The 70,818-nt window shown below is 43.3% G+C and overlaps 7 protein-coding genes across 8 annotated transcripts in view; 4 read left to right on the forward strand and 3 right to left on the reverse strand.

Annotated features, from left to right (window-relative positions):
* slc20a1a (solute carrier family 20 member 1a) overlaps positions 1-1,195 on the forward strand; it is a 6,642-nt gene extending 5,447 nt beyond the window's left edge. For both annotated transcript variants that reach the window (XM_079515690.1, XM_079515689.1), the window contains exons 9-11: positions 1-178; positions 495-579; positions 779-1,195. The exon at positions 1-178 is cut by the window's left edge and continues 8 nt beyond it. In XM_079515690.1, coding sequence (XP_079371816.1) covers positions 1-178; positions 495-579; positions 779-934 — 419 coding nt within the window. In that variant the 3' untranslated portion in view covers positions 935-1,195. The remainder of the gene's footprint in view (positions 179-494; positions 580-778) is intronic.
* A 3,252-nt stretch (positions 1,196-4,447) lies between these two features.
* On the forward strand, positions 4,448-23,825 carry snrnp200 (small nuclear ribonucleoprotein 200 (U5)). The gene is made up of 44 exons (XM_079516519.1): positions 4,448-4,765; positions 5,548-5,711; positions 5,801-5,972; positions 6,074-6,266; positions 6,963-7,018; positions 7,153-7,251; positions 7,369-7,521; positions 7,622-7,721; positions 7,830-7,966; positions 8,073-8,150; positions 8,410-8,583; positions 8,858-8,995; positions 9,599-9,754; positions 10,419-10,589; positions 10,726-10,919; positions 11,042-11,165; positions 11,352-11,501; positions 11,810-12,052; positions 12,216-12,404; positions 13,195-13,392; positions 13,511-13,663; positions 13,759-13,839; positions 14,137-14,220; positions 14,297-14,403; positions 14,518-14,636; positions 14,783-14,937; positions 15,184-15,373; positions 15,564-15,737; positions 15,891-16,051; positions 16,419-16,646; positions 17,080-17,271; positions 17,631-17,809; positions 17,931-18,082; positions 18,274-18,382; positions 18,501-18,609; positions 19,110-19,299; positions 20,076-20,240; positions 20,356-20,477; positions 20,606-20,749; positions 21,384-21,560; positions 21,802-21,962; positions 22,272-22,353; positions 22,443-22,535; positions 23,124-23,825. The coding sequence occupies exons 1-44, from the start codon at positions 4,721-4,723 to the stop codon at positions 23,268-23,270; spliced, it is 6,408 nt and encodes a 2,135-aa protein (XP_079372645.1). The 5' UTR covers positions 4,448-4,720; the 3' UTR covers positions 23,271-23,825.
* Positions 23,826-23,951: 126 nt separating this feature from the next.
* Positions 23,952-27,947, reverse strand: ciao1 (cytosolic iron-sulfur assembly component 1). Its single transcript, XM_079516521.1, has 7 exons — positions 27,525-27,947; positions 26,658-26,806; positions 26,421-26,532; positions 26,188-26,276; positions 25,871-26,063; positions 25,703-25,781; positions 23,952-24,417 (listed from the first exon to the last, which is right to left on the reverse strand). The coding sequence occupies exons 1-7, from the start codon at positions 27,661-27,663 to the stop codon at positions 24,183-24,185; spliced, it is 996 nt and encodes a 331-aa protein (XP_079372647.1). The 5' UTR covers positions 27,664-27,947; the 3' UTR covers positions 23,952-24,182.
* A 2,497-nt stretch (positions 27,948-30,444) lies between these two features.
* saxo2 (stabilizer of axonemal microtubules 2) lies at positions 30,445-35,498 on the forward strand (the record flags this gene model as incomplete). The annotated part of the gene is made up of 8 exons (XM_079516985.1): positions 30,445-30,482; positions 31,011-31,199; positions 31,311-31,513; positions 31,690-32,051; positions 32,152-32,376; positions 34,810-34,932; positions 35,095-35,216; positions 35,336-35,498. 8 exons carry the CDS (start codon positions 30,445-30,447, stop codon positions 35,496-35,498), a joined length of 1,425 nt encoding a protein of 474 aa, XP_079373111.1.
* Positions 35,499-38,306: 2,808 nt separating this feature from the next.
* On the forward strand, positions 38,307-42,613 carry tmem127 (transmembrane protein 127). Its single transcript, XM_079516077.1, has 3 exons — positions 38,307-39,210; positions 40,265-40,429; positions 41,064-42,613. The coding sequence occupies exons 1-3, from the start codon at positions 38,967-38,969 to the stop codon at positions 41,372-41,374; spliced, it is 720 nt and encodes a 239-aa protein (XP_079372203.1). The 5' UTR covers positions 38,307-38,966; the 3' UTR covers positions 41,375-42,613.
* A 4,310-nt stretch (positions 42,614-46,923) lies between these two features.
* On the reverse strand, positions 46,924-51,445 carry LOC306933528 (uncharacterized protein). Its single transcript, XM_079515778.1, has 4 exons — positions 50,727-51,445; positions 50,054-50,211; positions 48,950-49,161; positions 46,924-48,704 (listed from the first exon to the last, which is right to left on the reverse strand). Exons 1-3 carry the CDS (start codon positions 51,269-51,271, stop codon positions 48,962-48,964), a joined length of 903 nt encoding a protein of 300 aa, XP_079371904.1. The 5' UTR covers positions 51,272-51,445; the 3' UTR covers positions 46,924-48,704; positions 48,950-48,961.
* An 8,196-nt stretch (positions 51,446-59,641) lies between these two features.
* Positions 59,642-70,818, reverse strand: part of LOC306934418 (protein turtle homolog A-like) — a gene marked incomplete at both ends in the record, with an annotated part of 17,973 nt that continues 6,796 nt past the window's right edge. The window contains 5 exons of the mRNA XM_079516987.1: positions 59,642-59,804; positions 60,470-60,611; positions 61,361-61,478; positions 62,596-62,747; positions 63,735-63,881. Coding sequence (XP_079373113.1) covers positions 59,642-59,804; positions 60,470-60,611; positions 61,361-61,478; positions 62,596-62,747; positions 63,735-63,881 — 722 coding nt within the window. The remainder of the gene's footprint in view (positions 59,805-60,469; positions 60,612-61,360; positions 61,479-62,595; positions 62,748-63,734; positions 63,882-70,818) is intronic.

Consider the following 70,818-nt stretch of genomic DNA (forward strand, 5'->3'; position numbering starts at 1 on the left):
TTGGCCCCCTGGTGGCTCTCTGGCTACTATATGATAGTGGTTCTGTGATCTCCAATTCACCCACACCCATCTGGTTGCTTCTGTATGGTGGAGTGGGCATCTGCATTGGTCTCTGGGTGTGGGGTCGGCGAGTGATCCAGACTATGGGCAAAGACCTCACACCAATTACTCCCTCCAGGTACTGTACCGTGCCATATACAATATCATCAACGTCTTCATTCAGTAGCCTCAACTTTCATGTGCTATTTTATCATGCCACAGTCGTAACACAATTATTTGACATTTAGTTGGCCTACTGTACCTTCGTGAATGTGACGATGCTGTCGCATGTTGAAAATAGATCTACAAGCTCATGACGTGTTACGTTGTGACGCGTTGTCGACTTGTAGACTGGCTGGCTATACAGAGTAAAAATTAAGCAATACACTATTAAAAGGGCAATACTTTTGACTTTACAAAAATCTATAATTAATAACATGTTTTATTCAATCCAGTGGATTCAGTATTGAGCTGGCGTCAGCACTCACAGTGGTGGTGGCCTCCAACATTGGACTTCCTGTCAGCACAACTCACTGCAAGGTAATGTACTGTGCCAGAAGCATGCATATATATGAATTAAAAAAAACACCTCAAACCGATAGGTAGACAATCTTTCTAAATCGGTTCAGGTCTTAACGTGTATAATGAAATATCTGTGGCCAACCCGTGTGAGCTGGAGTGATGAACCAGCTGAAATCACACGTTGACTTACATACCATGCTGCCATGTCTCAATGCAGGTTGGCTCTGTGGTGGCAGTGGGCTGGCTGCGGTCCAAGAAGGCAGTGGACTGGCGTCTGTTCAGGAATATCTTTATCGCCTGGTTTGTTACAGTTCCTATCTCTGGCTTCATCAGTGCGGCCATCATGGCCCTCTTCATCCATGTCATATTGTGAACGTTGATCTGACAGAATACTGATGGTCTGTGACGCAGTATACGTGAATAATGTTTTTATAATTGAAACTGTATTGAAAGACTTAATTTCTTTTTTTCCCTGTACAAACTAATCACAATTGTAGCCTTTATATAGAACTGCACCGAGATGATAATGATTATGATATATCATTGTATGTTTGTAGTATTTTGCTTATTGTCTCATAAGGAAGATGCTCTGTAAATGGCTTCTGAATGAATAAACAATGCATGGCAGGACCTAAGACTGTTTATTTTATTTTTTTACTTTTTTTGTTCATCACATGAAATCTATATTTATAAAAGTATCCTTGATCAATTAAATATATTATTGAAAGAAGTGTATCTTTATAAGAACCTACATTGTGAATAAACATTAATACCAACAGCTTTGTATGTTTTTGTAAATTATTATGGTGTAATAATGCATTTCACTGTAAATTGACCTATTTAGTGACTACAGATATCACAAAACCTTTTACAAAAACTTAACATAATATGAAATTAAAAGTTAAAATACAAGTTTTTATTTAAATTGGCTAATGGAAGCACTGGCCGGCGGGCAGGCGGACCACGGCCACATCACTGTGCCTCAGACATAACCATAAACAAAATTGATAAGCCCATATTTAGGCATATATACCTGTCCTGGATGTCAAGAGCCACAGATCCTATACCGCTATGCCCTTATACATACAGTATATGGCCATGTGCATTATATATAGAAGGCTATTAGTAGCCTATGGGACTGACCGACTTCAAACTCTGCATGTACATTGGCAAGAACTCGAGGGAGTGAGGTGCCCGCGCCAGTTGAGTCATTCGGATATGCGGTGGTCCAGAATTTCTGATCGACTGATTTGTCCATATAGCCATATATGAATATCCAGTTGTCCACAACCACCGATCCAACTGATATACCCATATATGGGCATGCCAATATACTGTATGTAATGGATCTACCATAATTACAGGCCTTGTGTTCTTTCACCCATTGTGGACGGGAACCCTTTTTGGTGTTTTAAGGATTATGTTATACTTTAGCTATTGAAAAATATCAGATCTACAAGCTCATAGCGCGGCTATGTGCCACGCTATGAGCTTGGTAAGTTGGTTTCTGAGAACACAGTACAGTAACTGTTGACATAACTGTTGCCCCCTAGGTAGCCATATGTGACTGTCCACAATGAACTTGTACAACTCTTTTGTGAACACAGTTATTTGTCTTTTAGATATGGAACAATATGTAAATATCAGAAGTTGTCCCTTATCTGCCTTACCTTTAAATCCTGCCATGCCTGTCAACAATCCGTCATCAATAACCTTGTTTGACTCCATGGACATATACTCTTTCTACACAACATAAATTACATAATGTTGTAAAGTGATTCAATATTGAATCACCCATATTTAATATGTTTTTTGTCCAGTTTCTTTTGCCATTACATGCAAAACGTAAAACCCCACATGGAATCATTAATGTTTTCCTCATCAACAGAATATCTTCAACTTAATGACCCTAGTTAGTTTAGTTGGTAGAATTTGATCTACCCTGTCCTCAAGTTCTCAACTAACACTGTTCTCTGCAAAACCAACCATCAGTGTAATAACCATAATGTATAATCACTGACCCACCTTTATAACTTGTATGCTACAGTTAACTTGCCATCTATGTACATAATTATGTGGCTAAGGCTTTGTTTGTTGTTTGCTTATTGTTATGGAAAGCAGGACATGCACCTGAGAAAGAAATGGTGAGGTAATTTATAACTAATAGATGACTAATGTCATAGCTGGCTATCATGCTATGAGATCCACATGGAAGCCATGCATGAGGTTATTCTTGCTTTGTTGTGGCAATAAAACATTTTCTAATATTAAGTCTTGCATGAACTGGATTCAAAGCAAAGCAACGTTATTAGTACATAACGAGGACCAAAGGAAGCGCACATCCATATACCATCAAAGGCAGGTACTTGTTCATGTTCAATGTTATTACATAACATATTTCACATAGAGGGTAAATTCAACATCTCTGTGACACTTTCAGCAATATCCAGTGAACTATCCTTTAGTTCTTCACATTTAGGGAGACATACAGGCCGACTAGTCATCTTCAAGTTAAAATAGAAGTCAGCTTTGTGACAGCTCAGAGTTGCATCACTCTGAGGCTTGCAGGGGGAGAATTGTTCATATGTAACATTCTAATATTGTAATGTATGGTTGCCTCTGGAACAACTGGGAATCTCTTTTGTAGGCAGATGTCATCACGCACGCATGCATGCATGCATGCACGCACGCACGCACGCACGCACGCACACACACACACACACACACACACACACACACACACACACACACACACACACACACACACACACACTGATCGATTGAAATTTGTATTCACAGTTAGTTAGTAGAATGGGTATACAGTTAAGCGAAAGGTACAGGTCAATACAAAACTGCTATGAGGATGAATCCAGAAAGACTTGTTTACATAATAAGGGTCCTCCATTTTCCATTCATCAGAACATTTAAAGACGTACAACTATACACAAAAAAAGGAAATCATCATACAGTTAAAAAGGGGGGAGGGTGTGTTACTACTGTGTTAAGCCCCTCAATATGTGATCAAAAGACATTGGAACCCAATTATAATCATTTGGGCAAGATAGCCTATGTGTTTATCACAGGAGTACAGAGACATTATGTATCAATTTGTAGTAGTAGAAAAAATGTGTTTTGAAGAAAATGCTAATGCGTGGAAAATCTAGTTTGATGGAAATAGGTGTGGCCAGGGAAAATAATATATGATTGTATGACCTAGAGTTATACCTCTTTAGTTACAGGCCAAAAGGTACTGTGTGCTGGTATAGTACCACCATGAGGCTGATTTGACAAATGACTGGTGGAGAGACTTCCTGACTTCAATGAATTGAATACACAGGACCCCAATTGAAACAAGCCATTGTGCTTTCTTGGCTTCAATCCTTTTAGCATTGTTGTATTCCTATTAAACTTAGTCTGTACATTCTTTTCCTTTTTGTAGCAAACTGTTTATAAAGCAATCAATCAATCAATGGCAGCATGCAACATGACTGTGTGGCCTCTACTGGCAGCATGCCAAAAAGTTTGATACTGCAGACAGACAGACAGACAGACAGACAGACAGACTGATTTTGGGGGGTCCCAATCCCATCCATGGTTCCAATATTAGGGTCCTTGATATGAAAAAGTATGAGAACCACTGTACTAGAGTACACTCACTTTTATTTTTGTAAGAGGCAATCATTTAGTGATCCAAAGTCAAGCTGGTATGGTATAGTTTAGGTTTGTGCCACGTCTGATAGAGAATGTGAATTATTTGTAAATGACTAGTGCAAATATGTTAATTCTAGACTTTACAATAACTTCAATGATAACTTTGAGTGTATAATCAAACGCATAGAGGGCGCTAGTACCATAGTACTCAGTACTCACCATAGACTTATATCGTTCCGCTGACCTTTACCACGGGGAAGCGGAAACGCCAACGGGACGACTTGTTGTGGATGCGCTGCTCGTGTGATCGTGCCATTCAAACGTATGGGAGACGCACAATAAATGATCGCAAAACCAGTTTAGAATCAAGTTCAACTAAGTTAGATAGGATCGACGGGGCTCACGCTCCCCGCCTGTTCACAACAACAGACGCCGGAGATAAACCCTGTGGCGCAGTTCGGTTTGCTGTGAAAGTGCGGCAGGGCAACGCATCTAGAACTATTCCACCATGGCGGATGTTACTGCGCGTAGCCTGCAGTATGAGTACAAAGCCGTGAGTACACATATCTCAGTCTCAGTTACAATGTGGGCACTTCGTATGTCTATTGTTGTTATTGTTATTATTATTATCTATTGGACTGAACTAGCTAGCGGTTAGCTGTAGCATCACACGAATAGTCGTAGTTTTCTAAGATCTAGGTAATAGCCTAGCAGCATTAGTTAAACTTCGTCGTACGACCGTGTCTCACTAGCACACTGACCTAATAAGTTAAATAACCTCCTTTATAGCTCTATGTAAATAAAATAACCAACAAGTGTTGTTAGCTTGTTCATTTTAGGCAAGCATTAAAGGGCCACTTCACCCCTTTTGCAACCAGATCTTATTTTAATGGTGTTTGGGAGACAAGAAACACTTTCCTGGGGTTTTTATGTGGGTAATTTGTGTTTTTAGATATTTTAGTATTTTAATGTGTCTGTGATGTCATGGACACACACTGGTCTCACTGCTGGATTACTACAATGACCATAATGCTTTGCTGAACTCACCCCACCTTGTGGAGAGGGAGAGGGCTGTTACTGAGACAACATGTAGTCCAGGAAGGAAGTGAGACCAGTGTCCATGACATAACTGGCACTTTGAAATACTAAAATATATAAAAACACGTATTACACACACAACCCCCAGGAAAGTCTTTATTTTCTCCCAAACATCATTAAAATAAGATCTGGTTGCAAAAGGGGTGAAGTGGCCCTTTAAACAACAACACACTTGCATAGGCTCGCAAGATGGAGTAACCATGAAGTAAGCTTGACTCTGGTTTCATTCCGTTTCAGAACTCCAACTTGGTGTTGCAAGCTGATCGCTCTCTGATCGACCGCACACGGCGAGATGAGCCCACGGGAGAGGTGTTGTCTCTGGTGGGAAAGCTTGATGGAACCAAGATGGGAGACAAGTCACAGAGGACCAAACCTCAAATGCTGGAAGAAAGACGTGCAAAGTCAGTTACACACAGACCTCATATAATGTTTTTTTTTCCCTCTGTTGTGAGAACATGATGCCTAACCCCATCCTGTTTAAACCATGTAGGAGGCGAAAGAGAGACGAGGACAGGCATGATATCAACAAGATGAAGGGTTTCACCCTGCTGTCTGAAGGCATTGATGAGATGGTGGGCATCGTGTACAAGCCTAAAACTAAAGAAACCAGAGAGACCTATGAGATCTTGCTCAGTTTCATCCAGGCTGCCTTGGGAGATCAGGTCAGACACATGCCATGATGCCCACCTGTATACCCCAACATATGAACTGGTATTGCTTGCCAACAACGTGCGTTATATTAAAGGTGTCTTTTTTATTTTAGCCACGTGATATTTTGTGCGGTGCGGCTGATGAAGTACTGGCAGTGTTGAAGAACGACAAGATGAGGGATAAAGAGAGGCGCCGTGAGGTGGAACAGCTTCTTGGGCCTGCTGATGACACGCGGTACCATGTGTTGGTCAATCTGGGGAAGAAGATCTCTGACTATGGGGGTGACAAGGAGCTACAGAACATGGGTATGTACCAGCTTTTAAAATAATATTGTCACTGTCGGGCAGAAACCTTGTTTTTTCGTCAGTGAATGCACGACAAACCATAACACAAGAATGTCATGTAAAAGTAGTGAAAATATTCGATCTACAAGCTAAGTTTCCTGAGAAGTATTGGTTTTGGACATACAGTACAAGGTGTCCACCCAACAGCAACGATATACAGAGCCACGTGGTGAAAAATGCTTCCCAAATAGCACTACAGGCACATTAAGTCAAAGGCAAGGGGAGAAACATTTTCCCATATACTTTCAGCAGAAATTATTTGACATTTTACTCAGTAAATTATGCAATCCATAACTTTTGTTTTTTTATGAAGCTCAAAAAGCTATTTATCCTCTGCCCAAAACAGACTTGTCTTTGTTAGCTTAGGAGTACTAATGTTGGGATCTGGGTTCAGATCCCAGATACGACATGAAAGTTGGTATTGCAGCTAAATTATATAAAAGATGGATAACTTCAAAATTTCATGGAAGGTACATTAATACAGTCAAAATGAGACAGATTATTGTATACTCATCTGCTACTATGACTGTATGATGTTTGACATTCACAATCTTCCAAAGAGAGTATGTCTCCATTCCTACAGTCCCAGTCTAATACACACAGAACAAGCATTGCATTTTAATGGTTTACTAATATTTATATATCTTTTTTCCACAGATGACAATATTGATGAAACATATGGTGTGAATGTGCAATTTGAGTCTGATGAGGAGGTAAGTTGATTGTTGGTCCAAGAACTTCTGTTCTCACTTCTGTGTCAGCCAGGACCTCTGATCCTCACATACAAGCCAACGCACATGTTGAATGTAAGTTCAAATGTGTTTACATTTTGCTTTTCCACTTAAAGGAGGGAGATGAGGACCAGTTTGGGGAAGTACGAGATGATCACTCTGATGAGGACAGTGAGGGAGAAGAGGCAAATGTCGGCTGCACCCTTACAGCCAATGTAAGTGGTGTATTCACTCATTCCTACACAGAGATGGAATTCCATCTCTAGTGGGTAATCAAGCAAACACATTTTTCTCAACTACTAAAGTAATTAATCTTTCTCTGCACCCTCTAGCTTGGTGTCACAGGTGATGTTATGAATGCTAAGAAAAAGGACCTACACCCCCGTGACATCGATGCTTTCTGGCTTCAGCGCCAGCTGAGTCGATTTTATGATGATGCTATTATCTCCCAAAAGAAGGCTGACGAGGTCTTGGATATCCTCAAGGTATTTCTATCTATCTGTCCGTTAGTTGTTGCTGTGATGAACAGATGGATAGCACTTGAGATCTCTGCTGAAATGACCTCTCTGTCTCTACATTTCTCAGACTGCCAGTGACGACAGAGAATGTGAAAACCAGCTGGTGTTATTGCTGGGCTTCAACACCTTTGACTTCATTAAAATCCTCCGCCAGCATCGCCGCATGAGTATGTCCTTTGATTAAGTATAGGCTGTTGCTTCTGGGCTGTGGGATCCTGTATGCCTTATCATATGTATAGTGAATGAAACCTGATATTTCTTCTTCTACACTACAGTCCAGTATTGTACCATGTTGGCCAGCGCTCAGAGTGAGGCAGAGAAGGAACGCATCATTGGAAAGATGGAGTCTGATCAAGAATTGTCAAAGATTCTTTACCAACTGCAGGAGACTGAGAAGGAAGACATTATTCGGGTAAGCCAGATAATGTGGAGCAAGACATATTTGATATTCATCATGTAAATTAATCAGTTTGCTCAGCTGCATCTCTATAATATGTGGTCTTTTTTTGTATCTTCAGGAGGAGAGATCCCGCAGGGAGAGAGTGAGAAAGTCTCGTGTAGACGACATGGAATCAATGGATATTGATCATGGAGAGGTGAATATTAATTTGCACACATTCCCCATAAATCATGTTTTTTGACAGGTTTTGTTTTGTTTGTTCAAAATATGTACACACAGACACACACACAGTACTTGGGTTTCTAAAATTGGTAAAATATCACAAATCAAGACATAGTAGTTTGTCACTACTCATGCAAGTACAAGCGGCAAGTGTTATTCTATGTTGTACAGACACAACATGTGCATTTCCTGTCAAAAACCTGTCATGATGGTCTTCCTTTCTTGTCCTGCAGACAGTGGCCCCTCGGCAGCTATTGGACCTGGAGGACCTGGCTTTCACCCAGGGAAGCCACTTCATGGCCAACAAAAGGTGTCAGCTGCCCGATGGCTCCTTCCGTAAGCAGCGCAAAGGTTATGAAGAAGTTCACGTTCCTGCTCTCAAACCCAAACCCTTTGGTGATGATGAGGTTTGTATAATAAACATTTATATACTAAGGCCTGCTAATGCAGCATTTTACATATATACTCTCTACTCTCTCTCTCTGTGCATAACTTAATTTTAACTCAAATTAGCAGATCTACAAGCTAATAATGTGTTGCGCATTGTAAGCTTGTATATCTGCTTTTTATGGTGCAGAACATGAGCAAAAATAAATGAATCTGGGTTAAAATATAATTAGGAGCCAGGCCACTAAATGATTGCTTGTGTCTAAGTGCATCATATTGATATGTTTTTATTAGGTGCTTATGCCCATTGAGAAGCTCCCCAAGTATGCACAGGCTGGGTTTGAAGGATTCAAAACCCTGAACCGCATCCAGAGCAAGTTGTTCAAGACCGCCATGGAGACGGATGAGAATCTCCTGGTGTGCGCGCCTACGGTGAGAAAGCTTACTCCCGTAAAAAGATAATTGCATTTTGTTTTCAGGGGAGCAAATGTGAATCTAACATGATGAATATTTAGTATAGATCTAGATCATAGTAATGTTATAGTGCATCCCCTTTACATGATGGTACATTGCCTGACCCCTGTGTATTGTATTCCTTTACATTATAGTACATTGCCTGACCCCTGTGTATTGTATTCATTTACATGATGGTACATTGCCTGACCCCTGTGTATTGTATTCCTTTACATGATGGTACATTGCCTGACCTCTGTGTATTGTATTCCTTTACATTATAGTACATTGCCTGACCTCTGTGTATTGTATTCCTTTACATTATAGTACATTGCCTGACCTGTGTATTGTATTCCTTTACATTATAGTACATTGCCTGACCTGTGTATTGTATTCCTTTACATTATAGTACATTGCCTGACCTGTGTATTGTATTCCTTTACATTATAGTACATTGCCTGACCTGTGTATTGTATTCCTTTACATTATAGTACATTGCCTGTCCCCTGTGTATTGTATTCCTTTACATGATGGTACATTGCCTGACCCCTGACCCCTGTGTATTGTATTCCTTGACTGCAGGGAGCGGGTAAGACTAATGTGGCCCTAATGGCCATGCTTAGGGAAATCGGAAAGCACATCAACCTGGATGGAACCATCAACTTGGATGACTTCAAGATCATCTACATTGCACCCATGCGCTCGCTGGTACAGGAGATGGTTGGAAGCTTTAGCAAGGTGAGCCTCTACCAACCGTTAGATCATCTACATTGCACCCATGCGCTCGCTGGTACAGGAGATGGTTGGAAGCTTTAGCAAGGTGAGCCTCTACCAACCGTTAGATCATCTACATTGCACCCATGCGCTCGCTGGTACAGGAGATGGTTGGAAGCTTTAGCAAGGTGAGCCTCTACCAACCGTTAGATCATCTACATTGCACCCATGCGCTCGCTGGTACAGGAGATGGTTGGAAGCTTTAGCAAGGTGAGCCTCTACCAACCGTTAGATCATCTACATTGCACCCATGCGCTCGCTGGTACAGGAGATGGTTGGAAGCTTTAGCAAGGTGAGCCTCTACCAACCGTTAGATCTGAAAATGATAACGTGCTGGAGGTGGGTTTTTGAGTGGTGCAACCACTCCAAGGAACAGCAATGTCCGTGTTAACAGACATTAGCAGTAGGGGCAAAAGTGGCGCCGTTGTGCCAGAAACGGAGAGAGAGATAGTGCTGCACTGTTGCCTGCTAATGAGAGAGGGGGGGGGGGCAAAGGGAGAGGGGAGTTGCACCACTCAGTTCACACGGGTGTGATTTTTTTCCCCCTGCTTGGCTCATATATTCTTATTTAATATAACATGTAATTCATGTGTCATAATCCATGTATTTATTTCCCCCTGATAACCAGCGCTTGGCAAGTTATGGCATCACGGTCTCTGAACTGACGGGGGACCACCAGCTCTGTAAAGAAGAGATTAATGCCACTCAGATTATCGTCTGCACCCCAGAGAAATGGGACATCATCACCCGTAAAGGTGGAGAGCGCACCTATACCCAACTAGTGCGCCTGATCATCATTGTAAGTGTTGAACACATCTTGCACAGACCGAGAAGACCCAGTAGAAAGTATTAAAATGCATTGGTCATTACCATGTTATTGGTACTATTGTTCACATATAAATAAATTAAACTAAACCTAAAACTGTTATTACCAGGATGAAATCCACTTGCTCCATGATGACCGTGGACCCGTCCTGGAGTCCCTGGTGGCAAGGACCATCCGCAACGTGGAGCTGACCCAGGAGGATGTACGACTGCTGGGCCTCAGCGCCACACTGCCCAACTACGAGGACGTGGCCACCTGCCTGCGCGTGGACCCCGCCAAGGGCCTATTCTACTTTGACAACAGGTTAGATCAAATCAGGCTTACAGAACACATGCCTGCTTTATTGACACACAACTAGTGTGTCTGTGTTGCCGAGGTGTGGGCACAAATCTATTTTCTAATGCCTGCCTTTTCTTCCCGTGTAGTTTCCGTCCCGTGCCCTTGGAGCAAACGTATGTTGGCATCACAGAGAAGAAGGCCATAAAACGTTTCCAGATCATGAATGAGATCGTCTATGAAAAGATCATGGAGCATGCTGGAAAGAACCAGGTGAGGCCTACTTAACCTATGCACCCTCAAGGTAGCTGACATACCATAGGCTCTTAGTTTGATACTTTATCCAAAGGGACTCATGAAAACCCCTAACCCTTCCAGTGTTAGTGCTGACCTCTGTGTTGAGATGCAGCTGTATGTCGGAGCAGGGTGACTCATAAAACATCTGACCTTCTCCCATAGGTACTGGTATTCGTCCACTCCAGGAAGGAAACAGGAAAGACTGCCAGAGCAATCAGAGACATGTGTCTGGAGAAAGACACCTTGGGACTTTTCCTCCGAGAGGGTTCAGCATCCACAGAGGTGTTGAGGACTGAGGCAGAGCAGTGCAAGGTGAGATCCATCTAACCGAAGATTTCCAGCATGTCCTGGAAAAACTTTCAGGTTACTCAAATGTCATGGCCTTAAAAGTTCTAAGTCTTGACTGAATCCTGAGTTTAAAATCTGCCTCAGTGGTCACACAGGCTTGTATTTTATCCCAAGTTTAGTTTGTAAAAGATTATTATATTTCTGTCTTAAAATATCAGAAATGATTCTTGTTGTAACATGCAGACACTAAAGTAAAGTAATATAAGAATATTATACCTTAAATGGCAGTTCAGGATGGCTGTTCTGATGCATATCCTTGCTCTTGAATCTAGAATCTCGAACTGAAGGACCTTTTGCCCTATGGCTTCGCTATACATCATGCTGGGATGACCAGAGTGGACCGAACCCTGGTGGAGGATCTCTTTGCTGACCGGCACATCCAGGTGCTGGTGTCCACGGCCACTCTGGCCTGGGGTGTCAACCTGCCAGCACACACTGTCATTATCAAAGGCACACAGGTGTACAGCCCTGAAAAAGGCAGGTGGACAGAACTGGGAGCTCTGGATATTCTACAGGTCAGTCTGAGTTGACCTAATCTTCTAGCACTTGTTTTAGCACTCGTCTTTAAAGTGTCACTTTATGCTTATTCGCTACTGGTATTATAATTTTTTTCTTGCTTTGGCTGCAAGTTTTTGTATATCAATACTGTAAATAAATGCAACTTTTTCTTTGTTTCAGATGCTTGGTCGAGCCGGCCGTCCCCAGTACGACACCAAAGGAGAGGGTATCCTGATCACGTCCCACGGAGAGCTGCAGTACTACCTGTCTCTGCTGAACCAGCAGCTGCCTATAGAGAGCCAAATGGTGGCCAAACTGGCCGACATGCTCAACGCCGAGATAGTGCTAGGCAATGTGCAGAATGCCAAGGTGAGTCTGTGGTGGACAAAGTATATACTTCAGTAAATACTCCAGTATTCAAAAAGTAGAAATTTCATTTATAAATCAATGCAGTTTTTTATTTTGGGGGAAAGCGTGCCAACACGCCCATGACCACACCTCTAGGCGCAAATACCGGTGTCGGCAAAGAAGATAGCGGGTGATGCTGGACGAAAATACCATTAAGGGACAGAGAAAGCTCCTATATTCGTAATGTTCGGGCAGCGGCTGAATTGCGGGCCGCGCTGCGGGTAAAGGATGCGACAAAATTGGAGCCCTAAGAGTCCCTTCCTAAATGTAGAGAAGTCAAAAGTACAATATGTCTGTATATATTTCGGCAGTTGACCTCAGCAAATACTGGGGCATTCTGGCTGCTTAGAGAGTAGGTGTTGTTGGTCATGTAACTGACATTCTGGGTACGGTTCCTACCTCAGGAGCTTTGTAGTACAGTTGGAGGCCATCGATATTGTCCTTTTCTTTTTGCTGAGGTTTGCGTGATCTGCGCAAAAGGACAGTTAACCCATTTTGGGCGGGAACCCCTTTTGGTGTTTTAAACATTGTTATAATTTAGCTATTGAAAAATAGCAGATCTACAAGCTCATAGCGCGCCACCGAGTGGCGCGCTACGAGCTTGTAGGTCTGCTATTTTTTTTAAATCGTGAAAATATTTATTTCAGAAAACTGGAGGATTTAGAAGGATTTTTTTTTCCTTCTGTCCTCTTTTCCTCTCTCTTCACTGACCTCTTAACTGTGTTAACATATTCTTCTTTCATTGTGTCAGGATGCAGTGAACTGGCTCGGCTACACCTACCTATATGTGCGCATGCTCCGCAACCCCACCCTGTATGGGGTCTCCCATGATGACCGCAGCTCAGACCCCCTGCTGGAGAGACGCAGGTTGGACCTGGTGCACACAGCAGCCAACATCCTGGACAAGAACAGCCTCATCAAGTATGACAAGAGGACCGGCAGCTTCCAGGTAACCGCATTTCACAACCCAACACCATTTTAGATGGATTGATTGTTTATTATGTGATCATGGTACCAATAATGAATTCGTGGATTAATAATCAACTGGACTTTGTCGTATTTTGAAGGTTACAGACCTGGGTCGTATCGCCAGCCACTTCTACATCACCCACGACTCCATTCAAACGTACAACCAGCTGCTGAAGCCGACGCTTAGTGAGATTGAGCTCTTCCGTGTTTTCTCGCTCTCCTCTGAGTTTAGGAACATCACTGTTCGAGAGGTATGGTACCATCAGTGTGGGTTTTTATTTTGGTAGATGTAAACATGACACAAAACACTGTAGTAGTAACCTTTATTATTATTACTGTGTTTCAGGAAGAGAAGTTGGAACTGCAAAAGCTGCTGGAAAGGGTTCCTATTCCAGTGAAGGAAAGCATTGAGGAGCCTAGCGCCAAGGTATTTGTGATTGGCAATGTTCCCACCAAGCTGTGCAGGCATAAGATCATGACCAGTTCCCAATTTCAGCACTAAGAGAAAACTGGTGATAAGTAATAGCTCCAGTCCACGGCACTGAAACTATTACTGTAGTTTGGCTAATGGCATTTTATAAATTGAATTGTGGTGAAATAAGATCTCTGATCTCATGCTCAGTCTTATAATAGCCTTTTAAATGTAATTTTTGTCCTCTATGCAAGTGTATTCCCATCTTATACTATCATAAAGCACTCAACTATTCTTACTGTATTATTGCAGATCAATGTCCTGCTCCAAGCTTACATCTCTCAGCTCAAACTGGAGGGCTTTGCTCTCATGGCCGACATGGTGTATGTCACACAGGTAAGGCTGGACCTGTAGTACCTATATTCACTATTTTTCTGACGGCTGGATGCTAACAATATCTTTGTCTTTTCAGAGCGCTGGAAGACTGATGAGGGCCATATTTGAGATTGTGCTGAACAGAGGCTGGGCTCAGCTCACCGACAAGACCATGAATCTCTGCAAGATGATTGACAAGAGAATGTGAGGCACTCTTTTGCATTACCTTTATTTATTCAAACACAATGCTATCCTTTTAGTTGCCAAAGCTGGTTCTATATGCTTTTGTAAGTTTTGACGTGGTCCTATTGCGCACAGGTGGCAGTCCATGTCCCCTCTGCGGCAGTTCAGGAAACTGCCTGAGGAGGTAATCAAGAAGATTGAGAAGAAAAACTTCCCCTTTGAGCGGCTGTATGACCTCAACCACAATGAAATTGGTGAGTTTTGCCCTCCTCCCCTTACACACACATACACGGGCGCGCGCGCACACACACAGATGCATTTGCCAGTTCAGTACTCATTCAACAGTTGACTTCCGTCTTCAATATAAATGTATATGCTAACTAAGGCTTTTTGTCTTAAGGTGAGCTGATCCGTATGCCAAAAATGGGGAAGACGATCCACAAATATGTTCACCAATTCCCCAAACTGGACTTGGCTGTTCATCTGCAGCCCATCACCCGCTCCACACTCAAAGTGGAGCTGACCATCACTCCTGACTTCCAGTGGGATGACAAGGTTACAAACCTAGTTATATATATTGCGGTTTATATAATGCATTTTATCATGATGGATTTCAAATTAGTTCAACAGTTCAATAAGCTGGAGCTTCCTAGGTCACCAGCACCACAAGTAATAAACAGTGATGGTCAAAAGTTCAAAACCTCAGGAGATTAGTTCAAGGGACATTTAATAGCGTTGGGTAATGGATCTCGTTGATTGTTCCTGGAATGCTGAGTTGCTGACACCCTCTTGCCTTCTTAGATCCATGGATCCTCCGAGGCCTTCTGGATACTGGTTGAGGATGTGGACAGTGAGGTCATCCTCCACCACGAGTACTTCCTGCTCAAAGCCAAGTACGCCCAGGACGAACATCTGGTCACGTTCTTCGTTCCGGTGTTCGAGCCTCTGCCGCCGCAGTACTTCATCCGTGTGGCTTCAGACCGCTGGCTTTGTGAGTATTGACTTACAAAAGTCACTTTAAGATTGTTAACATTGTTAGTTGTTTAGGACCTTTCAGTAGGTAGAAGCAATGTTTTATGTCTGATACCACAGATTTGAGACTGATTTGGGAGAGAATTAGTCATACCCTGCCTTTGGCCATATATCATTAATTGTAATCTGCAAACCTCTTTTGTTCTCAGCCTGTGAGACTCAGCTTCCAGTGTCTTTCCGTCACCTGATCCTACCAGAGAAGTACCCACCGCCCACTGAGCTGCTGGACCTGCAGCCGCTGCCTGTGACTGCTCTCCGGAACTCTGCCTTCGAGACGCTCTACCAGAACAAGTTCCCTTTCTTCAACCCCATCCAGACACAAGGTAAGAGACAAGAAAAAGACGCCTTTTAACATAACATTTTTAATATGATTTTGCGTCTCTATCATGACACTGATAGACAAACTGTACCTTCTCCTGAATGACAGTGAAGAGTTGCACTCTTACTTCCGTGCAATATTGTGTATTTTCCTCCAGTGTTCAACGCGGTGTACAACAGTGACGACAATGTGTTTGTGGGAGCTCCCACCGGCAGTGGGAAGACAATCTGCGCTGAGTTTGCCATTCTGAGAATGCTGCTGCACAACCCAGAGGGCCGCTGTGTCTACATCACACCCATGGAGGCTCTGGCTGAACAGGTATTGAGGAAATCTTGAAAAAACAAGAAGGTGGCCGCACACGCCAATAGCCAGAGTGCCAATATTTTATTAGGACAGCAGGTAAGACAAAAATGAATCCAACGTTTCGGCGGTTAAGCCTTCATCAGGGAATACAGAGCACATAATGAACAGGTATTGAAACAGCGATGGAAGGCCGTGCTGTTATCAAAACCAAATTGGTGTCTCCGTTTTTATAACACCAGTTATGCAACCGTTTTATCCCCACATCCAAACTAGGTGTCTGTCTACATCGAAACGTTCCATTATGTAGACTGCTACCGTTACACTTAACACAGTTCATCATTCCTTGTATATTTTCTTCCTTTTAAAAAAAAAAATCCTACAGGTGTTTGTTGACTGGCATCAGAAGTTCCAGGACAACCTGAATAAGAAGGTGGTGCTGCTCACTGGAGAGACCAGCACAGATCTGAAGCTTCTGGGGAAAGGTGACATCATCGTCAGTACACCTGACAAGTGGGACATCCTGTCTCGCCGCTGGAAGCAGAGGAAGAACGTGCAGAATGTCAGCCTGTTCGTTGTGGACGAGACACACCTCATTGGTGGAGAGAATGGGGTAAGATCTGTTCGTTGTGGACGAGACACACCTCATTGGTGGAGAGAACGGGGTAAGATGAGACAAGACACACCTCATTGGTGGAGAGAACGGGGTAAGATTGTGACCACAGTTCTGCGCTCATTAACTGGTATGCATATCGTTGCTGTCGGGTGTAAATCTTGTATGCCAGCTCTTGTTAATTCTCAATTGGTTAAATATTCATAAAACCCACAGACACTTTCAAAATGTACAAAAAAGCAGATCTATAAGCTACTTTTGTGTCACACTGATGGGAGGTTTCTGGCCGACAACAATATACAGTATCTAAGAAGCTTTACGGATGTGCGAGGAGGAGGGAATTACTAATAATTACAAAGAGACTAAATCCATTTATCCTTCTGTAAATTGGCGAGTAATCCTAAGAAAATACGTGCCATTCTCTGTCCATTAGCCCGTGTTGGAGGTGATCTGCTCCAGGATGAGGTACATCTCCTCCCAGATTGAACGTCCCATCCGCATCGTGGCCCTCAGCTCGTCTCTGTCCAATGCCAAAGACGTGGCCCACTGGCTGGGCTGCAGCACCACGGCCACCTTCAACTTCCACCCCAACGTCAGGCCCGTTCCTCTGGAGCTCCACATCCAGGTGCGACTAAAGTCCGGTTTATGCTTCGTTCTATGGCGGTGTAGCCTGATCTACAAGACCACAATGCGTCACAGTCTGGGCTAGTAGATCGGCTATGTTTGGCACGTGCCGTATGACAAAGCATAATTCAGGCATAACATTTAAAAATCAGTAAATGCTTTCTGGTGCCTGCTTAACAATGTATTAAGTATCTGCTAAACTGATACTTGGAATAGTTATAAATACTTGATTGGGTTGCATGGTGCGTTATGGTTAAATCCCTGCAGCAGCCATGTGACCTATCAAATTGCCATTAAGCAACACACTAAAGCTGAATTGGCAAATTCTTTCATGTAAAACCTGTTCTTTCTACTCCTCAGGGTTTCAATGTGAGCCACACTCAGACTCGCCTGCTATCCATGGCTAAGCCAGTGTACCACGCCATCATGAAGCACAGCCCCTCCAAACCAGCCGTGGTGTTCGTCCCCTCCCGCAGACAGACTCGCCTCACCGCCATCGACATCCTCACCTTCTGCGCCGCCGACGTTGTCCCTCAGAGGTTGGTCACAACTGTACTAATCATGCCTATAGGTTAGGAATGAGTTGCCTATAAGACTACAGTATGTGTTCAGTTAATACATTCAATGCTGGAATTAAATGTGATATTTGTCTTTGTCTAGATTCTTGCATTGCACTGAGAAGGACCTGGCTCCCTTCTTGGAGAAGGTGGCCGATGCCACACTGAAGGAAACACTGGCCAACGGTGTGGGCTACCTGCACGAGGGTCTGTCCACCACCGAACGCAAAATAGTTGAACAGCTGTTCAACTCAGGTATGACTCCACAGTCTTATACACCAGTAGTTCTCAAACATTTGATATGTATTTAGCCACAGATCCCCATTTGAATAGATTTTGTGCAAACTGTACCTCATTTTTCTGGGGACCCCCTGGAAAACAGTTTGAGAAAGGTTAATGATAGTTTCTGACGTCCTTTCTCATCTCTGTTCTCTTCCCTCTGACAGGAGCCGTTCAGGTCGTTGTGGCATCCCGTTCGCTCTGCTGGGGCACCAACATCGCCGCACACCTCGTCGTTGTCATGGACACGCAGTACTACAACGGCAAAATCCATGCGTAGGTCTTCCCACAGCTTATTTAGTCTTTTTGGCTTCATAAAGTGGTCACGTTGTATGAAATAACTCTCTTTTATATTGTGTGTAGCATACGGTGACATTCTCCTTCCTGTGTGCAGATATGTGGACTATCCCATCTATGATGTCCTTCAGATGGTGGGCAAAGCCAACAGACCAATGCTGGATGATGAGGGGCGCTGTGTCATCATGTGTCAGGGCTCCAAGAAGGTAACACCATTTTCTCATCTTATATCAATTTCTATATCTTTCTCTCTCATTCTTATTCTTTATCTCTCGGCAGACAGAAATACATAAAATACAAAAATATGTTGTCTGACATTGTCTTGTACCTGCCAAAAAGTGTAAGGTCACAGAAGCATGTCCTTTTTGGTTTCCTGGTTATTACCATCAAAGGACGTGGCCATGTTTCCCCTACGTAATAGAAACTGTTCCAAATATGTCTCACGACATTTGAGATTAGTTTGAAATGTCAGTGTAGTATGAGTATAAAACAGCCTTTATTGGGGCGACCGATATTCAAGTGGTTATTGTGTGTACTACATGGGCTCAAATGCCTGACAGCGAATCCCCAGGTCGATTCCCGACCGTTTGTTGCATGTCACTCCCCTTCTCCCAGCGTTTCCTGTTCATTGTCCGCTTAAACCTTAAACAATGAATGTAGCCATTTTTCATTTTTAAAGATGCACTCTTTTTGGCCTTCCTGACAGGATTTCTTCAAGAAGTTCCTTTATGAGCCGCTGCCAGTGGAGTCTCACCTTGACCACTGCCTCCATGACCACTTCAATGCTGAGATCGTCACCAAGACGGTGGAGAACAAGCAGGATGCTGTGGACTACCTGACCTGGACATTCCTCTACCGCCGCATGACCCAGAACCCCAACTACTACAACCTGCAGGGTGAGACCCCAGGAAGACTAGCGGGAGCGGAAGTTAATGGGGATCTGAATAAAGACGCTGCACATCCAAACATATAAAGGGAGGAGATGTAATTTAGTCTGGGGTGCACCAGTAGCTGACCAAGTAGTCTGTCCACCTCATGAGGAGATGTAATTTAGTCTGGGGTGCACCAGTAGCTGACCAAGTAGTCTGTCCACCTCATGAGGAGATGTCATTTAGTCTGGGGTGCACCAGTAGCTGACCAAGTAGTCTGTCCACCTCATGAGGAGATGTCATTTAGTCTGGGGTGCACCAGTAGCTGACCAAGTAGTCTGTCCACCTCATGAGGAGATGTCATTTAGTCTGGGGTGCACCAGTAGCTGACCAAGTAGTCTGTCCACCTCATGAGGAGATGTCATTTAGTCTGGGGTGCACCAGTAGCTGACCAAGTAGTCTGTCCACCTCATGAATGTGTTAATATAGTGATATTGAGTTGGGAAAAGATGATATTGCATTACTGTCTCAAATATGTACAGACGACTCTTGCTATAGAGAATATTGAATGAGGCACAGAAGTGCATCAGCTGCTGCAGTTCTGACTTGTATTAGGGTACCATCTACTGGATACTTTTAGTAAATGGCTTACAACGTTCAAACAAGAACAGGATAAAGTCTTTGTTTTGTTTATTATACTATTTCAAAAGACATTGACAAATAGCCTAGATAACTGCCGATCCCGAAGAAAAGTGAAATGTCCGATATTGATTGAGCTTTCTTTTCTTCTTCTCTGTCTTCAGGCATGTCTCATCGTCACTTGTCAGACCATCTGTCAGAGTTGGTGGAGAACACACTCCATGATTTGGAGCAGTCCAAATGTATCAGCATTGAGGACGAGATGGACGTAGCTCCTCTCAACTTGGGCATGATCGCTGCCTACTACTACATCAACTACACCACCATTGGTTTGTGGCAACAATTAATATCCACAGCACTCCCTGTATAACTGATCTTATTAGCTGCCAGGCTAGTGTAATATTTTCTGTTTATACTCACATTATTTCTTGGTGTGCTCTGCAGAGCTGTTCAGCATGTCCTTGAACGCCAAAACAAAGATCCGTGGGTTGATTGAGATCATCTCCAATGCCGCCGAGTACAACAACATCCCCATCAGACACCACGAGGACGCACTTCTCCGACAGGTGAACGACACGCTACGCTGACTAAATGTCAGACGTGACGTCTCACTGTGCATTCAGATGACACCAAACATAGGTACCAATTTTAAGTGAACACTAACTTTGTGGTTTGGATATTTGTTATATTTCAGCTGGCCCAGAAGGTGCCCCACAAACTGAACAACGCCAAGTTCAACGACCCCCACGTGAAGACCAACTTGCTGCTGCAGGCCCACCTGTCCAGGATGCAGCTGAGTGCAGAGCTCCAGTCAGACACCGAAGAGATCCTGAGCAAGGTGAATGATGACGCCACAAAAAACATATGGCTGTTCATTCACTGAAAATCTGCATACATGTATACTAGAGTGTGAAGTGCAAAAATACAATTCGAGAGTAATCATGAGATGAAAATATTTAGGGTTTACTCAGTCTGACTAGTACAAGAACCTGCACACATTCCTTGTGTTCTTGTGCTAGTAACTTTTTGTTGTTTCAACCTAGAATCTTTTTTATAAAAGATGTGCCAGTTCATTTGTAGACTAACAATCTGGAAACACATCAGCAAAAAAAGGGAAAACTGCGTCCGTTTTTTTCCTTTTATTTATCTCTGGGGGCAGTGCTTGATAGAATGTGGATGACAGGATGTTGGCCCGTTTGGTCGTACGTGTGTTTTTACATTCCTAACATACATAAGGCTGCCGACAGATTCTGCTGCGGACGGAGCTCTGAATCTGTCTTCAGAGATTAGTAGACTAGTGATTCTACACAGAAACCGAGAATAGTTTTTAACTGGGTGTCTGGGGTTGGGGACAGGAGGTTGCAGCCTCTTGGATTTTCTGAATTGTTGCACGCGACCCAATAGTGTTTTTGAATTGATTTATCCATTTATTTGTATGTACTGTAAACATATTTCATCTGTGCTGTTTGTAGGCGGTGCGTCTGATCCAAGCCTGTGTAGATGTACTGTCCAGTAACGGCTGGCTGAGTCCTGCGCTGGCTGCCATGGAGTTGGCACAGATGGTGACCCAAGCCATGTGGTCGAAGGACTCCTACCTCAAACAACTGCCATTCTTCACATCTGAGCACATCAAGCGCTGCACAGATAAGGTAATAAAACATAAAAGAAAAATCAATGCATTGCTTCAATTCAGGGACTTAAAAGTGCAACATTGATACTTGCATGCACAGCATTCTGTTAATGTTTTGGCTATATTAAAAATAAAATAAATGGTTAGATGGTTCCACTGATGTTCAAAATGGCCTGGATTGGATCAGAATAAACGAGTTGTGGATGAGAACCTTAATTGCATGGAAGCTGACCTCTTAATCTTCTTTGTCTCTTCATTAGGGTGTAGAGAGCATCTTTGACATCATGGAAATGGAGGATGAAGAGCGCACTGCCCTGCTTCAGCTCTCCGATGCCCAGATGGCTGATGTGGCTCGCTTCAGTAACCGCTACCCCAACATTGAACTATCATATGAAGTGGTAGAGAAAGACAACATCAAGAGGTACTTTAACTACTTCACCACAGACAAAAGACAAAATTCTGATCATTGTATTTTATTTATTTATATAAAACATGACATATTGGTAGTGGTACACCACAGTTAAAGTGGTTAAATATGGTTTAACATCTCATAATAGTTATAGTAATGTTTTGTTTTTGTGTCATTACCATGTGTACATGATAATCTAATAAATGGCATGTTTAATGGCAGGTGTAAAATGTAATGCAAATGAGTAATTTATAAATGTATGCGTACACGGTTTAGAAAAGACAGTTTGTAAAGCATCAATTCTTTCATCTTTATTCACAGTGGAAGTCCAGTTCTGGTACTGGTTCAACTGGAAAGAGAGGAGGAGGTTACTGGACCTGTTATTGCACCTCTCTTCCCCCAGGTACGTTATTGAAATGGCTGTGATTGTTAACCAAAACCTTTTCTATAAGTAAAACATTTGATTAATGACAATTGTTTGTGTTCTTTCAGAAACGGGAGGAGGGCTGGTGGGTGGTGATTGGTGACCCCAAGTCCAATAGCCTCATCTCTATCAAGAGGCTGACGCTTCAGCAGAAAGCAAAGGTCAGTCAATCACATCCACTTAGGAGGTTGTACCATTTTTTGCTTAAGCGATATTACACAAGAGGGTGTTCTTTATCGTCATAAATGCACAAAAATCATATTTTTTTAATGTCCCAAGAAACTAGCTAGCCTAGCCACCGAGTCTGCTGCGCTCTGTGAGAAAAACACAGCTGAAATCTTTGTTTTGACTAGGTGTTCCTTTGTGCTGGTTTAAGGAATGGCTATAAGCTGTTTCAACCAATCAGATTGCTTCCTCGAAAGGACCTGTTATCGTTTATGGTAGCTTATATTATTTAAATCTGGCCCTTGGACACAGTGGTGTATATTAGGCATAATGAATCGGGTCATTATGAAGCAGTGCTTTTTAGAAATGCACCAAACATCTGGCATAACAAACAGGTCTACAGTAAACCCTACTGTTGGAAAGTGGTATTGATTGATATTGGTCGATAACCCTGTAATAAATAGTTATAGGCCAAAATGTCAATATTGGGCATCCCTAATAATGCCAATGATGGAGATGGTGTACGTTAAATTGCATAGTTGAGGATATTCAAAAGTCTAACGTAATTTCTTGATGTCCTGTAGGTCAAGCTGGACTTCGTAGCACCGGTGATGGGCGTTCACAACTACACTCTGTACTTCATGAGTGATGCCTACATGGGTTGTGACCAGGAGTACAAATTCAGCGCGGACGTGAAGGAGGCTGAAAGCGGAGACAGCGACTCAGACTAGCCTGTAATCGGATGACCCTCATGTCAGTCTCAAGTGGGATCAGTAGATGTTCTTACTGTAGATATTAAACCAGTTTCCCGTATCGTTGTCCAAGTATGCCATTACCTTCTTAGGCTGTGGTTATAACATTTTCTATGAGTATGTTTTGTTTAATGAGTTTAGATCATGCTTTTCTTGTACACCAGTCCAGAAAAAAACATACAAGATAAATTCTTGTAAACATGTATAAAGCGTACCATGTTGTGATTCGTGAATAGCTGTCCATAAAGGCCCAATCAGAATTTTTGTATGTTAATATTGGGTATAATGCACATTGATTCTTGAGTCAGCTGAATACTTAGCATTTGCAGGTTTGTGCAACAAACAAAACACTTCTTTCCAGTGTTATGGAAAAACATGAATCCATATTTAGAGGGTTAGTATTTTGTATAAAGCCCCTTTCTTAGTATGACTGAACAAGCCAATAAAATGCATTTAACTATTAGGATTCTGGATGGGCCTTGATTTCAAGTAAATGTTGTAATTTCTTTTTGCAATAAAGATAATCCAAGAATTTACTATTTACCCCTGAACACAACATCTGCAGTAGTGGGCAGGCACTTTCCACTGAGCCACCCAAGCAACCTAATTGTGACTACTTTTAATATGTAATTCAAAATAACATTAAGCAATACGATTTAATGTAATATATTTTCAATGTCACTGAAATGGCAAAATTATACAAAATGTAACACATGGGTGCTTAAAAGAGCAGTACTGAAGTAATATTCTTTAGACAATTAAAGTGGTCTTCCAATTTACTGAACAAGAAAGAATACGAAACATTAACGTGGCAACTTCAACGGCTGTGACACCTTGGTGTGTTCAGAGCTGACGAATAGTTTGTCATGAGAAACCAGATCGATTCAGTGTTTAGCCATCAGTTTGGTATCTCCAGATTGCAATATCTCCATCGTCACTGCAGGAGGCCAGGATCCCTGCCTCCTTTGGGTGCCAGTTAACACAGTTGACATCTTGGTTATGGGCCTTGGCTGCACAGGCAGCCAGGGAAAACACTGGTTGGTCTGGATCAGAGGGCTCGTCTTCCTGAAACACACGCACTGCATCATCTCCGCACGCAGTTGCCATGGCACCAGTCAGATGACACCTGAACAAAAATGGGCACAAAGGTCTGAAGTTGAGTACGTTTATTTTTAAATGGTATATTTTGTAAGCATATCCCATATGTTTCACAATTCCACCTTCTAGCCCAATACCCTTACCCACATACATTCATAGATGTACACTTATTTTTGAGGGCTCCTATATTCAGTGTAGATTACCGTCTTACACAAACATTAAATTCCCATTGACAATGAATGGAGACATTGACAACATGTGTCTGATGTACAATGATAACAGCACCCCTCCCTTCACAGGTGTGATTTTTATTCTCTGAGTAACATTTTTCGACTGAACTTCATAATACATGAAAGGCAGCATGGCCCTGTTTACATATCAAGTTTAGTTTATGCTTAAAAGATAGGCCTATAGAGCGTCGCAGTCCCGCCCCTACCATGGACCAGGAAATGAATCCCAATGCATTTTTCCCATAGACATTTCAAAAAGTATTTATTTAAAGACTGTTACGCCGCGGACAAAGCCAACTCGAGTCGTGACAACTCATGACAACACACACAATTTTTTGGGCCGAACAAATAATTAGAAAGAAGAAAAGAACGGCAGGTTACAACACTTTTTTGTTGTTTTTCTTCTTTGTAATTATTTGTTTGGTCCAAAATATTGTTTGTGTTGTCACGACTCGAGTTGGCTTTGTCCGCGGCGTAAACGTCTTTAAATAAATACTTTCTGAAATGTCTATGAGGAAAATGAACGGAGAATCATTTCCTGGTCCATGGTAGGGGGCGGGACTGCGACGCTCTATAAACCTTGCCTCACCAGGCTTTCAACCTCGGGGGAAAGCCTGGTCTCTGTTCCCAAAAGTGCCGTGTGAACCGGTCTGGAACGGATGATATCGTTACGTCATGTTGTAGTATTGTTTTGTAGTTAACAGGCAGGAACAATCAAACGGAACTTCCTTTTTCCTCAAACCAGAAGAATAACAATAAAAGCTCTCGTAGCCTGTAGCTTTTATTGAGAAAAATCTGTTGGCGGGGAAAGGAAGTTCCGGAAGATTGAAGACTACAAAACAATACTACAACATGACGTAGCGATATCATCCACTCCCGACCGGTTCATAAACCCGAAATGGAATGGTGCCCAGGCTAAGATAGGCCTACTTCATTGTCCTTCAATGCACTTAACAAAATTGTGCTCCCACTGCCAAAAAGTGTCTCAGAAAATGGAGACAAGATTCATAGGTACTAACTGAAGGACATCCTTAAAGTCATCAACATGAGGCTGAGCACAAAAAGATAGTATGGTTAGCTTACCAAGATATGTCATACACTGCCCGTGCATGGAAGCCAGAAAGAGTACAAACGCACTTCCAAAGCTTGTCTGTGTTGCCATCTGCAGTTCAACAAGAGCAACAAACATGAAATGTTGAAGAGGAAATACCAAACCACCCACATGTTCGATGTTCCACATAGATGTATTACCTTCCGGCTCGCTCTCCTTCCAGATCTTCACCGTGCGGTCATCACTACAGGAGGCCAATCTCTTTCCATCTTGCTCAAAGGACAAACTCCATACGGTGGATGTGTGTCCTTCCAACGTGGCCCTGCACTCCCAGTCGTCATCCTCTTCCTTATAAATGCAAATGTTGTTGTCGTAGCTGGCTGAAGCCAGGAGCTGAAGGCAAAGGATAGACATAAACTGAACAATGGACCTCACAAATGGCTGGTCGTCGCGGCGGTGGTGGTCAAGATGGGGCAGGGGAATTATGGTCCATGTACAGTACTACAACCTACTGTACCTCCTGAGTAGGGTGCCATTCAACATGCTTGACATCCTGTGTGTGGGAGTTCACGACAGTAACACACTCGTACTCATCCTCCTCGTCCACTGTGAAAGGCAAAGGGAAGCGATTTGTTTCAATGTTGTGCTGCGCTGCAGAGATCTTTTTAACAGGATTAATGGAGTTGAATAACATACAAACTCTTTTGTGGATGATAAATGTGCATCGTCAGGTAGTGGGAAAATACTCACCTTCCCAAACCCAGACACTCTTGTCTCGGCTACATGTGGCCAGCAGATTCCCTGAAGGTGCCCAAGCCACACATTTGACCTCGTTTTCATGTCCTTCCAGCACAGTCAAACACTAGGACACAGACATAGGTACATTATTATGAGCAGGTGGAACAATTTCCATCAAAGTGCAGTCTGTTGATGTCAAACCATCAACTAAGAAAACAGGCTGCAGTTTTTTTGCGTTTTAAATCTGACCTCAAACTCATTATTTTTCTTTTTCCAGATACACGTGGTTCCATCGAAGCTGGCAGAGGCCAGGTAGGTCCCACATGGGGACCATGCCACTTTCCTCACAGTGCGCTGGTGTCCATCCTGAAGGACCGTCTTGCATTCCCATGAATCACCTAAGCAGGATGGGGAAAGAAGCAAGGGTACATTCTGTTTAGTACGACTACTAAACAGATCAGGTGGGAAATGAATGAATGATCCCATTCTTTATGTCAAGATTTATTTTTACAATTGATTTTCACATGAGTAGCCTGCCCTACACTACAGCAGTGATAGCCTGCATCCTGAGTCACTAAATTGAGAAAGGATGCAATCACGTTACCCTCCGGGGGTCCTGGGATGCAATACTGACTGTAGGACTCCCTGGGACCCATCTAACAGACCACCCTACAGAATGCTACAGAATAATTTTCCATCCTAAAATACAAGTTCCATCATATTTGGGTATTTTTCCTTTAGGTTAGCCCATTGAGAGCAAGCTGTTTTTCAAAGAAGCCCTGATTACAGCATGAAAAGGTAGTTATAAAATACCAAAAACAATAACAATCGAACCAGTTTCAGAGAGTCCATTTGGAGCATAATAAATTAAAGCAGTAAAAAACCGGACATTTAATAAAGCAGTGGTTCTTAAAATTGGGAGTCCAGTGACCCTCGGGCCAGGGTTCCTTGAGGGGTTTTAAATAATGGACCCTTTAGGTCTGTAACCCTGAGGTTATAAAAATGGACCTTGGACCCGTAAGGGTCCATTTGGTTCCATTTGTATAAGCTCAATGTTACGGGGGTCCTTTAATAAAAAACGTTTAGAAGCACTGAATGAATGAATCAGCAGCCCACCTTCTTTCCCCCAGATCCGGACGGCCTTGTCGCCTCCACATGAGGCCAGCAGCGTCCCGCCAGGGTTCCACGCTACGAACCAGCAGCGAGAGTCTGGATGTGCGATGAACCTCTGAACGAGCACCAACGCGTCCTTCATACTATCTATCTATCACTGACTGACAGCTAGATATATACTCGTTAGCCAGCACAACCCTGCCAAAACCTTATATACAAACGCCTGTTTGTAAAAGTACTAATCTTCAAAAACACTGAATTATACTGTCTGCGAGTTAAACGCGGAAAGAAAATCTATATAAACGAGAGTTCACCACTCGACTGCGTGCAATTATTATGAAATGCCTAATAATTTGACAAGTTTTGTGATAAATACATTTCACAAACTTCCGTCCTAGAACTCTACTTCTTCTGAGTATCAGATGTCCTAGCTTGGCATTACTGCCCCCTGTCGCTGGGGAGAATGGAGGAAAGCCTGGGTCCAGAAACTCTGAAGCCAAGCTGTTTATTTATCCATCAAACAAGAAGTTGTTAATGTTATTAACGTATACGTATTGTCTGGTGAGTGGTGACGCGAGGTTAGCAGATTCAAGACTATCATAGTCGTGTAGTCATATTAAAATGAGTCTGACTTTAGCTTTCATAATCATATCTAAATTAAATATCATGCAATTTGTCAACATCCATAAATTATGTCCATGATAGTCTTGATCCAAGGCTAGCTGTGAGTGAGCTAAGTTGAGTGAGTGTGATGTGTCTTCTTTTCATTCATATAATAGTCTATTAACTCTTGAACTATAGCGTGCCATACTATAGCGTGCCATACTATAGCATGATATACTACGGCGTGCCATTGCCATACTACAGCATACTACAGGGTGCCATACTACGGCGTGCCATACTATAGCGTGCCATACTATAGCATGATATACTACGGCGTGCCATTGCCATACTACAGCATACTACAGGGTGCCATACTACGGCGTGCCATACTATAGCGTGCCATACTATAGCATGATGTACTACGGCGTGCCATTGCCATACTACAGCATACTACAGGGTGCCATACTATAGCGTGCCATACTATAGCGTGCCATACTATAGCGTGCCATACTATAGCATGCCATACTACAGCGTGCCATACTATAGCGTGCCATACTACAGCGTGCCATACTATAGTGTGCCATACTATAGCGTGCCATACTATAGCGTGCCATACTATGGCGTGCCATACTATAGCGTGCCATACTATAGTGTGCCATACTACAGCGTGCCATACTATAGCGTGCCATACTATGGCGTGCCATACTATAGCGTGCCATACTATAGCGTGCCATACTACAGCGTGCCATACTATAGCGTGCCATACTATGGCGTGCCATACTATAGCGTGCCATACTATAGTGTGCCATACTATAGCGTGCCATGCTCGCCATACTATAGTGTGCCATACTATGGCGTGCCATACTATGGTGTGCCATACTATAGCGTGCCATACTATAGCGTGCCATACTATAGCGTGCCATACTACGGCGTGCCATACTATAGCGTGCCATACTATAGCGTGCCATACTACGGCGTGCCATACTATAGCGTGCCATACTATAGCGTGCCATACTATAGCGTGCCATACTACGGCGTGCCATACTATGGCGTGCCATACTATAGCGTGCCATACTATAGCGTGCCATACTATAGCGTGCCATACTACGGCGTGCCATACTACGGCGTGCCATACTATAGTGTGCCATACTATAGCGTGCCATGCTCGCCATACTATAGTGTGCCATACTACTATAGCGTGCCATACTATGGCGTGCCATACTATGGCGTGCCATACTATAGCGTGCCATACTATAGCGTGCCATACTATAGCGTGGGTAGGTGCACGGAATGATTGATTGATTCTTTATTTAAGTGTCATGCTTCCGAAGAAGAAGCCCAGCCCATATGGACTTACACTCTTACAGGACACAGGACACACACATACATTGTGCATTACATTCACCCATTCATACACAGATGTCGGAGGTACACCAACCTGCACATCGGGAGCAATTAGGGGTCCAGAGTCTTGCTCAAGGACACTTTGACACTAACTCTGGGGGAGCCCGGGATCGAACCATCCGGCTGCTCTACCGGCCACTCGACCCCCTGAGCCAGATCCCGCCCGCCCTGGTTAACCATGCACAGACTTGCCTAATTGTAGCATGTGCACACACATATACTGTACATTAATTGTGACTACATGCTATTACGCCTCTGGCCTTGAGTGTGAGAGAGAGAAACTGTACGACATGTATTTGCGTCTGGGTTCTATTTCTTCCTTGTGTTTATATTAGATCTGCTACATCAGTTCCTCAGATTGAAGTTCATGTATTTTTGTTTATATATTTATTTGTTATATTAATATGTATTAATTAAATGTGTGTCTGTGTTCCTCAGAATTAAGTTGCTGTATTATTTAAATATGTTAAATAAATTATGTATCTGCATAGATATAATAGATCAAAAATAATTAGCAATGTTTTTACATTACAGTGTAACCCGAACAAAATACCAGTATCTTCCTCTTAAGATTAGAAACAAGTGACAGGATACAAAAGTAGACCCATATGGAACACATTCTGACATTTTCCCAATATCAGCGACACATGCCAGTTTATTATTGTAATAAATAAGAAATTAGAACAACAAATATCAAGTTCAACCCATGAGTTAAACTTGCGTTGTTTCCCCTTTAACCACATCCACTGTTACGCAACATGCATCGTAACATAGCAACCAGAGGACGCTCAGTGGTTGTTTGGATACCTCTGCTGCTGCCATTGAAACAGTGTGGAAGGCTGCATTCAGGCATACCTCAGCACGAAGATAAGTTTACGCGCTGTTCAACAGGATATAGCCCATCTGTCTGGAAAACATGAAAAAGCTATGTATATGTGAGATATGTAACTGTGGGTATGTATGTGTCATATTCTTCCTATGCCGATTAATGTCATTCTTTTTTCTTTTTTTAGATTTATCATACAGGTAGGTGTTGTCTTGCCTTACAATATGTAGATTGGCAGACAGAACAAATATCAGATTTAGCAGTCCATTATTTCATGCAGGCAAATAGGCTATGTATACATAATACGAATTATGATGACATTGGCTGCAAAATGTATATAAGTGTATGTAAAGAAATAGCTGCTTCTGCTGTGAACATCCTGAGTTTACTATCACAGCCATAAAAACACTCCTTGAGCAAAGACAAGGCTTGCCTTGGTTACCTGTACATAGCAAACTGACAATTGCATACCTCCCTGGTGAAGATAAGAGAACACTGCAATTGTTTTTTGTTGTTGTTTGTGTTTAAACAGCATTGATATAGCTTTGGATCTGCTCCCAAAACCTGACAGTGGGTGGTGACATGCCTTCAGTGAACAGGAGATACAAGACACACATATCAGTAACTGTTTTTTCTGTTCTTTTTCTCTTCACCAGCCGCCACCGCTGTGCCCACAAGCCTACTGCTATCTATGAGAAGGGGAATGCGAGCCCATGTGTGCTGTCGGAGTACGTGGACAAATTTCCTGTCTATGGCGTCTACAACCCACCCCAGAGCATGAAACCAAAACAAAACCTGGACCATGCCAAGAATAAAGGACCAATGGACGGAGCAACAACATTCAAGTAATTAAGCGCCTCAGCGCCTTCTGACAAACAGGCACGAAACTTGAGCTCATGAAACCTGAGATCTGCAATCGTCTGTAATCCCTTCTCTCTCTCTCTCTCTCTGGATAGGACAGACTTCATACCCCATGAGATAACACGACGCCCGCATCGCCAGCAAACAGAATATAAGCCTAATTCGGCGAAGATTGATCTAGAGACCACATACAATTCACACTTCAACCCCCATGATATCCAGCCCTTTGCCCCAGTCAGACCCAGAGAGAGAACAGGTGCAATGAAGGGAAAACTAGACACCATCCCCACCTACAAAGGTTATACATTTTTATTAAATGTTGGTTATTCTCACAGGGAGAGGCTGTGGCAAGTGGCACTGACAGACTTTCAGGAAAATTATATATGTTCTAGAACTACAGATTCTATCAAATTGGCTTTGACTGTGAGTGGATGAAGTAAGTTTATGTTCTAACAGATGTTGTGCCCTTTTAAGATGACTTCAGGCAGTGGGAGACATGTAGGAGGGAGATGAATAAACCTGATGACACCTATCAGCGTCCTACGGACAAGTTTGGTGGCACGACCACCTTTCAGGATGATTTTATCCCCAGAATTGTGGCTCCACGGGAGAGCTTTAAACCCTCCAACGCCGTGAAGCCCTCAGAAGTTCCCTTTGATGGTGTGACCTCACACCAGTTGTCTTTCATCCCCCATCCAATTGAGTCGCGCTACATCAGGCCTCCAGATATGTACAAGCCTAGCAGCGAGCCCCTCCTGGACCTCACTACACACCGCCAAGACTTCCAGGGTCTTCGTGGAGAACTACCCCAAAGCTGCAAGCCTTGCCCTAACAAGGTACTGTGCTCAATGCTGTGGTTGACATAGCAACAGGTGTAAACTATACAGTACTTTGATTCTTATAGTCTACTATCCTCCCCTCTCCTCTCCTCTCCAGTATTCTGCTAATACACCTTTCCAAGACAGCACGGAGAACAGGGACAAATTTAAGGTGTGGCCAGTCTCCTTGCCTCAGCTCCATAAGGCAGATGAATATGTCAGTCCTATGGAGCACATGGACCTGAGTACCACCACTGCTGCAGACTATGTCAGACACCAAATCCAGCCATTTATATCTGCCAGGCCATACTTAACTCCAAAGAGGTCCTCTGCTCCTTTCCAGGTAATTGTGGACCAATCAGCAATGTAAAAACAAATCACTGAGAACTTAAAGGAGTGCTCCATTGTTAAATCTGTGGATGTTTAGTAACTTTGGCTGAGGTTTCCATGATGTAGCCTTTCCATGATGTAGCTAACTCCAGATTATAAATTGATGATCCACCACACTGTGGAGTCTAGGGATCAAATCCACTGCGGTGCATCCGAACACAAGTAGCTGTGTTTGGGGGAGGGAATCTAGGTAACCAGTTTATGACATCCACCATCTATAAGACCGGCATTTACTTTCATTATAAAATTAAATATTTCCAAAAATCACACCCGTGTGAAGTGAGTGGTGCAACTCTTTGTGGGGGTCCCCGGGGGGTCCCCGGAAGTTCCAGACCCACAGGTGCACGGCCTGGGTGCCGGCCCGGTTCCGGCGAGCCGCCCCGTGTCCGAAACGGTCGAGAAATTACAGTTACCGTGTGGGGGTCCCCGGAACATCCAGACCCCCAGGAACGTGCCCAGTGGGCCAGCCCGGAGTTACCGTGTGGGGGTCCCTCTACTGTACTGTACTGTACTGTACTGTACTGTACTGTACTGTACTGTACTGTACTGTACTGTACTGTACTGTACTGTACTGTACTGTACTGTGTGTGTGTGTGTGTGTGTGTGTGTGTGTGTGTGTGTGTGTGTGTGTGTGTGTGTGAAGGCTCATTCATTCCGGAGTTACCGTGTGGGGGTCCCTCTACTGTACTGTACTGTACTGTACTGTACTGTACTGTACTGTACTGTACTGTACTGTACTGTACTGTGTGTGTGTGTGTGTGTGTGTGTGTGTGTGTGTGTGTGTGTGTGTGTGTGTGTGTGTGCGCCCAGTGGGCCAGCCCGGAGTTACCGTGTGGGGGTCCCTCTACTGTACTGTACTGTACTGTACTGTACTGTACTGTACTGTACTGTACTGTACTGTACTGTACTGTACTGTACTGTACTGTACTGTACTGTACTGTACTGTACTGTGTGTGTGTGTGTGTGTGTGTGTGTGTGTGTGTGTGTGTGTGTGTGTGTGTGTGTGTGTGTGTGTGTGTGTGTGTGTGTGTGTGTGTGTGTGTGTGTGTGTGAAGGCTCATTCATTCCGGAGTTACCGTGTGGGGGTCCCTCTACTGTACTGTACTGTACTGTACTGTACTGTACTGTACTGTACTGTACTGTACTGTACTGTACTGTACTGTACTGTACTGTGTGTGTGTGTGTGTGTGTGTGTGTGTGTGTGTGTGTGTGTGTGTGTGTGTGTGTGTGTGTGTGTGAAGGCTCATTCATAGTCTGGATTTTCGGTGGTGAGGTGACCACCGCTCCGGTGGTGAGGTGACCACTGGAGCTGAAATAACGTTGAGCGTTGGTGAGTAAAAACAGAGAGAAGAGCTGGGGTGGTGGCGGTGGTTTGCTCTTCACCGCGGCTCGTGGCGTCATGTTGTAGTTTGGTGGTCACCTCACCACCGAAAATCCAGACTATGAATGAGCCTTTAGGGCTGCGCAACAGTGACACTTGGTTGTGAAAACCAACCAAATTCTATTTTCGTGCTCGGACAGACCCAGCCAGCCAGGCACCCAGGCAGGGACCCAGGCACCCAGAGACACACATAGCTGTCTATAGGAGTGGTTGCACCACTCAAAAACAGGGCCGGATTTAGCCAGCCCCACTCAGGTGGGCAGACAGAATTGTAAGGGGGGCGACTCCGCCGGCGCAGGTGGGGTGTCAAACCCACATTGGGTGGGCAGGACGCACGTTTGGGTGGGCTATGCCCACCCCTGCCCCCCCCTAGAACCGGCCCTGCTCAAAAATGTTTACATTTGGCACTGATATAGGTCCAGCGGGAGAACACAGCCTGAACACAGCAAACAGACAGGGGCAAAAACAACTCCCTTATATACCTTCGACTGGGCAGCGATAATAAAGTGGATTCTGTCAGTGTAAAAATGTATAGTAGTAAAATAATCATTAAAATCAGACCCGTCTGAAGTGAGTGGTGCTGTACTGTACTGTACTGTACTGTACTGTACTGTACTGTACTGTACTGTACTGTACTGTACTGTACTGTACTGTACTGTACTGTACTGTACTAGCCCTCCTCCTCCGACACTTGGTGGTGAACAAACGCTATAACCCATTTAATGCTGCAACTGAAACTTAAAATGTATACACTGACAGAATCAGATTTATTCAAATGTGTTTGAGTGCTTAAAGTGTGACTTTTAGATGTTGACTGTAGTGGCATAGGGGAGTAGTTGTTGTAGTTGTAGTTGTTGAATGTTGATGCCCGAGGGACAATATCACTGTGAAGACAATTTTGATTTGTTGTCCATTAAGAAAGTCATGCAGCATTTACCGTTAGATGTATATTCTGGAATCATGATCGAAAAGTATCATACACTGATGTTCTCTGTGTGCCTCCAGAACTGCACGACCATGCGTGAAGACTTTCAACCCTGGTTGGAACACACAAGACGGCCTCTTGTGAAGATGCATGACGAGATGTATAAAGCCAGTGGGAAGATGGAGGATCTCACCACATCCAGGGCAAATATACCAATTACTCTTTACACTTAAAAATAAATGTAGTGTATATATAAAAAGTAACAATGTTCTCTCAAACTAGTAATCTAATAGAATTGTGTATGAAAAACAGTTAAATCACAGAGAATTTTCAGTTCTGTTCCGTTCTCCTCTCCTCTTCTCTAGGCCCACTATACACCCCATGAACTGAGGCCTAACATCAGCTTCAAGCCAACCAACCAGCCTATGAGAGCAAGTGTTCCAATGGAAGGCGTTACCATGTATCGCACAGCGTTTACTCCAAAGAGGTTCTCCTTACCATACAGCACGCACACACCACATCATCACACACTGACATTTGTCTTTTGACCTTTTGAAGTAAGTATCAGGGCTAACTGTAGTTTGTTTATTGTGTGTTGCTTCACAGGGTCAACGTGTGCCCTGCAAGTTATGAGTCACCCCCAGGCTATGTGTTTCAGGAGGCCGATGAGAGGGGACACAAGTACTTCAGGAAGCTTTCGTCCAAGGACAGCAATCAGAATCACGTGGATAGAGTGGTCCCCATGCAGAAGGAAGTGGCAGTTCTGTAAAAATAAAATGGGTTATACAATATTTCAAATTACACTCTATATTTAATACTCTCTAGTTTGTGACCATGCTCCACTCAGAGCATCAGAGGGTTAAGTTGAGTCTCATGTTTTGTCAGTGCTCCCTGTAAGCACTGACCTGCACTTTCAAATTGACAGTGTATATCATTTTGAGAAAAACAAATTAACTAAATATCAATTAAATATTAACTTTTTGACAAATTAACGTTTGACATTCAAATTGGGGTTAATGCACTAAATCAGACCTTTCTTTTGCTTTAAAAATGTTTACAAGTCCACTACTTTCTTTGCAGTAGGTATGTGCCATGTGCAATAAAAATTGTACTTTATCAAGCAACTATTTTTTGTCAATGGTTTGTGACATTTTCATGTATGTGTTGTGCTGTGACTCAGACTGATGATACCATTTGGGCATTTTAGCAGACTCTCATCAATCGTGACCTACAAGATCCAGTGGCGTGCACAGATAGACACTAAGGGGTGCTAGAGCACCCCCTGCCCTTGTGGCAATGTGCCCTTTTGAAAAAAAAAGAAAAACTTTTTTCTTTTTTTTTTCAAAAATAGCAGACCTACAAGCTCGTAGCGCGCCACTCGGTGGCGCGCTATGAGCTTGTAGATCTGCTATTTTTCAATAGCTAAAGCATAACATAATGCTAACACCAAAAGGGGTTCCCGCCCAAAATAGATTAAGGCAACCGGCCGGTTCCACGCGCTGCACAAGGTGCCCTTTTTTTAACTTGAGCACCTGCCCCTCTAAATGTCTGTGCACGCCACTGACAAGATCAGAGTATCATGAACAAATGACGGGGGACGGGGGGTGGGGGACTGATCACCCCTTGCAATGTTTTTCTGCTTTCATAATGTTTGGAAAATGCCTATGTATAAGCCTGCAAAACATTTAGGGTATGCGAAACAATGAAGTTTGAACGCCATTAAAGGGCCACTTCACCCCTTTTGCAACCAGATCTTATTTTAATGATGTTTAGGACAAGAAACACTTTCCTGGGGTTTTTATGTGTGTAATATGTGTTTTTAGATATTTTAATATTTCAAAGTGGCTGTGATGTCAATTCCTTCCTGGACTACATGTCTCAGTACCCAAAATCTCGGGCACTCACTCACTTACCACTTACACTTGCTCACTCCAGCATGGCATGCTACGGTGAAATTGGTGACCTACTGAAATATGTGACCATCTTGTGGACTTCACATAACTTTCATGGAGGTCTTTAAATACGTGGCCTCAGTGACGTAGAGTCTGTGGGGGCCGGGAGGCCAGGGCCCCCATGAGGAATTGGACCAGGGATCTCGGCCCCCATGAGGAATTGGACCTGAATATATATTCGCCTCGGTTCGTCCCGTTTGTGCCGCATCAGGTCGCGCCCGTTCGCGCAATTCTCGTCTTGCATTGACTTTGTATGTAATCGCGCCACTCTAACCATCCGGGGGGGGGGGGGGGGGGGGGGGGGGGGGCACGGGCCCCCATGAGGATTATGAAAACTATTCGTCCCTGCGTGGCCTAAATAGTGCTAGATAAAACTCTGCTAATAAACAAACTGCAATGATTTATTACATTATGGGATGTCTACAGCCTGTCACCAATTTCACCGTAACATGTCCATGCTGGAGTGACCCAAGTGTGAGTGAGCGAAATACTACCAGTAAGACGCCTGAGGGCGTGCAAGCATCCGCCTGGGTGACAGCAGACTGCTGGGCGAGCGCTGGCGCTTTGGCATGGGGAGTCAGATCTAGCCTGGCTAAAAAGCCAGACTCAAATCACAGCAATTTTATTTTGCCAAAGGTACAGTCATGACTCTTACTAAACACCAAAACTCAAGTGTACACTTAAACTGTATGTTGGCTTGTTTACTGATTTACTGTTGAGTGAGACCCACAGTTTGGAAAACACTGCATTAGATCAAAGGGTCTCCCAAATAGAAGGGAGTGAAACGGATCGTTTTAAATGCTGGCTATTCCAATAAAGTAGAAAACATGAGGGGGTTAGACAAAAAAGAAAAGGATGAGCTGTTTTGTTATAATTTGCTACTCTTTTTTGTGTGTGTGTGTAAAGGGTGTAATTACAGAGCTGTCTGGGTGTTATAAATATTGATATGACAATTAAAATTGCATTGCTATATCACACGAATTATGTGGTTCAGTGGTTGTATTACTGTTGTATGGTAGACAATATATTAAGTGGGTTTCAAGTGTGGTAATCTGAACACAGCGTCTTTACACTCTAGTGAAATAGTGCATTTTATATTTAATGTAAACATACAACAGGACAAAGGTGAGGCAGTCAGCAGGTCACGGCACTGTAGGGCTTCGAACCCTATATCCAGGCAGAAGCTTGGATAGTACTTATTACTACCAGTGCTTTTTTTGCTTCACAACACCATGGCTTTACTTGCATGTGAATTATTTTGTTTTGACTGTACTTGTACATTTTTGTCTCATAAAATATTAATTTAATCAATCAATCAAACAAACCCATTAATTATAACACAAAGATGCTATCCCCGAGCCTACACTATTAACTAAGCTATCCATGTAAACATGCTCTAGGTCCGGAGTATCAATAAGAAGAGGCAATTAATTTAACCACTGTGCTGACTACACCATGATAGGATTAGGAGGGCCATTAATCCACCATTCCTGAATGAAGTGCCTGGTGCTGTGTATACTCTAACTCTAAACCGGTTAGTACCATAGAGTATATAAAAGGATAGAAACTGAACTGGCGCGAAGCTCCGCCCCCCAGCTATTCATGTCAGTGGAAGTTGCTCAGTGGCGGTTAGTACCCGGACCTTCACCAATAGATGGCAGCACCGATTCCTCCGATTTACTGCGCCCACTAAAGATGACCCCACGAAGAAGAATGGCATGAACAAGGAAGAGAGAGCTTTAGTGGAAAATCAGCGGACGCTATCTTTTGTTTTTTATTTGTCTGCTGTTGTTCCCCCCCCATTAACAAAGAACAGGACTTCTGTCAAAGTGTTTGTTTGCTAGATTTGCTCCAGTTACTATCGTTTAATTTGTTTCTGTAAACGTGTTCTTCGGTGTTTTGTTCGAGAGAGAAAACAAAACCGAAGGCACAGCTGTTCCGGTGGGGGGTAACGTAACGTCGGCTAGCTATGCTAAGCTAACAACAATACAGCAGCAGGCCTGAAGAGCAACAGAGACACTTTTAAACGCCATCGTTTAAAGGTTCGTCGTCCAGAAGAATCCAGATTCCTTCAATATACAGTTAATATACAGTCAGGACGCGGTGACAGTGGACATTATACTCGGTATATACTTGCTACGTCCTGTCCATAATCCCACAGGCTAGCGACGTGTACTGTTACTGGCTCGGAGGGGAGCTTTTACTTAATAGAAGCCTGGTGTCGCCGTCAGCCAGGACGGCATTATTATTAATACAACAAGCAAAACAGAAAGTGTGCCACAACAATGTACGCGCCGCCGGGTCCCACTGTGCCTGGAGGAGGCCGCAGCAGGAGGAGAGGTGCCACCTCTCTGCCCAAGCAGCCTGAGCGGAGCCTGGCGTCGGCCCTGCCGGGCGCCCTGTCCATCACCGCCCTGTGCACGGCCCTGGCCGAGCCGGCCTGGCTCAGGGTCCACGGAGGGACGTGTCCCAGGCAGGAGCTGGGGGTGGCGGACGTCCTGGGCTACATTGACCCAAAGCTGCTGGACGGTTAGTAGTAACAATGTCAATAATATATACTTAATTATACACATAACATATTGATTGCTTGATTTTGATTGAAATTATTATTTCACAGTATGCAGAATGGGTACATTTCAAACGAAAGCACAAGTCAATACAAAAACTGTTACTTTGTGGATGATCCACGATCCATCTTATTTACAACAGGGTCGACCATTTTCAATTCATCAGAATATTTAGAGATATACACTTATATAAAAAAACAGGAAATCATCATATAAAGAAAGTAAAAAATCACACCCGTGTGAAGTAAGTGGTGCAACTCCTTGTGGGGCCTGTGGGCCTCCCTGGGGGGTCCCCGAAACTTCCAGACCCACAGGAACACGCCATGGGGGCCAGGCCGGTTCCGGCGAGCCGCCCCGCGTCCGAAACGGTTGAGAAATGACAGTTACAGTGTGGGGGTTCCCAGGGGGTCCCTCTACTGTACTGTACTCTACTGTACTGTACTGTCACACCCAAAATCATCATATATACTGTGTGTGTGTGTGTTAGACTGCGCAACAGTGACACTTGGTTGTGAAAACCAACCAAACGCTATTTTCGTGCTCGGACAGACCCACCCAGCCAGTCACCCACCCACGGACACACAAAGTTCCTTAATGGAGTGGTTGCACCACTTAAAAAGGGAAAAACAGTATGGGGAGGGGAGGGTGGGGTGGGATGGAGCTCAGACTTAATTTACTGTCACTCCATAAAATACATCTATGATCGTCTTGATCCAAGGCCAGAAAATACCCATAGTTGGGGGTTGCAAACTTCCTGAAATTGAAATAATTTCCAAGAAGAATAAGGGTCCCCCAGAATAAAATCACTGTACATGTTTTGTATATTATATTTACAGTATATCATGTATATGAGCTTGTAAGATGTGTGTCGTTGATTGAGTCCCAAAAACAGAATCAAAGTGGGTCCCCCCCTTGTTTCTGTATTTCAAGGGAAGGTTGTCAATTCTACCCGTAGTTGATGAGTTGGTACGACTAGCAGCTTAATTTTAATACCTTGAACTTCTACTGTTTTCTAGACTACTGTGTAAACCCCCAGACCATCTTACTGCTGCGGGTCATTGCTGCGTTCTGTTTCCTGGGCATCCTGTGCAGTCTGACTGCATTCCTGTTGGATGTGTTCGGACCGAAGCACCCTGCCCTCAAGATCACGCGGAGATACGCATTTGCACACATTCTCACAGGTAAGATTCTGTCTTACTTCAGTGGTGTTCACTACAATACATTAATTTATGGTTGGAAATACGGTGTGTGGGCAAGTATATACTTGCCCTGATGAAGACTTGTTTGAGTTGAAACATGTTGGCCTTTTAAACTTTAATAAAGTAGCTAGGCCTACTCCCCCTTTTTAATATCCACCCTCTCTTTTTTAACCTTTTTGAGTGCTTGGATCGCTGCTCTTTGTTGCACTTGATTTGACCGAGTTAAAATAATGTGTATGCTTATAAATGTAATGTACATGAGTTGATCAAGTAAATGTATACATGAATATTCATGTTATCACCTATGAATCTGTATTGATAAATGCTAACAAGAGTGTGGATATTAGACTGATGTGTACAGTGCCAGCAACATTTATACTCGCAAGAATAGCAAAGTTAATCATCAGGGTGAACCATGGCCAAAATGATAAAACAAAACAAAACCATTAAGTAGCTGTGATGAATCCGCTACCTGAAAACAGCTAGAAAACGAGAACAAAATGGTCATTAGCTAGTAGCTACATAACTGTATCATGCTAATGAGTTTAATGCTTCCACCATATCAGCCAACATTAAACATTTTTCCCCCCTCCTGTCTGTTTCTGTATATCAACAGTGCTGCAGTGTGCCACGGTGATAGGCTTCTGTTACTGGGCCTCGGAGCTTATATTATCTCTACAGCAGCAACACAAAAAGTACCATGGCTCCCTCATATACGTCACGTTTGCCATCAGCTTCTACCTGGTTGCGGGGGCCGGCGGAGCCTCTATTCTCGCCACGGCCGCCAATCTGCTGCGCCACTACCCCACAGAGGAGGAGGAGCAGGCACTGGAGCTGCTCTCAGAGATGGAGGAGAGCAGTGAAACGTATCCTGCTGATTATGACATTGCCAATCAGTTTCAGCCGCCACCTGCATACACGCCCTAAATTGTAGCCAGACCTGGCCTTGTTTTAATCGCTCTAACTCACGCTTCCCTATGAGCACTGCTACTGGCCTCATCAACAAATGTGTACACATAAAGGTATGTGACTTTCTATCCAGTGGATATCTCTGCAAATACTCTTCCTTTCCGTACTGAACACAATGTGTACAACGAGCGCATATACCTTGATTGTTGGTGCTTGGGTGCATGAACGCTTTCTTTAGTGGCGGCAGAAATTTGGGAGTTGATTATTACTTTCACCACTGAAGCTTATAGTGATGCATGTAAATGGCTCTTAGGATTTGATCCTTACATGTAAAGCAAACCTATATGGGGGTGCTGTTTCAACATGATTTATTACAAGTAATTGAAGGAATGGTGTAGATGCCACGTCCTGATCAATGCCAAATTTTGAACAAACTTGGGTTGTCAACAGTGTTGTAATAGCCCTCGTCGGACATGGATGGAATACTTAATTATTTGTATGACTCAATACGCTTTCATTTGTACATGATTTGACTTTTTCACATTATTTGAAAACGTCACCAATGTAGAAATACACTGAAGATTGTTTTAGACATTTCATTTTTATATACATCATATAAAATTTGACCGTTATTTATTCACTGGTTGTCCCTAGTTCTGTTTGTCTTCCTTTCATTTATTTGGTGTGTAGACATGTTTCTTTACCCCCTTTTAATCACATATTTGAGATGGCACAAGGAAATCAAACTAATCACGTAATTTTAAACCGGTTTCAAATCATGGTGTGACGTATACGTTTTGCTAATAGCATTATGGAGGTTGACATCCATAGAGAAAAACGTGATTTACATAAAGGCAGCATTTAGTGGAATAAATATCCACACACAACTACCACATAAATTGTTCTTGTCACGTGTCCATCTGTTTGACAAATCATATTTGTATTCCGTTTTTACCTACTGTGGCTGTACACGTATGTTTTCTATGCATGAGTTTCCCTTTGTTACATTTTAATCCTTTTGGCAGAATCCTACATGAGTGAATGCCTGATATGGGACATACCAGCCAAGGGTTAAAACTGATTAATATTGTAGTGAAACTACTAGGTAATATATTGTTCTGTTGTTTTATGCCATATCCACATTTTGTTTCTCAATCTGTTGCTGTCCTACTTTCTTTGATATGTGAAAATGTTGTGTAAAATATTGTTGATTGTTTATACATAATGATGGTCATAATAATAAAAAAAAGAAAGAAAAATGCCCAGCATCGCCCCTGATGTGTGACAAGACTTTGAAATTCCCTACTTTTGTAAATTATGTCTTATAAAGTAATGTTGCAGTGGAAGAGTTTGCTTGTTTTATACATGACTGGAGCAAGTACATTTTGTCAGCCTATCAAGGCTGGCCTACAACCAGTTGTCTTTTCACTTTTAAAACCCATTTAGACCTAGAATACCCAGCCGGGAACAACTCTGTCTGTAGTGCTATACACTGTATAGCAACATTAATTTTAAATACAAATTTGAAGTCTTTCAGAAAACTTGGGTAAGGATTTAGAAGGTGTGTTTAGAATCGGTCTCAGGTCTAAATGGGTGAAGTTAAATCATGCTGGCATCTAGGGTCTTGCTCTCAAAACAAACATTTGCTCCTCAAACTCATCAGTCTGTCTGATTTGTGTACCATCACCACCAAGACTGGTAACCTGGGAAATACCCATGTCGCACTGGTAAGCAGTGGTGAAGTACTCTGATCTTTTACTTCAAATAAAAGTAGCTATACCACAATATTAAATTACTCTGTTACAAGTACAAGTCTTGTATTCAAATTTGACTTGAAGGATAGGCATCAAAATATAGGCTACGTACAGTAGGCGTGACTGAGCTTGTAGATACAAGTATAAAATATGGCAAGTGATTATTGTATGTTTTGTAATATAAATGTAATCACATTTTTCAAAAAATTGTAGTGGAGTAAAAGTACAATATTTGCTGATGTTAGGGGCGACTCACACGGTCGCAACAGATCGATGTATGCTTGTTGTATACAAAGGGTGTGATACATCTTGCCCCAATGCATTTCCAATGGGAGTCACATGGTTTGACACAACATTTGTGTTGTGGGAGGGGGGCAGTCGAAACACAGCCGAAAGCCATAGAACAGCTTGTAGTCCAAAATGTTGCAATGCATTGGGGCGGCCATGACACTTACATCTTGCTTACATCTAGCATGCATCAATGTTGTATGCTAGATAGCTAGTGTGATGCTCAGAGATGGGCAGTATTTGAAATACATGTATTTGAAATACGTATTTGAAATACTTTTTTGTATTTTGTAATTTGTATTTTGCTGGGATGGAAGAAATGAGATGTATTTTGTATCTAGATACTTTCAGATCTAGTATTTTCTGTATTTCAAATACATAAAATACTTTTTAATGTCATTTTACACAGCCTCAGGTTTAAACTGTAGGGGCAAAACACATAACCTGACTCCGCCAGATGGGGCAGCAGAGAGTACACTGGGTTCCCCCCTCCTGCTCCCATCTGGGAACTCTCAGGCAGACTTGATGCCCGGCCACAAAACGGCCTGGCCAATCAGCAGCAGCTAGAGGCGGGATAGCCGCTGCTGATTGGCCAGGCCGTTTGAGGCCTGGCAAGGAACGGTGAGCACAGGGCGGGCGGAGCCGTGGGGGCTTTTTACGTTATTTGCGCAGTGAGTGTAACGCTGCTCAATGGTGAAATCTTCCGCCAACAGCGTACCTTAGTGATCAGAATCAAGGACAGGCCTATCGTAGTAGACATTTCCACCACGCGGAAACGCCCCCCTTTCAAAGTGGGGGGGCGGCGGGGGTGTGTATATATATATATATATATATATATATACACAATTGAGTTTTTTTTATCCTTGTGTTTGTATCTATAATTTCCAGGGGCTATGCTTAAGTTTGTGACTAAAGCCACAACACAGCCTCCCCACTGGGAGCACTGTTTATACCAGTCAGTCTGTCATACCATCCCTCCCCACTGGGGGCACTGTTTATACCAGTCTGTCATACCATCCCTCCCCACTGGGGGCGCTGTTTATACCAGTCAGTCTGTCATACCATCTCTCCCCACTGGGGGCGCTGTTTATACCATCCCTCTACACTGGGGGTGCTGTTTATACCATCCCTCCCCACTGGGGACGCTGTTTATACCAGTCTCTCTGTCATAGCATCCCTCTCCACTGGGGGCACTGTTTATACCAGTCAGTCTGTCATACCATCCCTCCCCACTGGGGGCGCTGTTTATACCAGTCTGTCATACCATCCCTCCCCACTGGGGGCGCTGTTTATACCATCCCTCTACACTGGGGGTGCTGTTTATACCATCCCTCCCCACTGGGGACGCTGTTTATACCAGTCTCTCTGTCATAGCATCCCTCTCCACTGGGGGCACTGTTTATACCAGTCAGTCTGTCATACCATCCCTCCCCACTGGGGGCGCTGTTTATACCATCCCTCTACACTGGGGGCGCTGTTTATACCATCCCTCTACACTGGGGGTGCTGTTTATACCATCCCTCCCCACTGGGGACGCTGTTTATACCAGTCTCCATGTCATAGCATCCCTCTCCACTGGGGGCACTGTTTATACCAGTCAGTCTGTCATACCATCCCTCCCCACTGGGGGGCACTGTTTATACCAGTCTGTCATACCATCCCTCCCCACTGGGGGCGCTGTTTATACCAGTCTGTCATACCATCCCTCCCCACTGGGGGCGCTGTTTATACCAGTCTGTCATACCATCCCTCTACACTGGGGGCGCTGTTTATACCAGTCTGTCATACCATCCCTCCCCACTGGGGGCGCTGTTTATACCAGTCTGTCATACCATCCCTCTACACCGGGGGCGCTGTTTATACCAGTCAGTCTGTCATACACAGACACACAGACAGACAGACAGACAGACAGACAGACAGACAGACAGACAGACAGACAGACAGACAGACAGACAGACAGACAGACAGACAATAAATGTTTATACCTTATTCTGCTCTGTTTGTCTACTTAAAACTGTTTTAAACTGTTTCAAAACCCCCCATTTTTTCATGGGGGGCCCCCTTGCTACAATCATGCTTAGGGCCCCTTGGAGGCCAGAATCGGCACTGCATGTGCAAATCTTGTTACCGGGGAAGACCGGGGGGTTTTCCAAATCACTGAATGCTCCTTTAATTGATAATCTATTCATCTTAGTCATTAGTATCTTGTTTACTTATCTTGTTTTTTATTGTTGGTTTAAATGTAAATTGGTGGTAGGCCTAATCAATCAATCAATCAATCTCTTTCTACATTTTTCTTGAGGTAGAAGTCAAAGAGGAGTGACAGTGATGAATCAGATGGCCAATCCATTCCTTTGTGGGTCCTGTTTGATACAGTTATAGCACATTGATTTGCTTAAAATATAAAGTGTATCATTCTTAATAACCTTCAATGTATTAGACATTCTGACAGGTCATTAATTTAATATTTGGCAATTAATTATGAATTTACTTATCATTATATACATTTTAATGAAAATGTATTTTCATGTATTTTCAAAATACAAAATACGTATTTGTATCTCAAATACATTTCTCAGACCAGTATTTGTATTTTGTATTTAAATACATTCTGTGACCCAGTATTTGTATTTTGTAACAAAATACATTTTCAATGTATTTTGCCCATCTCTGGTGATGCTAGATGTAAGCAAGATGTAAGTGTCATGGCCGCCCCAATGCATTTCCAATGGAAGTCACATGGTTTGATACAACATTTTGGACTACAAGCTGTTGTATGGCTTTCGGCTGTGTTTCGACTGCCTCCCTCCCCCTCATACAACACAAATGTTGTGTCAAACCATGTGACTCCCATTGGAAATGCATTGGGGCAAGATGTATCACACCCTTTGTATACAACAAGCAACATCAATCTGTTGTGACCGTGTGAGTCGCCCCTATGAGCGTATAAGTAAAAGTACTGAAAATTGGAAGTACTCAGTGGTGGGAAGTAACCAAGTACTGTACTGTGTATATATATATTTATTTTCTTTTTTCAATTTCCACTACTTCTACTCCACTACATCTCAGAGGAAAATATTGTACTTTTACTCCACTACAATTATTTGAAAACTTTAGTTACTAACTACTTTGTAGATTTAGTCATTATCACTGAACATGCATAACATACATTATTACCCTGTTGAGTCCTATATATACTTTGAATATTTTCAAAGGATGTTTATGCATACATTTTTAAACATTAGAAATCCTGTGAAATGGAACATTTCATGCATGTGCTTTTACTTTTGGGTACTGGGTATATTTTTATGCCTATATAATTATAATTTTACTTTACTATAATTAATACTTTTACTTAATTCAATAATGTGAGTAGTACTTCTTCAACACTGCAACTACTCTAAATACATTAAAAATACTTGAAATTTGTACTTGAGTGGTACTAACTTTCCACCATTTATTGCTAAGGCTTAGTTTATACTCTTGTGCAAGGGGTTGTGAATTATCATAAGTGGGATGTGAGAATAAGATGCCTCTATTGCATTATCAACACTCATGACAATGATAGTCTGGTACATTCTGAATAAATCAGTTTATTACAAACATACGTATAAAAATGACAAAAAACAAGTGACACAATATAAAAAATTTGCAGTTTGTACAAAACATCCCAAATCATCATTAGAAATGCATACTATTACTCACTCACCATTTGAAGCTATCCAGTTGGATTATTTAAGCAGAATACAAACTCATTCTTCCCATGTAGCACTAGCAAAAGACTGAGATTTATTATTGATCTCTGGGTCGCTGTGAAACAGTCCACCCTTTAAAAGTACAAAATAAACGTTTTGTCATTGTGCAAGAAGTAAAAAAAAAAAAAAAGAATCAGTAGGCTAATAACGGGCATAAAATCAATAACAATGAAGACTTGCAATTCAACAGAATTAAAAGCCAGCTTAATGACATATTCACAGTGTTGTGTTCACATCAATAATGTGAAGTGTAAACATTGTTGCATATATAATCCCATTTTAATAAATACACAGAAATCCTCAAACGTGCCAGAAAATGTATCTAACCAAAGGTACAAATGAATATGAATAGAATATGTTCTTACAATAAAAATAAATCCTGTTTTATTATAGCTTGGAAACTTAATGTGGCAATTACTAAAGTAAGGCAAAATTATAGTTTCCCCTTTTCAAGTTTTTGGGAATAAAATATACAGCCAAAGTTTTACCACTTCAGGTGGAGCAAAGTAGCATTTTCTCATATGATGAACTTATGAACATTTACTGATAATAATATACAAGGACAGGGTTCAATAATGTTAGAATACATATAAACATTTATACATAGTTTGAACATTGATTGTTTTTTAAACGGTTAACGGTTAAAGTAACAAAGTAAAAACATTTTTTCTATACAATTACAGTGTTGACTGGATTAATGGACTTGTGTAGCATATTACCGTACTAACTTCAGATAGTTGTCTGGATTGTTCTTCAGAAATGAAGATTGTTGTTAAAATGTGAACATGAGTACCTCAGAAACGTATTTGCTGCCATTGATACACGTTAACTGAAAACATGGACACACATGAATACGGATAGATGTTTTCACTGAGACCACAGAGCGTACTGCACATCGTTGCTGTCAGGTGGAAAACCATTCCTTTTTTAACTTCACTACTTTTATGATGAAGTATGGCTTCATTTTTTATCTCCAAGGTAGAAGGTTTCTATCCGACAGCAACAATATAGCAACACCTCTATGTTTGACCTACTTCTGTGAAAAGAACAGTGGACAATGCTAGATTTGACAGAATCACCTTTAAATACAGTTGCCATTATGGCATCGATCCTATAGCTTGAAAGTACGCCTTTGGCATACCTTTGTCATGCTTTTGTGTCTAAACAGATTTTAGACAAAGGGGAGTTTGTCCTTTTCAAAAGGGGGGCCTCTGAGGGTGATTGTCAAGGCATACCACATGCCCCTAAATACAATTATATCCGTTTAATCATTTCACATAAAACTCATTTATATGCAGAATCAGATAACGGTTCCAACTAAGTAAAATATTATCTTCAGTGATGTCCAAAAAACATGTTATGTTTCAGTCTGTTGTAACAGATCAAATGATCAATTTAAGATTTTGTAAAAGACAACCTAAAACTACGGGTCAAAACATATAACAAAGCTCCTGTGGCCAGTGTGGGGTGGACCTCTGTGTCCAGGACCGCAGCGCTGTCTTCTTCTGTGCATTTGAAATGATAACTATTTGGTTTCACTCTTAGAAATACCTGCAAGGACAGACAGACATAGAGCAGAACACCATTAGAAAACATTGCCCTGGAAGGTAGAATTATTTTTAACTGGCCAATTTTATATCATGATTTAATCAGCTTTAACAGACAGTCAGAGTCCACTCCACATATACATTAGATGGCATGGCAGCAGGCAGCCACAGTGGCAGGCAAACAGGCAAACAAGCAGGCAGACAGTGAGAGGGCGAAAAGATGAGAGGACACAGGCAGTGTAAACGGACCGAGATAAGCTGCTAGAGCAACGCAGAGCTGGTGTCAGAATCTGAATCAGGGCCAGGGGTGAAGCATGGCTCACAGGAAACAATGGATTCCTGAGCCCGCCGGTACTCTTGGTACTCCAGGCGGAGAGCGTTGAAGCGGGCCTCGCTTATGGAGCGGCTGTACTGACAACGAGGTGGGTTGGAAACTGGTGGGCTGAGTGAGGGAGGCAGGCCTGGGAACGGCAGCAGGGATATGAGATGCATGGATGGGCAAGTCATGGGTGAAGTTCACAACAACCACAACACAAGGGCACAAGATGAACACATGCAATGCCAGGAGGTATACACAAGTAGGGCCGGGTAATATAGAAAGATGTTTGTCGTTCATCATCGCTTCGGTGTGATTGTACCCATGGTTATTATAGATAAAGTCATATTTTATACTATAGTAGAAATAATTAAGTCAACCGAGTTAGCCAAGTTGGTCAACTGACATTATGGAGAATGTCTTTAGTTTTTGTCTTTAGTTTTTGCCCTAGTCAATATAAGCCTAATATTTTTAGGTGCATATTAAATTCCACAGTTTGGTGCCATATTTAAAACTAACTAAGTAAACTATCAAAATAACTAATTACAACTAAGATTTAGGTAAAAATGTAATAAAAACTAACGGAAAATGCAAAATTATTAATAATCATGATTATATCAAGTTTATTTTACTTTTATTTTTGAGTGGTGTAAACCACTCCTACAACTGGCTTTTTTGTGCAGAAAAAATGAGCATGGTTGCTATGTTCACCCTGTTGTAATGACGTAATGAAATCACACCCGGGTGAACAGGGTGAACATAGCAACCATGCTCATTTTTTCTGCACAAACAAAGCCAGGTAATGAAATCACACCCGGGTGTGATTTCATTACGTCAGACATGATTTCATTACGTCAGACAGACCTTACACCACTCAGTTCACACGGGTGTGATTTTTTATTAACAATCTGATTCTGAAATGTCATGTAATATAATACATGTATTTCCATATCTCCCAGCCCTACAAACAAATTAAATGCAACACCATACACACAAGGCACATACAAAATGAGTAGGTAAAAAATAATAAGTCTCACCTTTCTTCTGCCGGTCCTGGAGGCCACCAGTAGAGTGAGCGTGATCATATCTATGCTCCCCCCAGCCCTTCCCTAGCTTCATGGCCTCCAGGACGTCCGTGTCCACACAGACATCAGCAGAGTCCCATTCATAACTCTCATCTACTGACGTGTTCCTTCTAATGACAGATACACAGAACAGGTGGTCAGAAAACAGCAATCAATGACAGTAAAAACAAAATCACACCTGTGTGAAGTGAGGGGCGCTCTTATCATCGTACATCATCATGAGGTAATACAGACACTATGCCTATTTGCTCAGACACTATGACGTAAGATTCTCCATTCATTGTCAATGGGAATTTAATGTTGGTGTAGGACAAAAATAGACACTAAACCGATTTACTATGATGTGATTGTCAATGGGAATTGAATGTTTGTATAGGACAAATATAGCCGCATTTCTCAGACACTATGACGTAAAATTCTCCATTCAGTGTCAATGGGAATTTAATGTTTGTGTAGGACGGAAATCTACACTAATAGCTGAATATAGGAGGGGCTAGCGCCCCTCAAAAATAAATAATGATGTATAATCGGTGACTTATTAACATCGACAACATCCAAAACCCCTTCTTCCAAGAAGACACCGCTGCATGAATGTTGCCATTGGCCAGGTGTGGTGGTGTTTCACCTTTTTGCTCTCCTCTCACGTAGTTCCATCTCAGCTCTGTATCTCTCGCTCTCTTCTGTGGTTTCTGGCGAGCTGAGCAGGGTGGGCGTGATAGACAGAGACTGACGTAGGAGACCAACACTCCCCCTACCACTGCTTTGGCTAGCGTAACTAGCCCTTCCACACTCTCTGTCTCTGCTCTCCCGGAACTCAGTCTCCCCATCTCTCCCAAACATCCGCTCTGCCTCTCTGTGGCCCTCTACCTCCCTCGGAGGGAAGGGACCATGGTAAGGCGAGGGCCAGCTGTTGCCCCTGGGAAGGTAGGACCTGGGGGGGACCCTCCTGGGGTCCATGGGTCTTCCACCGTCCCCTCTGGAGCCTGGCCTGGGGGGGTACTGAGGTACAGGAATGGAGGAGGACACGGGGACGTATTGATACTGAACAGACCTCAGGGATTCTTGATATGCGGCAGGCCACCTGGGAGCCTCGGGGAAAATAGTAACCTGACGTCGTGGATCACAGGGTTCTGGCCTACCGGAGGTTGCCATCTGTCTGGGTGGGTACATAGGAGTGAGGTAGGTAGGGCTGGCTAAGGATCTTTGTGAATAATGAGTCCTATCTAAACTTCCAATGCTGGGTCGTCTAAATGGGGCATATTCCCTCCAGGAGGGGCCTGGCCTGGGAAAGGAGGATGGTGTGCGGCCCAAACTATATGACTTGACCCTGACATCTGGGTTTGGGTACTCATCCCAGTAACATTTATCTGAGATGTACGTCCTTGGGCTCTCAAAGTGTTCCCATTTCTGTGAGCCTAGGCTGATGGATTTCTTTAGGAAAGGACGAGGCTGCCCCAAACCTGAGAGGGTTCTAAATGGACCTATGCTTAAAGTTTTCTTTAGGAAGGGACCAGGGGCTTGATATATTCGTGATGCTATTTTATTGGTTCTGCTGCCCTGAGAAAAGAGTCTTTGGGATTGCTCTGTGATGGATTCACAGCTTTCTAGAAAACTCTGAGAGTGTTTTGAGGCAAAATCCTCCACACCTTTAGTTGCACTAAACAATGTGTGTGCTGAACTAGAGCCAAGTCTGGACTGAGGCCTGTCTGGACCTCTAGGAAGATGTGATTTCTGATAATAAAGTTGCTTGCTAGATTGTTCTGGACCCGGGGATTGTGGTTTTCCTCCGTCTGGGAATCTTACTTTGAGCATTGAATCCCTAGCCTCTTTTTGAATGGACTGCCTGTAGCCTGATTTTAAACTCGCATTTAAACTAGCTTCTACTGGATCAACAGAGTGGGTTCTCTCAAATGAAACCACCTTTTGGCTTGAATGAGGTTCTTGGACGTGAGCCTCCCAGTTTCTGGGAACTACATCTGGCTTGGCTACTACAGGTTTTTCTGGCTTTACTCCTGGACTATGGCCACTAGTGTCCGAGAGTTCATCTTCTTCAGCCTCATCCACAGGCTCATCAACACTCATCTCAATGAAACCAGGGAGGCTGAGATATTCCAGAATTGCACTGGTCTGCACTGGAGACATTTGGGGAGATGGGGCTGTTGGCGTGGCTTTGAAGGAGTCTGTCATTCTAGTAACAGAGAATTGAGACTGGTCACTCTCACATTCCTCTACAAGAGTCAAAGGAGAGATGGTACTGGGACTGTCAGAATAAAGCCATCTATCACTCCTCCTGGAGTGAGATCTTACACCGTCTCTCTCCTGCTCTGCGTAAAACCCTGAACTCCTGCGGTCATCCGTGTGTTGGCCGCCTCTGTCTTTGGGCTTCACAACCCCTTCATAGGGTAAGGTAGAATAACTTGTGGGACTAGGATACCTTGTATCCCTATAGGATAGTGCCCCAGTTCTCTCAGGCTGACAGTATGATCCAGCGTCAGTGTAAGGCCGAGCTCGACTTGCTGGCCTTTCACTGTCTGCTGAAACAGTGCTGACAGTAGGGTCCCAATGTTGAGTACCATAGGCGTATGACAACCTGGGCTTTAATGCACCTTCATAATGATGTGTCCTCTCCCTCCAGACTTCCTCAGTCATGGACCTCCTGCGACATGCTTCTGGGACTCCAGGGCTCATTGACCTAGCTCTGCTGGGGGTTCCAAGACAAATAAGGGGACTTTGTGAGGCAACACTGGGAGAGAGCATGGGGAGGGATGTGTTCTGAGTGACTGGTGATTGTGAGGAGTCAACTTGTAGAGAGTACTCTGAAGTTTCTCTGATACCTCGGGAGGGAGGATGTTGTGGCCTGGGTGCGGGGGTATTCTGTGAGCTCTGTACTGGAACAAGGCTGGTGACAGAGGTAACAGGGCTAATGTCCCACGGTATATGCGTGGCGGGCAGCTGGTCCATGGGACTGCTGGTGTTACCAAAGTAGCAGGCTTTCCTATAATCAGCCACTCGTCTTGTCTGTTTCTGTCTGTAGGTAACATCCTGTGGTTTCCATATTGTAGGCTCCTCTTCTGATTCGGCTTCATCCCTGCGAGGACCTTCTGTCTCGGGGGCTCTTGTTCTCCTGCTGACGGTATAGCTCTCCAGCTCCCGCTCCATCTTTTCTCTCTCTCTGGCCAGTTGAAGACACTTGCTAATACTGTCCTTCTCTAGTTCACTGTCAAGTTGGGACACTAGGGTGCTTTCATCTCCTTCCATTGGCTGGTAGCCCAGAAGCCTGTTTTTCCTGCCTAGACCAGGGAAGAGGTCTTCGCCGTGGCCCGGTATACGGTGCCTCCTCAGGGATCCGACAGGTTTTTTCTCACTGCTATCTGAGTAGAAGGTAGCTCTCTCCAGCAGGGCCTCGGAGCCCTGCTCATCGTCAGAGTAAAAACAGCCATGGCGGGAAAGGTGTCTTGCCATGGTCATAACTCCCCCAGGGGAGGACGGGTGCCTGCTCAGCCCTACGACATCCACAGTGAGGGGTGAATCTTTCCTCCCGTCCCTCTCAGAGCTTAAGGTGCTAGATTTCGGAGAGTCTCTGAATGATGTCCGGTTGCTGCCTGTGCCACTCCCCCCAAGACATGTCCGGTTGCTGCCTGTGCCACTCCCCCCACCGTTACTTGGCAGAATGTCCTTCAAGTTGTCGGAAGGGCTGGAATGCTCCTGCAGGGGTTGAACAATGAAGCGTCCATCTGGGCCTCTGGAGATGGACTCCAGGGCTGTTGGAGAGGGGGCCTGAGAACCCAGGTGGCTCTCAAAGAGGGTGTAATGGGGTGGAGGGGAGGAGTTGGACAGTAGCTGTTTCCGCTGATCCTGGTATTCCCCACGGCTGCCTTTGTCAAAGGAGGAGCGATCTGACTGGGAGGAAGAGTTGTTGGGGAAAAAGGGAAGTGGAGGGCATAGCTTGAGCTTTAGGACGCTGTCGGGGCTCCGAGGAGGTGGACGACTTCTGCGGATACAAAGGATTCCAGAGTTAACATTTACTCGAAAGAACTAAGAAAAGGGCATTGCAGAATCTATCTTTTAATTACAATCACTGCACTTGTGAATAACAGATACAGGACAGGAATAATGCAGTCAGAGGAATGGAAATGTATTGGAAAGCTACTGCTGAGGATGGATACTTACTCAGACAGACTCTTCTGGAAGGCAGAGGGGAGATCTAAGAAGGTCAAATAAATGAGGATTATTGACTCTTAAAGGCTGCCAGCCTATCTGTTCAATTAGGTACAGTACCGTACAGGTAAATAAATATATAAAGATACGATTTATTTAGAAAGATAAATAAATAAAACTATGATCCTGTAACAGCATAGGGTTAAACTTTGACTTTGCACTGTGACCTTAAAGGTCCTTGTACGGTCTTGACTCCAGCTCTAACTCTGGATTCAGTCTACCACTTGGCTATCAGATTTAGTACAGGAGCTAAATAGGACACTGTATGTATTTTTATTTATATGTCATTGGAAAACATCCTTTGCATTTGTCTGAGATGTTGTCTTTGAACAAATGGGAGCTGTACTATAGCTCTAATGACTTGCTTTCACTTACAATTCCTAGGGCTCACGGTCACACTGAGATTGTCAAACCTTCCTTTTCTTTTAATGCCCCTGACTCTGGAAAGCCTTTCAACGCATTGTAAAACTAATTTAGTTTCAATGCCATCTTTTTCCCCAGTTTGCTCGTTATTTTAATTGTTTGCTTGCGTCACTGAAAACGTCAGTGTCTCTTGAGCAAAATAATGCTCCCATGCTTTTGGAAAAAACATAATTTCTCTTTATTTCTAACTATTATACAGTACCTCTTCTCTTTCTACGCCGACGCTGTCTCCGGTGGCTCATGAAACATGCTGTCACCAAGGACAGGATGATGGCCACAAACAGAAAGCACACCCCACCCAACACACCAGCCAGCAAGGGCTGAGGAACAAACGCCAAGAAGCTTGACCGAAGTGGGTACATCTCCATCCCTGTAATTAGATCAGACATGGAGTTAATAATAGTGGTCCGCAAATCCCAATGCCGCTGGAAACTGACAGATCAACAGACAAGATCCAGTTCCCCACAAATGTGCCTCTATAATTATAATTAAACCTAAGTATAGTGAATGTGTAGTGTATACAGTGTGATGATAGAACTAAGCAGAGACATACCTGCAGTGGACACGTTGACAGACTCGCTGGGCTCACTAAGCAACTTGTTGCTGCAAGACATCAGCCTCAGATCATAGCTGGAGTCCTGACACAAACAAACACAAATACAATAGGTATACAAAGAGAAATCCTGAGTGTTCATTTATCCATTTGTAACTCAGGGAGTGTACAAATGTAAGCAAATGGACCCTTCGTGTCCCATTTGGTTACATTTGTACACTCTTCGTGTTGAATGAATACTTTTACTTTGTTTTGAGTCTTCTTGGGAGGTGCAAAATCCCAAACACCACCTGCCACCTCAGCTGTGGTGTCTCTCAATGATCCATCCCCAGCCCCACTTTTATTTTCAATGCACTCTTGCTAGTTGAGTATAGTTGTGTTTTGTGTTGTTTTATAGGCACATTTCTGTACTGTAGCACCGTGAGATTTGATTCAAATGCCTGTGCATTACAAATAAAATGTATTAACATTGTAATATCCTCACCCTCAGCAATCCTTGTACTAGCACCTCACTGTGGTTGGCGCTGATATCACTGCTGAGAATGAGCCATTGGCCGAGGTCTCTGCGGGCCTGCAGTACATAGCCTGTCAGTGGAGAGGATGGGGACTCGGGGGAAGACCACCGCAGGAGAACCCCTTGGCTGGTCCGATTGGCTGAGAGCAGTGTAGGAGGGTCCAAGATTGGGGGAATGGTTACCACTGTGGGTGCTTCTGTTGGAATGGCTGGAGACAGGTACACATAACGTAGCTTAGACTTTGTCCGCACACATAGTTTAACACAGAAATGTGTAGTGGATTTGCATTTTAACAGTTTCTCAACCAAACATTTGAGAATGGACTGACCTTGAGTTCGAACAGAAACAATTTCACTGAAGGGTCCAGAGCCTAGTTTGTTCTGGGGTAGAACGCTGAACTGGTAGCTGGTGCCAGACAGCAGCCCAGTCACCAGCAGGTTGTTTTTAGACGTGGACACTGGCAAAGATGCCCACTCATGTCTCCCTCTGGATGCCTGCTTGACCCTGAATGGAAGAACAAATACAAAATTGAGAAATAGCCATGATGATGGTTCAAATATTCTGTATTATTATTATTATTATTATTATTCCCAAGTTATGTTTCGCACCAGACAGTGAACTTCTGGGCGTATCCACCATCAAAAGCAGGCACCCAGGACACATTCGCCTGGTTCAACTCTGTACTGACAAACACTGAGGACACAGTGTGAGGACTGGTGCCTGAGGAAACAATGTGTGTACAATACATTTAGCATACATGACTTTCTTTTCTGCCCGTTACCGTCAAGTATCGAATGACACGTCGCACGAATGACATGTCTCACAATAAACAGAGTTTTGAGCATTCATACTGTCTGCGACTTGCTCGACAGTGTTTTTTTTCATCGTTCGACACTTGTCCCGCAAAGCATAACTTGACCATTACTGTGCAATATCAGACAGATGTGCAGAAATGTGGTTGGCCAGCTCACCTAGCACCATGACCACTGTGCTTGCACTGACAGCTGCAACACGATTGGTGGCCAGGCATTCCCAGCCACCTTGGTGGTCTTTACTGAGTGGCTGGAGCAGGAGGGAGCCATTAGCGAAGACAGTGTATGGCGAACGTGGAATGGGGCCGATCTATAAGTCAGACAACAAGAATTAGCAGAAAGACAGATATCATGGCTATGCATCATTATACAGCCTGTGATGAATTAAGCAGTGTCTGAGACGATCGTCTTCTCCTCTACCTTGCTCCAAGTTATGTTTGGGGCGGGATCCCCTCCGTTAGCTTCACAGGGGATAATCAGTGATCTGCCCACATCCTGTAGATACTCAGCATGAGGGAGCTCTCGGAATGAGGGAGGGTCCTGAAAGTCAAAGAAAAGTTTAAATCCTCGTATGCCAGTCGTTCTCAAACATTTTAGCCTGTGACCCAAAACAGAAATTAGACATTCTCCCGGGACCCAAACTAGTGAAAATAGCTGATCTACAAGCTTGTAGATCTGCTATTTTCACTGCTTCTTAAATAATTATTCCAATTTATGGAATTTATTTTATTTGTTACTGAAAAAACAAACAAACCAAAACCTAGAATTTTGTTTTTAATTCATGAAAAGTTTAGCTTTCTTGGGAATGTTTTTTGGGGGCATAACAATGTGTCCGCGACCCACAAATGGGTCCCAACCCAGTGTTTGGGAACCAGTGCTGTATGCATGGAAAGGGTTGACATGGATGAGGTCAGGATGGCTGGCCTTACAGTACCTTCAGGATGACCTGGGTTGGTTCAGACTGGCCCATGGTTCCATAACTGTTATATGCGGTACAGGTGTACATTCCCACAGCGTTGTCATTGGCTGTAGCTATGGAAACGGATCCATCAGAGCTCAACATCCATCCTGGGAACTGGACGGGATAAAAACAAAGGAGGGAGATTACATTAGAGATCCACAGAAATATGTTCAGCTCTAATAGTGGTTCTCAATGTGGGGTCCGGGCCGGGACCCTCAAGGGTCCTTGAGCGGGTCCCCAACAAAACTGGTTAACATAGCACCAACTCAGTTTAAATAGTTTAAACCTACACATAGGCTATTTAAAAATGGCTAATAGCAAAATATTTTGAAAAGAGATTTGGCACCAGATGTTTTCAGATGTGGGTCCACAGACAAATACAATTTGGGGGCTCTTGACATGAGAGAAAGGAGGTCCCACACACTGTCTTCACTTATGTAACAGTACAGTTTATTCGGCTACTGTCTTCACTATAAGTGAAGACAGTGTGCGGGACCTCCTTTCTCTCATTATTAACACTGGTTGCCTGCTCCGACGCACCTGTCCCTGTAGGTGTTAAAAAGGACTATTCTCTACAAAGGTTGGGGTTCTTGACATGAAAAGGTTTGAGAACCACAGAGCTATGAGACCGTTTGTGTTTCAATAACTTACATTGTTGAGGTTCAGATGGTTGCCATCTTTGGTCCAGTTCACATAAAGAACAGGAGGATCTGCCTGGACTGGACAGACAATGATCCCCTCCATGCCTGCAGGTAAATAAGTCTCCCGGGGCATTCGGCACACTCGTGCAGGATCTAAAACAAAACCAGAGTAGTTGGAACAAGTTGAATCGGCGATTCCCAACCTGTTAAAACCTTAAAGAACACATTCTGGATGGGAACCCCTTTTGGTGTTTTAAGCATTATGTATACTTTAGCTATTGAAAAATAGCAGATCTATACTTTAGCTATTGAAAAATAGCAAATCTACAAGCTCATAGCGCAGCGCCGAGTGCCGCGCTACGAGCTTCCAGGGTCCCTGGAACAACATATTTTCAGATGGGGGTCTGCGGCCAAATACAGATAATTCTAGGGGTCCTTGACATGAAAAAGGTTGAGCACCACTGACATAGAAACATAGGTTTTTCTGAAAACTTTTTGGATTTAGAAGACATTTTTTTAGAATCGGCCTCAGGTCTAAATGGGATAAAAGAGAATATGCATTTTTTTCTCCTTTAAAATCTTGAAAACGTTGATTTCAATGTTTTCAAAGTGACAGCACGGTGTGTCACAGTGACACCGATAAATAGGGATTTGAAGTATACTACATGAGTTCCACTGATCCAAGCCGGAACACGATCGATTGATTTATCAATGAAATAAACATGCTCTGAAAATGCACTGTGATGAATCCCAAATGCATCGGATGGGAGCAGGCGAAGCCGTGCCTGTACCTGAGCGAGAGACACTGGCAGAGGTGTCTGTCTGTACCCCCTGAACAGAATGACAATTTCCCACACATGCACAGACCCCTCTCATGCCCCCCAGACCCTCCCAAATCACCATCGCCACATTCGCCAGTGACTGCGGAAATACCTGTAGGTGTAAGTCACAGTGTGCTCGTAAACCTCCCGACAGACTGGTATAAGATTTTTTTTTTTTGTCTTTTTAAGTTTCATGTTGAAATCTAAGGAGAGGTGTTGTATATGGTCATGCTATATATGGTCATGCCATATTATTAGTCCATCAGTAGATGGAGCTGTGGTTACAGGTTTCCTATGGTCACAGGTTAAAAGGGTTCATTTCCTCTTTTGTGGCAGATAGAGAAATGTAGCCATGTTGATGAATCCTACAGTGCTCTGTATGTTCTTCTGCAAATCTTGAGATAAGTATGAGTATATGTGCCTTTCTTGAGCTGACGTTACCACACAGTCCACTCGTCTGACCTGATTCTGATCTGATTGTTAAGTGATGGGTGTTACACGATGGGTGGGCCACGGGCGCTTTTGAGTGGGACCTGATCCAGAAAAGGTAGGGAACCACTGAGTTAAATATAACAGTGTGAAAAGGACATTGTTCTTCAAAGAAAGCCCTTACGTTTTACTTTTAGTTGGGCAGAAGCAGAGGGTGGGGTCAATATCCCATTGGTTGGCATACAGGTGTAAATTCCAGTATCTTCCGGCTTGAGATCAGGGATAAGTAAAGTACCATCTACCAAGATCTTCACACGGGATTGTAGAGACCTATAGAGGGGGGGAAAGACACGAAATGCATCATGCTTTACATCTTATATTTAATTAGAGGTGGGAAAGACACAAAATGCAATATGCTTTACATCTTATATTTAATTAGAGGGGGGAAAGACACAAAATGCAATATGCTTTACATCTTACATTTAACACATTCCATGGAATATGGATTATTATGGGAGTCAATGTGTACATTTACAAATGTGATCTTTTGGTCAAGTACACAATTTTCTTAAAATGTTTGGGGGGCAGTGTTTACCTGACACTGATGTTGCCGCAACATATCTGTGTTAATAAATAGCATTTGTATATGGAGAGAATGTGACTAGATGGTTTGCATTTCATTGGTGTGCTCTTCAGCTGGATGAGTAAATAGGTTCCCTATTCTAAAAGTTATTTTCTAGGATCCCAATCCTTACAGTATGTCTTATATTAGACTTGTACAATGTACCCCATTGTACAGGTTTTAGATTACATGCAATTGTTGTAAAATACTTGATTTTTCAAACCTAGTATGAGTAATTGAGCATACTGCTCTGGACTTGCAGTTGTGGGGTGACGTTTGTTCTGGCATACTGTTAAGACGATGAAACACAAATACTTAACTCTTCACAAATAGATCTTGCTCTCTATGACTGTGTGTAAAGACTCCAGCTTACTTTATATGATAAACATTCTGTCCTTGTTTCAACCATTCGTAGGTCAGGTTGGAGGGGTAAGCATCGGCTTGGCACTGCAGAACGGCATCCTGGGACATGTTTAGGACAGTGTCCCATGGGGCGATGATGATGACCGGAGGACCTATTTGACAAGTTGGGAGAGAAGAATGTAAGTTTTCCTGAAGAAGGTATACATATTATGCCTCTATATAGGCTATCTTTTAACAACACTGATTCATATAATGTCAATGATCCAGTCAAGAGCTATAGACAGGGGGCAGAACACAGACGTCTTTACAGCTCATCTGAAACGTATCTTTCTAGTCTGAGACAGACGTGTACGCACGCACGCACGCACACACGCACACACGCACGCACGCAAGCACACCCACACACACACACACACACACCCACACACACACACACAATAATATTTGTGTGTGTGTAACATAACATAACATAACATAACATAACATAACATAACATAACATAACATAACATAACATAACATAACATAACATAACATAACATAACATTACATAAGACACCTGTCTTATGTTATGTGGGGATCAATGTTGTGAGTGTTGTGGCACAGACAGAGAGTCAACTGTAGGTGGCAGTATAGACTAAAGTGAGTCAGACTGTCAAATAGATGTCACACACAATAAAGATTATACTATTCATTTCACAGTAATGCAAGTTAGGAAGAAGGACAGTGGATGACGAGACTATGAAATGTAATCTGACCCATCACATAGATTGGTAAATCTATGTGATGGGTGGTGTAAGCCTCAAACTACTGCACCCCCTACTGCTCAGGTGCACCTGTATGACAGTTGGGTGAACTAAGTAGGGGATTCCACCTCTCCCACATAGTTGAAAGGCACTGACCTTTGACCCGTAGTTGTGTTGTATGGGTCAGGTTCCCCTCTGAGTTGGACACGTGACATTTGTACACCCCTGAGATATCTCTTGTGACTGTGGCCAAAGACACGGTACCATTGAGCACCTAGAAGAGGGGGAGACAAGTAGAGAAAGATGATGGGGTGAAGAAAAATGAAGCCATCAATCACTTCCTCGTATGACGGTGTAAAAAATAGCGGAAATAGGTGTTCTAAAAGCTCACAGCGTGTCACGATGCTACATGTTGTGAGCTTGTAGTAAGCATGGGGAACTCTTAAAGAAGAATGGGGATTTCAAGACGGAACAATTAAAAAATATATTGCATTCTTCAGCATACACCTGGTTCTAGGGGTTCAGTTTCTTTTGTTAATATATTCCACAGGCTTTGGTTGTGGTTTCCAGTGATACATCTATAGGTGTGACTGGGAGAAGGATTGTTTGGGGGTTAATTCTGGATAATATCCATTCCAGCTCTATAAATAATAGACACTAGTGCAGTAGTGCAGGTTCTGCTCAGAGCTAAATCATCTTTGGTCCCTTATTGTTGATTAAATATCAAAGGCCTTGAATAAAATACAAATATTGACCCAGATCCACGACTGGCTTGGATCAGTGGCATTTAATCCCTCTATTAATTCATTTGAGGGGTCAACCATCTCCTTGTGCACATTGTTGGCCAAACGTTTAATCTTGCAACAATGGAAATCAGAAGCTAGCCCTCTGTTCCAGCAGTGGCTTAGAGACTTGGGCAATGTGCTGTTACACATTACATTCAACCCAAAAAAAACGATCTTCCTGAAAATATGTCAGCCTCTGTTGGATATGTGGTCGGTCTCCTGTGATGGAGCCCGTGCTCGAGGTGGTCGGTCTCCTGTGATGGAGCCCGTGCTCCAGGTGGCTTCTCAAGTGCTTGTGAACAGTATGTGTTAAGCTTTCTCTCTTTCTCTGTGTATTTTCAGATCTCATCTGATACTCTTTTTGCTGGTGTTTAGTTTTTATTTAGTTCTTAGTTGTTGTTTTTTGTTCTTTCCTGATTCTCCCTTTTGTCTTCTTTTCTTTCATTCTTTTCCACTTTCTGCCCTCCTTCATTCATTCATACAGTCCTCCAATAAAAACAATGTTAACATATAGTTTGTATTACAGAACGACTAAGAACACAGTACATTTGTAGTGTACTAGTGTTTTATTAAAGTACAGGCCATCTGACTGTTTAACTGCCGTACCTTTATATTCTCATGATTCTCAAGTGGGTTCTGGTCTTTATGCCAGACAACAGTTGGTCTTGGGTTGCCATGGGCTCCACAGCTGAGAGTCACAGAGTCTCCAAGCAGAACTTCTACAAAGGTGGGCGGCGTCTTGATGAACACAGGTGGCGCTAGAACAGTGGAAGGGGTGGAAACGACACTTTAGTTTCAAAGGCGCTTCTGTCTAAAAGGACAATACCAGGTACTGAATTGTATTTAAATAGAACATAGCATTTTGCCTCAGAGACTCTATAAGTCTCACTTTGTAATAACCCTGTTTTTTCCCGAAGTAATGTACTGTAACGCAATACTATTTATAGTATTATTTCCTGCAGAGGACTTAAGGCTAATTGGGCGATTATCTATAATCTGATGCAACACAGGTAGGGCATTCGCCCTTTCTAGGGCAATTAGCCCAAAACCCTTACATGACTCCCACTGGAGCATCTCCTGATGGTGTGTGTGTGTGTGTGTGTGTGTGTGTGTGTGTGTGTGTGTGTGTGTGTGTGTGTGTGTGTGTGTGTGTGTGTGTGTGTGTGTGTGTGTGTGTGTGTGTGTGTGTGTGTGTGTGTGTGTGTGTGTGTGTGTGTGTGTGTGTGTGTGTGTGTGTGTGTGTGTGTGTGTGTGTGTGTAAGAGATACGTTGGCATATTATGAAGAGAATGGAGCACTGGGAATTTTGAGTGAGTAGACTTTAATCCTTTGCCTTAACTCATTCCGTGCGTTATAGTCTAATATAACTTTGTCAGTCGCTGCCGGTGTTTTTTAATTACCTTTGGAGCATACGCCGAAATATTTGCGCCTTTGATCGATGACAGCTATTTAACAAGACATGGTCTAGATTAAAATAAACTTGTCGCTGATTGGTCCGGTGGTTTGTCAGATTAACCATGGACCAAAACACGGACGGACAGACGGACAGACAGACAGACAGACAGGCCCCCAACACACAACACCTCGTGGTGCACTGCCCAAGAAATGCACCGTCATAGGTCCTTCCGCTTTCTGGCTGCATGCTGCCGTGGCAGTTATAAATAAAGTGACGGTGCCACCTGTAGAGCAGGAAAAGGAACTGCGACACTGCGTCCCCCACCCAGCAGGAACCCCACGGTGCTGCACCTGTGATGGAGAGGAAGGTCCACGTGCCGTTGCGGAACTCGTCTTTTTTACTCTCCAGGAGCAGGATTCTGCATTCAAACCAGCCCTCGTCCTCCAGGGTCAGCTGATCCACACGCAGAGAGGCACCCTGGGACAGAGACACGCGGCCTGGTGGAGAGGTGAAGAGAGAGAGAGAGACATAGAGAGAGAGACAGCGACAGAGAGAGAGAGAGAGAGAGCTCAGGGTCAGCAGCACACACACACACACACACACACACACATACACACACACACACACACAGACGGGCAGAGTCAGCACATGCAGGCTTACCATGCTGAGGACACAGGCATCCACAGTGTCGCACAAAGGCCACAGTCAAAGTCAAACCTCACAGCTGGCCTTTATCGCAAGCACACAGCCCCATGTTCCATCCATGGGCGTATGCTGCGGCAATGCTAGTAGCAAATATTCGACCACATATCGCATTAACGCTGCACGGAGAAGAGTTGAGCACTAGTTTGGTCTTCTGCAGAACGTTATCGCGTGTGGAACGTAGCAATTAAAGTATGTAATTAAAAAGGATGAGAAGCCAGTGACCTTGGGTTGGAAGAGTACAAACATCAATCAGTCATGGCGGCGGTAATGATGTGCAAGATGACAGCTGAAGAGCATGCCCTATAATTTTCACAGTGGTGGAAAGTAACTAAGTACATTTACTTAAGTACTGTACTTTACAATTTTGAAGTACTTTACTTGAGTATTACCAATTTCCAACACTTCATTCTGCTCCGCTACGTCTCAGATCCAAATATTGTACTTTTACTCCACTACATTTATTGTAACATTTTTGTTACTAGTTACTGTGTAGATTTTGATTATTATTTCAAAACATACATTAACCACTTCTGTCCTATACACATTTCACTTACTTTCTACTTTTGGTACTTTTTAGTACATTTTGGTACCAATACTTTTGGTACTTTTAGTACATTTTGGTTGCCGGACTTTTACTTGTAACAGAGTATTTCTATATTGCAGTATTGATAATTTTACTTAAGTGAAACAATTGAGTACTTTTATCACCACTGTCAATTTCAGGCTGTCAGTTGTTTACAGCGCGGACGTAACAGCTGCAGGAACGCCATAGGAATGCTTGGGGAAAACTTTGTAGCGACTAAAAAAACCTTGATAGCTTTTATGTATGCGTATTTCTGAAAAGTCTTCACCTAAAGATGCATTCCTGTGGGAAAAAGGAGAGCTGCGTCACGGAACGAGCCATCTGTTTTTGTTTATCAGAGGACAGTTGGCAAAGACAATCACAATGGCACCTGGCAGATACGCAGTATGGTTTATAAACACATACACGTACACACACACACACACACACACACACACACACACACACACACACACACACACACACACACACACACACACACACACACACACACACACACACACACACACACACACACACACACACACACACACACACACACACACACACACAAGCAAACAAAAAACACTAGTCATACTTCAGTCGTACGACAGTGTCGCTTGCCTTGCCGGAAATAACCGATTTTTCACTTGAAAAAGTGTTATTGTTGTTGAGCGACACCGTCGGTGAAGTACTGTATGAATTAGTCTTTATACCGCACCCTCTCCTCACCCTCTTTCTATACTTCTTACAACTCCTTGTCAGGCTTTGAAACTTGATCTGTTGGTTGCCTGGTGACTGCAGCCTGGTTTTCAGGGCACTGGAGTTACCAACCCACCCCCACCACCCCCCTTCCTTTTATTCAGTTTCTCAATGAACTCTTTTTCCTACTTCAATCTCCAGCTTTGAAATCATAGAGGATGCAGAAGGGTGAAACTCACGCCCCAGTTTGAAAGAAAACAAAGTAACCACAGGGAGATTTCCGGTGTGCCATCAATGGCATATAGGTTTTATATATACTCTTTTGTAAAAATTGGTAAATAATTTGTAAATGTTTCTTAATGCATCAGCTATTCATGGTAATGCACCAACCGTACAGAGAAAAATCACACCCGTGTGAAGTGAGGGGTGCTCTTATCATCATACGTCATCATACATCATCTCATTCTGTCCAATCACAATTTGCGTTCTCACTTTCGTCTCCAATGTTTGTGTTCACACACTTTTGTCTTCAATGTTTGTGTTTACACAAACCCTCAAAGCTGGACAAAACATAATAAAACAAATTCTGAATCGGATCTATTTCTATTTCTTACTGATTGCTGCTGTGCTAACACATAGCATAGCCATAGAGGTTGTGGGAGCTCACTGATGGTAGTGAGAAGCCAGAACATTCCGTTTCCGTTGGATTCAAAGTATGGAAAAATATTTTGAGACATATTTTTAAAACCATGATGTGGGAAATTGTATTCTGATGACGTTCAGCACCTGAGGTCATCTCCCCTCAGAATGACATGACAAATGAACTGAACCCTCCTCACCTCAACCTTTGAACTTAAGCTGCAACAATATCACAGGAAGCACAATAGTGTCTGGGTTTTATACGCCGGGCCGTACGACAAAGTATTCAGGCCTGAGCCTCAAGAGGTATGAGACTGGGTGAAAACACCACACTGTGGTTAGAGAAGCAACAACAATGGCTAACAATTAACCCTGCATTCCTGGCTGGGCCTGTTGCTGTGCTTAATAGATGGGTTTAATGATTGACTGGCCTCAACAAGTCAACGACTGACCCAGCCTTTGATGGGCGGTGTTCAGTTTGAGCTTCCATAAAAAAGAGAGTGCATGATTCCTGAATGAATCATTTAAACAACTGGGCAGGGCACCGATAGAGGAAACGTGCACGCTGATGATAACAGGTGTGGAGAAAACTTCAGGCATTTGCTCTTATCTCTGTAGAGGCTTATGAGGGCTCCTCCTTGAGCTTTCAGGTCATTTCCTACACTCCTGGGTGGTCATTTAACTGATTGCATCAAAGTTTACCCTTGCGTAAAAACTGACCCTTATACCCTATAAGGACTTCACGTCGTATGCAGCATGTTGCGAAAATTGTGATTATATTGCACAGCTTTCAATTTGGCATCCCTATTTTGGGCATGTCATTATAGACGAACATCCTCCAAACAAATTCAGAACATTTTCAAAACATTTCAAATGATGTTAACATTTCCAAAAATAGAGGAAATAGCTGATCTACAAGCTCACAATGTGTGAGCTTGTAGGTGAGCTATTTTTTGTTATTTGTCCTGGACAAAGTATATAGGTTCTAAGTGTTAACCACGCTGAGGGCAAAGGAGAAAAACACTTTCACGTGCTGCACCACCACACACACCCACTCCCACACACTCTCTCTCTCATCTCTCACACACACACACACACACACACACACACACACACACACACACACACACACACACACACACACACACACACACACACACACACACACACACACACACACGTAATCATCATGTGGCTATATATTGTCGGATACGTTAAGCTCATTATGGCTGACGGCACCTGTTGGATTGGACTGATTCCAAGAGTCAAACATGACCAGTGCCTAGTTGAACCATCCAGCCCTGTGGGTCCAGAAGCACGTGGTTGTGACTGCAAACATGTTGATTTTCAAAATCCGGCGAGTGGCCCCGCCCCCTTGGCTCTCCACGGCGGAATTCAAGTTTCATCATCAAACTCTTAACCCTTTCCCTCTGCCTCCCTCCTGTCTATCACTACAAAGAGAACACCCCCCCTCTCGCACGCACGCACGCACGCACGCACGCACGCACGCACGCACGCACGCACACCCTTCATTCTCTCAGGTTACCATAGAGATGAGACCAAGAAAAAAACCCAGGCTGAGGGTTTAGATTTGAATTCAGTTGCCGTAGAAATAACCGACAGGGCCAAACATGGATAGGGGACTAGGGGAGGGTAGATCTCACAGGGCAGGGGGTGGGGTATGTACTGCCACAAATTAGAAAAATTACAAGCGGAGGAAAAAAAGACATGTTTGGATTCAAATAATGGACAAATGGCTTGTGACAAATGCAACACTGCGAGAGGCAGAAGGAGAGAGAGCGACATAAAGGAGAGGGAGAGAAAGAGAGGACCCTGCTTTCATTTCAGTGTGTTGATAGACAAAGGCCTTGACATGGAATGACAAATGCTTTCATTTTAATTTGGACACGCAAATCAACATGCAGCTCTGTACGTACAAAACAGATATAAATATTTCTTCCTTTGGGATATAGCAAATATCGCAAAAGACGATAAAGGACCATTAAAGTTGACAAACAACTGACTGTTAAAACAAAACGCCAGTTTCCTTCCATACGGAATTCAATGAAAGGTTACAGAGAGGTTAGGCGGAGTGTTTGAATCGATAATCCACCGTCTACAACCAATGAGAGAGCGACCTTTTTGACCCAAGTGAGCCGTAACCCTCCAGCAGACGCATTCACCCTCCCAGTCCCCCAGTGCGTGCATTAGCATACCGTCCACTACTCACACTCCTCCAGACCCACCGCCACCATTAGACTCTATGGGAGGACAAGGGAGGCAAAAACAATAGCTGCTGCTCCGTCTATCCTCCTCAATGTTTTTCCACCAGTAGATATCACATGACAGCTCCAGTCTAGCTTAAAATGAGCCCCCTGTTCCTACAGGTCCGTGGCCAACCCAGGGTAGAAAATGGAAACGCTAATCCACTGTGTGTGCCCTCTCTTCATATTAGCAAGAGTCAGGTTCTCTCCCAGTGGGTGGCAGAGGCCAGGAATCACTCAGCGATTCACAGCGGTCCCACTGCCAGACATCTAGCCTTGTCTCGTGGTTTCTGTTCCTCAATAACAGTTTTTCTTTTTATGTAGCCATCGCCTGGGGGCTGTAACATATAAGAAGGACAAGGGTTTTCAAGGTTGTATTTCCCTTTGAAATGAACTCGCTCTTAGTTGTATGTAAACTCAGTGGGGCCAGGTTACATCAATGTTTTATTTTACTCACATGAATCTTCTCACCTTGGGTTGAACTTTAAGAATCACACACAGCACACACAGCACTCCCAGTACATGAGAGGTGGTGCCAGCGTATTTTACATTGCTTATCGTCTACACTCTGAGCTGTTTTAGCTCGTTGAGTTTGGATTTGCACAGATAAAGCTTCGCGATAAGACTTTATTGTTGCGGGGAAGCGGATTGTGATTGTGGCAGAGAGCGGTTCCCAACTCTGCTTATTGACATTAGTAGCAGTGCCGGTGTATATTCAGCATCATATGATACAATAGCAGCAGCACCTATATGGAGGAAGACAAGATTATGCTGTACGGAGAGGCGTCAGCTCTGTTTTTCTTTGTCCATCCGTATGTTCATAAGAGAGCCAGGGCAGAGGTGCATTGTGGGATGTGTTTTTATTTGAATACAATCATAAGTCCGGGGCCAGCCCCCTGCCACTGACAGCACCCCCTCCCTCTCCCCCAAATTTCCCTCTTCCATCCTCCTGTCTCCCTAATCAGTTTAACCCTCTTATGAATAGCTCTTTGTCGTGTGATAGATTACAGTTAACTCTGTCTGCTCTCACTCTGTCCGGCTGGGTTAACCCCTGCACCAGCAAACAAACACACACACACGACGCGTACACACACATGTCACACACACGACACACACGCGTACGAGCGCACGCACACACACACACACACACACACACACACACACACACACACACACACACACACACACACACACACACACACACACACACACACCTTCGACAACAGTAGCTGCTCAGCTAGATGTTAGTAGCATGCGCAGCAGCCCGATCTTTCTGTTGATTGTGTCAGGGGGATATCATCAGGAAAACAAGATAATGTACTTTGTAAAAAATAAATAAAAAGAAAATAAACATTGATTATGGAATGAATGAGCTCATATTGGCACAAACTGTACATGTTATGAGCACATGCCTCATAAACGTTGTTTTCTTTACTACATGATGGGTTAGTTAATAATTGTCAGCTGCTAAAAACAGGTGCTATACTCAGTATATGAAGAACCATCAGGACCATCATTCCAGAGGTTTAACCACTTGAACTCTAGTGTAATCCACCGTAATCTGAAGACTCACCTCTTCAGACTCCACCTTGGCCCGTAGCACTTGACCTAGCCTTGACGACCATGCAGTCTTATGCAAAGGTTACATTTTAATTTAGATGGCATGTTATTTAGACAGATAGCAGGTTCATTTGTTGACCTGGCACCCTATAGTTTGTATAGTTTCAACCTACAGATTTAGTTTTAATATGATGCTAGGTTCTTGGTTTACCTCTGGTCCTAGGGTATTTTAATATGATGCTAGGTTCTTGGTTTACCTCTGGTCCTAGGGTATTTTAATATGATGCTAGGTTCTTGGTTTACCTCTGGTCCTAGGGTATTTTAATATGATGCTAGGTTCTTGGTTTACCTCTGGTCCTAGGGTATTTTAATATGATGCTAGGTTCTTGGTTTACCTCTGGTCCTAGGGTATTTTAATATGATGCTAGGTTCTTGGTTTACCTCTGGTCCTAGGGTATTTTAATATGCATCAAAATATATGATGCTAGGTTCTTGGTTTACCTCTAGTCCTAGGGTATTTTAATATGATGCTAGGTTCTTGGTTTACCTCTGGTCCTAGGGTATTTTCGACAAAGTGATTTGGTGTGGAGAGAAATACTAGATGATCTAGTGTAGAGCCCTGGGGGACGCCGGTCAAGTAAGTATACAGGGTATAATCCTCTTCATACTCATGCATTACTGTCGAAAAGACAACAGGAAAGAGATCAACCCTACCTTTAAACATTATATAATTATCTCCCAAGAGTAGAAACATGAGCTTCTAACCGGTGCTTTTTTCATGCCCCCACACTGACAGCCTCAGAGTCACTTTCACTGACCCGAGGGCTAAGAATAGGGCTCAGTGTGTGAACATACTGTAATAAAGCACTCGATTGGAGCTGATCACCTTCTTGTGAATCTGGCCTTGTGGACACACCTAGAGCATGACGAGATGAGGTAACACAGCTTTTGTTAGAGTCAGGCGCTTTGAGCAGGAACATGAGATCTACAGGTCCAGCCATC

This window comes from Electrona antarctica (genome assembly GCF_951216825.1).
Source record: "Electrona antarctica genome assembly, chromosome: 12".
NCBI lineage: Eukaryota > Metazoa > Chordata > Actinopteri > Myctophiformes > Myctophidae > Electrona > Electrona antarctica.

Coding starts and splice junctions, on each gene's coding strand:
- snrnp200 (XM_079516519.1), top strand. CDS start 4,721: ATGGCGGATGTTACTGCGCGTAGCCTGCAGTATGAGTACAAAGCC. Junction 12,053..12,215: donor GAGCTCTGGATATTCTACAG/GTCAGTCTGAGT, acceptor TCTTTGTTTCAG/ATGCTTGGTCGAGCCGGCCG. Junction 20,241..20,355: donor CATCAACTACACCACCATTG/GTTTGTGGCAAC, acceptor TGTGCTCTGCAG/AGCTGTTCAGCATGTCCTTG.
- ciao1 (XM_079516521.1), bottom strand. CDS start 27,663: ATGAAGGACGCGTTGGTGCTCGTTCAGAGGTTCATCGCACATCCAGAC. Junction 26,277..26,420: donor GAGTGTCTGGGTTTGGGAAG/GTGAGTATTTTC, acceptor TGCCTTTCACAG/TGGACGAGGAGGATGAGTAC. Junction 24,418..25,702: donor GCAGTGTATGACATATCTTG/GTAAGCTAACCA, acceptor ATTTTTGTTCAG/GTGTCATCTGACTGGTGCCA.
- tmem127 (XM_079516077.1), top strand. CDS start 38,967: ATGTACGCGCCGCCGGGTCCCACTGTGCCTGGAGGAGGCCGCAGCAGG. Junction 39,211..40,264: donor TGACCCAAAGCTGCTGGACG/GTTAGTAGTAAC, acceptor ACTGTTTTCTAG/ACTACTGTGTAAACCCCCAG. Junction 40,430..41,063: donor ATTTGCACACATTCTCACAG/GTAAGATTCTGT, acceptor GTATATCAACAG/TGCTGCAGTGTGCCACGGTG.
- LOC306933528 (XM_079515778.1), bottom strand. CDS start 51,271: ATGTACCCACCCAGACAGATGGCAACCTCCGGTAGGCCAGAACCCTGT. Junction 50,212..50,726: donor CGTGAGAGGAGAGCAAAAAG/GTGAAACACCAC, acceptor ATCTGTCATTAG/AAGGAACACGTCAGTAGATG. Junction 49,162..50,053: donor CCAGGACCGGCAGAAGAAAG/GTGAGACTTATT, acceptor TGCCGTTCCCAG/GCCTGCCTCCCTCACTCAGC.